Source organism: Protopterus annectens, chromosome 6.part0 (genome assembly GCF_019279795.1).
Source record: "Protopterus annectens isolate FY-2018-M chromosome 6.part0, PAN1.0, whole genome shotgun sequence".
In the NCBI taxonomy this organism is placed as follows: Eukaryota; Metazoa; Chordata; order Ceratodontiformes; family Protopteridae; genus Protopterus; species Protopterus annectens.
This window is the reverse complement of record NC_056737.1, coordinates 803783197-803855285: the sequence shown is the minus strand read 5'-3', so window position 1 is coordinate 803855285 and position 72089 is coordinate 803783197.

The following is a 72089-nucleotide window of genomic DNA, read 5'->3' as shown; positions in this document are numbered from 1 at the left end:
TGGAACATATACTAGACATGATTGACTATACTTTTCTGATTTATTTTGGTGAAATGAAACAGTCATTAAGAACAGCTTCTTTCTTGATTAACATCTGCTTTTATTTATGAAATGAATCGCTCCAGTGTAGACAGTTAGAGGATACATTTTGGATTATTATTTAAAGCAGTCTTAAAACCAGCATCATTAGATATGTTTGTTTTTTGTTGCTGCTATACTTTATCCCCTGAAATAATCTTAGTATAAGATATTGATGCAGAAAACCAAACAAATGCATTTAATCATCTGAAAATAAAAACAGCATCAGATGTTGTAACATCTACATTTAAATTATCTGTTGAAACTGAATCTGTGGATACTGATTATGTTTTAGTCTTCTCAAGAAACTGGGTATTATTGTTCGATAAATCTCCTTTTACCTGATCCTTTATACTGAAAAAAGCTACTGACTTTAGCTAAACAAGATAACTAAGGTGTTATTAACTGTTTCCTTCTTTTTTCAGGATAACTGAATTGCTATGAACTTTTTTATTTCTCTTTTAAAATCTATCTTCAAAACTTCTGTTCATCTTTGAAACTAATAGTATTTATCTTAAAATGTATAAAAGCAAAAAAAAAATGAAATCAATAAACAAAATGCTAATTATATGTATTCATCTTTTTGCAACTAATAGACAAATGAAAATTAAAAAAACAATATGTGTACTATTATACTCTTAGGATACTAATGCTTGAGCAAAACTATTACATGTTCACAACACACTACAAATAAAAGTGAACTCAGTATTTTTTAGTGTGAACTGCCAGTGTGCTACCCAGTATAAACTTAGGGTTTACGTCTACACAAATCAAATATTTTAGTATACTAATATTTTGAGTAAAACTCTGACATTGCAGAACATACAACAAATTCCAAACTATGATTATAAAGTGTTTATGCTTTAATGGCTAAAAGACTAGCACATGTGATGTTAAAATTGATAGCTATGGGTCAATGTCATTTTGTGGAGGAAGGTAAACATTTGACACCCTTAATAAAACCATGATAATCCAGAGGAAAGCAGAATGTAAGAAAATACCACTGTTGTTGGTAGGTCTTGATACAATGAATGCATTTGATGCAGTGAGGTGGGATTTTACTAGTAGAGCAATGGAAACATTTGCATTCCCTCACAAAATTATAAGGTTGATTAGGAGGATATATGAGAGACTGGAGGTGAAAATTAAAGTGGCGGGGTTCCTCTCTGATAATTTCTGTTTGATCAAAAGAACCAGGCAGGAGTGTCCTCTTTACCTTTGCTATTTGCATTATATTTAGAACCACTGACAAAGAAAGTAGGGTAGTCAAGAAAAGTTGACTTTATTTGCAGATGCTATTATTGTATACCTGCCTGATAAGACCAGAAATGGACATTTCAGTGTTGTGGAACATTCTGAGACAGTTTCAAGTCTCTTGGGATAAAAAAAAATTAATGAAGAAACAAAGGCAATAGCTGTAAACTATGCACCCATACATAAATTGGTTCAGCAATACCCATATTTATGGAGGAATAATAAAATTAAATACTTAATGGATATAGATTAAAAAAGGTTCTGTTATGGTAGCTAAGGATATGTAGGAAGAGACTAAACAAAAGATAATATAAAAACTAAAACATCGGAAGCTCTGGTTTATGGATATGCAAAGCAAGATACAAGCATATACAGGTCAGGTATATTTTTATTAACCATTGGAGAAGTTGTGGATAGCAATTAATAAAGAGTTGAAGGATTTTATATGGGAGGCAAAGAGAGCAAGAGTCAAATGGGATAAGTTGATTGCACCAACTAAACAAGGTGGTTTGGGATTACCTAATTAGAAGGGGTATTTCAGAGCCACACAGTTAAGGCTCCTATAAATAACACAGGCAGAAAACTATAATTCAAAGTGGAAAGGGATGATGATGAAACAGGGGGTAAGCTCAAGAAACAAAGAGAGACGGGGATTTTGGATGCAGATCCTCAAATAGAATAACAAAAACCATACAGAATATTATGTTCATAAAGTAGCAGAAAGTATTCTATGAACTAAATCAATCCCGGGATGGAGAAAGGAGATTCTGCCAACAGGAATTACTGAAATTATGGGTGCAGAGACTAGGCAACAGTGGGATGAAATCTACTGGAAAAATGGCAAAGGTACCAAAGTACTGGGAGCAAATAATTAGAGAGGTAAATGTCATAGAATGGGAAGAGGCCATGTAGAATTCATTTGGACTGCAAGCTAGAGACTGTCTTCCCTATCAAGGATTGACATCAGAGTATAGACAAAGGAATATGGGGGATCCTAAGTGAAAGACCAGCACTGGCAGAGTTTTAGTAGACTATAGAACAGAAGCTACTTTTAAAATAGGGCTAATTAGTAGGACATATACAATCAATTAGAGGAGGTTAGAAAAGATTGGGAAGAGAGACTGGATAAGTAATTCACAAAAAAATGGTGGGAGGATATATGTATGGCTCCCAAATATGCAACAAAGTCTAGACATTTTAGGATCTTTGCTTGGAGGTGTTTGCATAGGTATTTTTATACCCCAAGCAGACTCCAATGAATTTTTCCTCAGGTAGATTGCAAATGTTGGAGGTATGATGGGGAAGAAAGAAGTAATTGGGAACATATTGTTGGGAGTATAATGAATTGGCAGACTTTAAAAATTCCCTGCAGACTACTCTATCAGAAGTACTGGGTGAGTAAATTAGTGTAACTAAAGAAATTATTTTTTTTGAGCTGTGATACAGAATCAGAATTACCTAGGCATGTATCGGCTTGTCTAGTTTAATTCTGGTGACTGCCAAAAAAGCAATTACCAGAAAATGGTAATCAAAGTCTAAACCAACTGTGTTAGAAGTAATGAAGTTAGTAACAGAGAAAACAACTGAAGTAGGATCTTTAGAAAAGGGCAGGAGCAAATTATATAGAAAAAATGGGAATTGTGGGAACAAAGCATGCAGAATAATGTTTTGAAGGAGGAATGAGGTTTAAAGGAAGGCAGGAATTGAATGAGCTATGTTATGTTTGACTGACAATGACTAGATACATTACAAGTGATGTATAATGCTTGCAACTGAAAATATGTCAATATGGTTTGTTTTCATTTATCTAACTATATGCTTGCCTATGTCATAAGTGACAATTTAATAAAGATGTTTCTTGTTTAAACAAATGCTTGAGCAATATACTATACCCTGGATGACTGATGTGTACCAAACAGTTGATGTAGCTTGTTAAAGGGTATCTTCAGATTCAGAAAATGTAACTGAGGATTTTTATCAGAATGTCTGATGCTTATGCCTGTAATGTTCTGACAGTACCCTCTGTCTGCCCTTGCTTTCTACTGTATATAATACTGTAGGTGTCCTTGGCCTCTGTAGGTTTGGTGTCTATACCTGCACTATGTGCTTACATGTTCACAGGAAGCAGCTAAAAGATATCTGATATGATTATGTTATCTAAACAGTATTATTCCACTGGCTTCTAGGCTATGAGATAGGCATATTTTAACCGAAAAAAACAGTAGAGCCAGCAAACAGTGACTGAAGTAAAAAAGTTTATTTAGGAGAACAAAAAACAAAAAAATGAAGCAGGCAGACTGGTTTCGGCTGTCTAATCCAGCCTACTTCAGTGCATTAAATCAACAAAGCATACAAGCACATATTTATAGTATAACCCCACCTGAAGTTACTTGAGGTAAATTGCACCATTCATTAAAAAATATTCATTCGGCCCTGGAGAAAACAAGGCACCTAGTTTAATAATCCATTTTTTTCTCCGTATTGTTTAGTAGCTGATGCCATCCTGATTTGTTATTTCTATCTCTGTATTCTATCAATAACTGTGAATCTAAACATGGCTTTAGGGTGTTTCTGTATATGTTTATATACGGCACTTGTAGGTTTTTTTTATTCTGATGTCACTTAGATGTTCTGATATCCTGAATTTGACACATCTGGATGTTTGTCCCACATAGAAGGCTGAACAGCTACAAGAAGCCATGTAAATAACCCATTCAGACTGACAAGTGGCAAAAAACTTAATATTGAACACTTGTCCAGTGTTTTTACTAGTCAATTCTTTAGTCTTCAACATGCTTTTGCAGTGGGTGCAATGTCCGCATGGAAAACAGCCCTGCAAAGGCCCACTTTCTAGTGTTATTTGTGTGGGGCTATTATCAAATCTATTCCCTTGTTTGTAATGATTCATGAATGAACCAATGTTCTTGCCTCTCCTGAAAGAAAAGAGGCATTTATCATCCACAAGTTCACTAAGCTTGGTATCAGCCAATAGAATATTCCAATGTCTGTGGACACTGTTGATAAGGACATCTGTGTTCCTGCCATCGGTGGTTACTAATCTGATTTGGGAATTATTGCTTGGGGTTTTATCCCTGTATTGGAGTAGACTTTCTCTATCCTGATTGGCAGCCCAACCTCTGCCTAGAGCGATGTTCCCTTTCTTGTAATCCCTATCATTAAATCTCCTGACCAAATCTGACTCATATGTATGGTAAGTCTCAGCATCAAAACAAATCCGCTTCAGGCATAAGAATTGTGACTTTGGAATGTTTCTGCATATATGAGGAGGATGAAAGCTGGTGGCATGAAGCAAGGAGTTGTACTGGGGGTGTTTATGATAGACCTCAGATGTCAATGTATGGTCTGCATTCCAGATTACTAATACATCCAAAAAGGTGATTTTGTAAGTATCAAATGTAAATGTATGGTAAGTCTCAGCATCAAAACAAATCTGCTTCAGGCATAAGAATTGTGACTTTGGAATGTTTCTGCATATATGAGGAGGATGAAAGCTGGTGGCATGAAGCAAGGAGTTGTACTGGGGGTGTTTATGATAGACCTCAGATGTCAATGTATGGTCTGCATTCCAGATTACTAATACATCCAAAAAGGTGATTTTGTAAGTATCAAATGTAATCGTAAACTGAATACCCCATTTGTTTTCATTCAAATATGTAACAAACTCCTGGAGATATACAATATCAGACCTCCATACCAGCTAGCAATCATCCAAATATCTCCTTCATATGTCAATCTCATCAATATAAATATTGTGGGTACTATCATAAATGATCTGTTCCTCGATGTAAGCCATAAAGAGATCGGCATATATTGGAGTGAACGAAGCCCCCATTGCAGTACCTTTGATCTGTAAATAACAGTTATTCTCATAATAAATAGCATTTTTGGTTAATACATGCTCCGCCAAGTAGAGCAAATATGTATTGAAGACAGGTGGATATATTTCAGACTTGGATAACTAATGTTCCAAGGCCTCCAGACCTGCCCAATGGGGAATGTTCGTATAAATTGCAGAAACATCCAAAGTGCACCCTGCTTTCAACTGCATATCTGATATAACACGTAGAAACTCCATGGTATCTTGTATTCTAGCTCTGACACATTTAAACAATGGTTTGAGATATAATGTCATGAACTGTGATAGTGGTCCGGTAATTGAACCTTTACCCAAGACAATAGGTCTGCCAGGAGGGTTTCGTGAATTTTAGGTAAGAAATATATGTACTGGCTACAAGGGTCAGTAACCATAAGATGGTAAACAATATTATCTGTTATAATCCCCTCCTCCCCGGCAGAGTGCATGAAATCATCTATTTGTCTCTTGAAACCAGATGTAGGGTCCAATACCATATGTGTGTAATACCTATTGTCAGACAGTTGTCTCATAGCTTCAGAACTGTATAAAAACCAATCCTGTACCACTATTGCACCACCTTTATCTGCTGACAATATTACCAGTTCCTTGTTAGCTGCCAATTCATGTATCATATCCATTTCATTCTTGGACAGATTATTATGCCTTGTCCGAGTTTCCCTGAAATTAAAATGTAGATCTTTGAGAATGGAGTTGTAAAACATAGCAACGTTCAAATGCATGAGTGGAATAAAGTTTGATTTGTGATATCTGAAACTTGAATTTGATTCTGAGTCAGGTGCTGTCTGAAAAAATAGTTTCAGGTTAAGTAGTCTATAAGAATCAGAGACATCTTTAGCAAATGTGTCTTCAGGAACAAAGAAACCAGGTATGAAATTAAGACCTTTATTCAATAATTTTAAATGTGTAGGAGACAATTCAGTGGATAATATGTTTAACACATTGTTTACTTCTGTACTATGAGCCTCAACATCTCTTCCATGCTGTCCACCCCTGTGTCACCCCCTCCCCCACTTTCGCTTGACCCTAAAGGGGTGGAGAAATTTCTCCTTTTGGATACTGGTGAATCGGAGGTGTGTTGTGTATTGGACTCCAAGGCTGAGGAGGATTCATCCCCTGATTCATCACAACTAGATGTATTGGACTTCTTGAGGATGGAATGGGGTCTTTTTCTTTTCACTACCTTCCTGTTGGAAGGGTCAAATCTAACATATTTATTAGTCGAAAAGGGATGCCCACCCTCATCATCAGTGAGATCTTGATGGAACTTTCTCATTTTCTTTTCTTTAAGTGTTTGCTCTAAGGTTAAGAGATCTTGACCTAGTTTTTTCAAGTTGTTTTGGTAACCTACAAGTGCCTTATATAAACATACACAGAAATACCCTAAAGCCACATTTAGATTCACAGTTATTGATAGAATACAGGGAAACAGAAATAACAAATCAGGATGGCAGCAGCTACTAAAGAATATGGTGAAAAAAATGATTATTAAACTAGGTGCCTTATTTTCTCCAGGGCTGAATGAATATTTTTAATGAATGGTGGAATTTATCTCAAGTAACTTCAGGTAGGGCTATACTATAAATATGTGCTTATATGCTTTGTTGATTTAATGCACTGAAGAAGGCTGGATTAGACAGCCGAAACCGGTCTGCTTGCTCCATTTTTTGTTTTTTGTTCTCCTAAATAAACTTTTTTACTTCAGTCACTGTTTGCTGGCTCTACTGTTTTTTTCGGTTGCTATTGGTTTTGGAGCCGTGCAGCTACCATACTTGCAGGGGCCTGTTCTTTTTGATCTTGTTCTCTTCCCCTGCTGTTGGTCAGTGGCGTGTTGTGTATTGGACACTTTAATGTTGGTGGAGGACATTGCCTGGCTACTTTCATTATTTGAGGATACTTCAAATTGCTCTTTTGGAAAATTATTTTTCTTTTCTTTATACTGGGGAAAACCGACACGCTGATTTTCCATCCTGAAGGGGTATGAGGCAAGAAAGCATTGTGTTTTCAACATGTTTTTTTGTTTTAAGTGCATTGACTCATCCCCACATTTACATCGTATTTTATCAGGTACTGTGGCTATACATTGGGTATTTTTGGATGTAAAAGGAGTTCTTGGGCTTGTTTATTCGACCCATTCTGGTTGATTGTTCCACGGACACTTATGGCTGCTTTGGTGTCTATATAATCTGAGACTTTGAGAACCGGGTTGTGTCGTACAGTAGATACTAGCCATAATGGAGTGTAATATTCTCAGAATAAAACTCAACACAATTCCATCGACAATACCCATTTGGACATATTTATATTTCTACATTATCTATCGATCATTACTAATGGGACATTATGTACGTTGTCTGATTTTTGTATGGAATAACTTACTTGCAGGATTTTTTGTCAATTGTGGGATAATTACAACATTTAATGACTGGCAAGATCATGGACTGAATTTTTGTGAGTAAGGGTATTTCTTATCCTGCCATTATATATGTGACTTTGTCCTTTCACTGTATTATGAGACCATTTTGGCTTTGTAAATCTACTGATGCGAGGCACAATTGAGAAGAACGGATAGTATTTAAATATATTGCTTGAACATTTCATTTCTTCAGGGCAATTGTAAAACTTGCAGACAATATTGGGCTTGATTTGTTTAAACATTCACCATGTCTCGATGTGCTTATACAATATTTTTCACCCTTATTACGGGCGTCATTTTTGTTTTACAGTAAATGTGTGGGAATAGATGAGGAAGCCAAGCAGCACTTATTCCCGGGTCTTTGGTGGCATTCTGGCTTTAGTTAAAATAGTTTAACCGTGAAGTAGCTGAGGATGTCATGCTGTATCTAATTACATGTACTTGGTGACAATCTGTATAGTGGATATGGGGAACTAAGCCTTTGACTTTCTCATTCATTCTTTGTATGTTGACTGGGTCTTAGGGATACTGCCATTTTAATACTTCTAATTTTCTAGCCATAGATTTAAGCTGGATATTAATGTACCAATTTACTGATGTGAGGTACAATTGAGAAGATCGGATAATATTTAAACATATTTTGCTTGAACATTTCAATTCCTTGAGGATTATTTGTTGTACTTGCAGACAATATTGGGCCGGATTTGTTTAGACACTCAATGTGTCTCGATGTGCTTAAACAATAATTTTCACCATTTTGGTTTTACAGGAAATGTGTAGGAATTTATGAGAAAGCCAAGCAGCACTTAATCACAGGTCTTTGGGGGGTAGTCTGTTTGTAGCAAAAACAGTTGAACCGGGAAATAATTGCAGAGTCCAATTGAGGATGCCAGGCTATATCTATTTACATGTACTTGGTGACAATTTGTACAAGTGGATACCGGGAACAAAGCCTTTGACTTTCTTATTCATTTACTGTGTGTTGACTGGGTCTCAGGGATACTATCTCAACTAGACCTTATTTTCTAGTTATAGCTGGATATACATGTATAAATAGAACCATAATCAAGGTACAGGGATTTCTGTTAAGTGTTGGGGCCAATCTGACCTAGTCTAACAATAGTATCCATATTTGTTTTGGTAACCCTCACAGATCATCTAACAACTGAACAAAAAATTTGTTTATGCTTTCAGGCAACTCATTTCACTTATGTGACATTTATGACTCTAATGATTTTTAACAAACAGATGTTATATGGCGCCCTATCAATATTTCTGTAACAAACATATATATTAGATAGATTCTGGACATTCTTGTATGATATTGGGTGGCACTCTTGGAACCAAATTGTGTAATATTTATAGAACTTAGCACTGCAGGATTGTCCTTACTATTGCAGGGGCTAATATTGTTTTATTAAAGACAAACAACAATATATTTTTAATGGTCTTGAGGATCTAGTGTGGACATAACACTGCATTCATTTATAGAGGGAGACAACCCAGTGCAGGAGCTATTATTGTTCATGATTCTGAATATTATTTTGGAAAATTTATTACAGCAGGGGGTATTATTATCCTCAGTGTTTATATTATATAGTGAAGTGGTATTGAAAACATATTTGACTGGGGACTTAGCACTGACTGTTCATAATATTATCTCGGCATCAGAGATTCCTTTGGACTGTTCCTGCTTGCCACGCCTTATCACATACAAGCTAATTGGAATATTATATATAAGAATTTTTTACAATAATTATTTATTGGTCCAGTTTATAATGGAACTTACAGGTTTATTGAAAGGCCTATCATCTGATAGAGATGATCTGGCGTTTTTTGGTCTTTCCAATCAGGGTGAACATAATGGCAATGAAGCTGTGACGATTGGGGAGAGATGGGCGAAGGCTGCCAGCCTAGTCAAATATAATTTGATATCTAATTCTATCAACTGTATAAATAAATGTAAAATACAGGCTTGTGTTTTTAAATGTAAGAAAACACTGTGAAATGTGGAACTGCAAAATATGTGACAACATTGCACTCTACTGGCCCAGTGAAGCATGTTTATTTATTTATTTTTTATTTATTTTACATTTGTTGACCGGGATAGTCCAACTGGATGCATGTCCATTTTCAGCGGAGGCCCGGGGAGAAAAGCTCCAAGGGTAAGCAGATACAGCTTTACATAATACCAGCATTACATATTACAAAGAGACTATTTACAGAGATTACATAAGTAAGCAAGTTAAACAAGTTCCACAAGTTACAGTTAATCCTGAGCACAAGTCAGGATTAAATTAAATTACACAGTAAACTGGTTAACATATTTTTACACATTCTAGAGAGAGTTAGCCAGGTTGTATCCTTTCATGTTAGAATTTGGCCTGAGGGAGGCTGGATGAAGATTTCATGCCCATTGTTTTAAGGCTAAAGTTTATGACTAGAATTTAGACGTGGAATGTGCTTTATTGCTTTAGTTTCTGTTAGTATATACATGTGAAATGTCTTCTATTTGTAGTAAGTTTCTGTGCAGGTGTTAGATTGCTAAATAATGCAGTTTCTGGCCTGAGAACTCAGACCAGGTGTTAAGATGATGCAACATGAATACTGGGAAAACCTAAGTGTCTACAATTATGTAATTTTGGGAGGGCCTTAGAGACATGTTTGTTAGTAATGCTTAAATACTATTTCTCACAAGAGACCTGAAGCATTTTGATCTGGACATCTAACTTATCAGCACTCTGCTTATGCTCACATGTAAGTTTTTAGCACTGTGATATCTTGTAGGAATAGTTAAAGCTAGTAAAGATTAATTAGGTATTTTTCTTTGAAACCAGACCTGTCCTACTGTATTATTTTAAGTTTCTGTGTGATCTGTGAACTCTTAGATATCTCTGTGGTGTAGTAGTTTTATCTTGTGTTTTAATTATTTATTATTAAATATTTTTAAAACATTCTACCTGTGGCTGCTTTGTGTAGAGATGAAGTATGCTTTACAGTACATTATATATTTATAGAGTTTACTGTCTAAGCCCTTACAATAAGCCTTATACTGTCTAGTCACATTACCATTGGATATTAATATTGCACAGTAATAATTGGACACCCTTTTAAGGGTCTTTTAGTAGCTGATATTATTAACTGGGTGGTGGCAGTAATTACTACCATATAGTCTGGGTAAAGGGGCACAGCTGGAGAATCTGTGTCAGACTTTCCCAGGAGTGTCTGTGAAGTTGTATAAATACTTATCTCAAAGTGTGTGTGTTGTGTCAGCTACTTGGGCAGGGACACAAAGCACTGGTTGGACAGAGAGGGCACTAGAGGTTCTAGCTTGCCCAGTTAGGCTAAGACCTGGACCCTATAGCTGTGCCAGTGGGGAGTCTTATTGGGGACCTGGTGAGCAAGGGAGCAGCCAGCCCTAGACTGACTGTGATCTCTGCGTGCACTTAAGGGAAATTGTACTTTACTGTGTGTATTAGTTATCCTTTCCTCCTCTAGGAGATGACCTCCCTGGTGTTACTGGTGAGGATTGAGGCTCCTTGGTTGCTGGGCCAGGGCACAGTCGCCACAGAAGCCATTTTGACAACAAATAAATGCGAGGTCGTATTTCACAAATTGAACAAAAGCATGAGTACATTGAGGGCCAATGTGTGGCATGCTAAACTTTTTAAGGCTTATATAGCAAAAGATATATCACCTAGAGGACTTAGAGTCCGCACACAACCTCTTGTCCCTGATGCGGATTCCATCCTGCTAGAACATCGGGCTGCAGCCCAGCATAAAACATCAATGGAATTTGTCAAGATTTTGGCCTCGTACTATGATAGGATTAGTGACAAGAATATTTCAGAAATCACAGATATGTGTATTGAAATTGTCAAATTTGAGAGGCAGGAGGGTTACCAAAACAACTTGAAAAAACTAGGTCAAGATTTCTTAACCTTAGAGCAAACACTTAAAAGAAAATGAGAAAGTTCCATCGAGATCTCATCAATTATGAGGGTGGGCATCTCTTTTTGACTAAAAAACATATTAGATTTAACCCTTCCAACAGGAAGGTAGTGAAAAGAACAAGACCCCGTTCCATCCTCAAGAAGTCCAATACATCTAGTTGTGATGAATCAGGGGATGAATACTCCTCAACCTTAGAGACCAATACACAACACACCTCCGATTCACCAGTATCCAAAAGGAGAAATTCCTCCACCCCTTTAGGGTCAAGCGAAAGCGGGGGGGGGTGCACAGGGGTGGACAGCATGGAAGAGCTGTTGAGGCTCATAGTACAAAGTAAACAATGTGATAAACAAATCATACACTGAATTGTCGCCTACACATTTAAAATGATTGAATAAAGGTCTTAATTTCATACCTGGTTTCTTTGTTCCTGAAGACACATTTGCTAAAGATGTCTCTGATTTTTGTAGACTACTTAACCTGAAACTATTTTTTCAGACAGCACCTGACTTGGAATCAAATTCAAGTTTCAGATATCACAAATCAAACTTTATTCCACCCATGCATCCGAACATTTCTATGTTTTACAACTCCATTCTCAAAGATCTACATTTTAATTTCAGGGAAAATCGGAAAAGGCATAATAATCTGTCCAAGAATGAAATGGACATAATACATGAATTGGCAGCTAACAAGGAACTGGTAATATTGTCAGCAGATAAAGGTGGTGCAATAGTGGTACAGGATTGGTCTTTATACAATTCTGAAGCTATGAGACAACTATCTGACAATAGGTATTATACACATATGGTATTGGACCCTACATCTGGTTTCAAGAGACAAATAGATGATTTCTTGCACTCTGCCGGGGAGGAGGGGATTATAACAGATAATATTGTTTAGAGAAAAAACAACAAATAAAGTACTAATAAAATAAGTAACAAAGGGCCACAGCTCCAAAGGTAAACCAAAACTTTAATCTGTGAGCACTTTCATTCACTCAAATCAAATGAGCTTCTTCAGACCGCTTCAGGTCTGATGTAGTTCATTTGATTTGAGTGAAAGAAAGCGCTCACAGATTAAAGTTTTGTATATAGATAATATTGTTTACAATCTTACGGTTACTGAGCCTTGTAGTCAGTACATATATTTCTTACCTAAAATTCACAAAAATTTACAAAAGCCTCCTGGCAGACCTATTGTCTTTGATAAAGGTTCAATTACCAAACCAATATCACAGTTTTTGACATTACATCTCAAACCATTGCTTAAATGTGTCAGAGCTAGAATACAAGATACCAAGAAGTTTCTACGTGTTATATCATATATGCATTTGGAAGCAGGGTGGTATATGTGCACTTTGGATGTTTCTGCATTATATACGAACATTCCCCATTGGGTAGGTCTGGAGGCCTTGGAACACTGGTTATCCAAGTCCAAACTATATCCACCTGGCTTCAATACATTTTTGCTCTGCTTGGCGGAGCATTTATTAACCAAAAATGTTATTTATTACGAGAATAACTGTTATTTACAGATCCAAGGGTCTGCAATGGGGGCATTGTTTGCTCCAATACATGCTGATCTCTTTATGGCCTACATCGAGGAACAGATCATTTATGATAGGACCCACAATATTTACATTGATGAGATCGACATATGGAGGAGATATTTGGATGATTGCTGGCTGGTATGGAGGTCTGATATTGTATATCTCCAGGAGTTTGTTACATATTTGAATGAAAATAAATGGGGTATTTAGTTTACGATTACGTTTGATACTGACAAAAATCTCCTTTTTGTATGTATTAGTAATCAGGAATGCAGACCACACATTGACATCTGAGGTCTATCGTAAACACCCCCAGTACAACTCCTTGCTTCATGCCACCATCTTTCATCCTCCTCATATATGCAAAAACATTCCAAAGTCACAATTCTTATTCCTGAAGCAGATTTGTTCTGATGCTGAGACTTACCATACATATGAGTCAGATTTGTTCAGGAGATTTAATGATAGGGGTTACTACAAAGGGGACATCGCTCTAGGCAGAAGTTGGGCTGCCAGTCGGGATAGAGAAAGTCTACTCCAATACAGGGATAAAACCCCAAGTAATAATTCCCAAATCAGATTAGTAACCACCTATGGCAGGAACATGGATGTCTTTATCAACAGTGTCCGCAGACACTGGAATATTCTACTGGTTGATACCAAGCTTAGTGCACTTGTGGATGACACATGCCACTTTTCTTTCAGGAGAGGCAAGAATATTGGTTCATTCATGAATCATTACAAACAAGGGAATAGATCTTAAAATAGCCCCACACAAATAACACTAGAAAGTGGGCCCTTGCAGGGCTGTTTTCCATGCGGACATTGCACCCACTGCAAAAGCATGTTGAAGACTAAAGAATTGACTAGTAAAAACACTGGACAAGTGTTCAATATTACGTTTTTTGCCAATCGTCAGTCTGAATGGATTATTTACATGGCTTCTTGTAACTGTTCAGCCTTCTATGTGGGACAAACATCCAGATATGTCAAATTCAGGATATCAGAACATCTAAGTGACATCAGAATTAAAAAACCTACAAGTGCCTTATAGAAACATACACAGAAACACCCTAAAGCCACGTTTAGATTCACAGTTATTTATAGAATACAGGGATACAGAAATAACAAATCAGGATGGCATCAGCTACTAAACAATATGGATAAAAAATGCATTATTAAACTAGGTACCTTGTTTTCACCAGGGCTGAATGAATATTTGTAATAAATGATGCAATTTACCTCAAGTAACTTCAGGTGGGGCTATACTATAAATATGTGCTTATATGCTTTGTTGATTTAATGCACTGAAGAAGGTTGGATTAGACAGCCGAAACCGGTCTGCTTGCTCCATTTTTTTGTTTTTTGTTCTCCTAAATAAACTTTTTTACTTCAGTCACAGTTTGCTGGTGCTACTGTTTTTTTTCGGTTGCTATTGGTTTTGGAGCCGTGCAGCTACCATATGTGTAGGGGCCTGTTTTTTTTTTATAGACATATTTTAGTCTGGTATAATGGCATATTAACTATTAAGCATTTCTAGACTTCCGAACTGTCTGATAACAGCATTGTGATTCTTAGCACCAGTTTACCATGGAAAATGGGTCTTTAGCCACAGACTGCATGGCATAGAGGGATGTAGTTCTTAATATGATCCAGACGACCCAAGATTTAAGAGTGGTCCAGGTGCTGGTGGAGCCAGGGAGTGATGGGAAGGAATGGCTTTGGTGGCTTATCCATTCCATAGGGAGGGGTTTCTCCTCATGATAAAGAAACACTCTCTGGCAATGTGGAAGTGCTCTAATGATGGGACAGAGTGACGGTAAAACTATGACATAGTGGGGGAGGGATAAAGGTATCTGACATTATGTGCAGTGATGCTCATAATGTCACTAGCTGTCCATCCAGTTAGGACATACAAAACTTCTTCCTAGCATGCAGAACCAGAATATACAAAGCTACTAGCTGCTTTGCTTCCCTTTCTCTCTTCAACCCACTTATTGTACTGTCACAGCCCAGGTGGACAGTACCATGGGCACTAAGGAAAAAACGGTGCAGCTGATGGTTAGGTGGGAGCACACAAATGAGAGGAGAAAAAAAGAAAATGAGGCTTCAGATATCTTTGTTGCTTATACTGTTGCTGCGTTGCTATGCCTTGCATTAAACATTTCCCTTCTACTCCATTGTTGGCCTTCTTTCTTATAGTATTACACTACTTTTATCTGGCTCTATTGCATTTCATCTGCTCATCTGCCATACAACTGAGTTTGTATAATTTGATTGCCAGTCTGGTTTGCAGTGGCATCTGTATGCAGTACTGCTGTCCTATATGTGGGTTGTACTACAGAATGCTGGTAACCAAGTGTCTGCATGACTGAAGGGCAAAAATAACTGCCTGAGCCACTGCAGTTACAGATGCACAGAACGCTGCGGCTATAATTCAGTGAATATGGGAGAAAATAATTCCCATGTTTCAATCTTTTGGCTGCATAGCTGTCATCTTTGAAGTCCAAGTGTCGGTGACAAAACCAAACCATAATGTGGTAAAAGACTACCATATCCTAAGTTAGTACAGAAAACTAAAACTGTGAACTGTTAGTGAAGTATGTCCTCTGCTTCTGCTATAGGTTTGATTTCTTCGACCTTCATTTTCTTAACATGTGACTTTGAGCAACTCACTTAACCAGACGGTACTCCAAGGTTACCTCTGAAAAGGGAAAATTTTACTAGTGGGCTTACCTGGCCAACAAGAAGAAAACTAAATAATTTGTTAATAATGGTTTAATGGAGCTTTTTCTTCCATGTCTCCATTGAAAGGCACTTTATTCAGTTGATCCTTCCCGGTGCGCACATACAATTAAATAAATAAATATATAAACTTGGGTTAGTTTGAAGGGGCAGATGTCATCGATATAAGCTGTTGGGGGGGGTGCAACTGACAGTGTGGGAGGGGGGTACAGGCTTCATAAATGAATGCCAGTAATACATTTGCAGTCATGGTTGAAATGCCTAAGAGTTCAGTGTGGAGGCAATAACTGTAGCAAGCTGCTTCTAATATTATTATCAAACAGCTTGCTACAGTTGTCAACAGGAGAAACATTTGTTTGTGTTATGTAACTACATTATTTTGTTTTATTGCTGATGTAATGTTATTGCTTTTCTTTGCCTCATAACTTAAAATTGAGGGGGGAGGGGAGGCAGTTCAGTGAAATGCACCAGGAGGTCGATGAGCTGGTTACAGCTCCTCAGTCACATGTTTGCTGATGCAGTATCATACTTTCACAGGTTATGCTGATATGATCTACTCCAGCTTAAGGCACATACTGTTGATGCACTATCCTCCACACAAACTGCTAACCAGTCTCTGATGTTCAGTTCCCCCAGCCTTCTCTTGATATGGCTGTGCAGGTGTTTGAAAAATATTATACTGCACAACAGAGTGAAGTTGGGTTAGCACAGAATGCCAGGCATGATACTGACAGAGGAAGGCAGTGGACTGCATCTGGAATGGGGTGGTATTCAGGGAGACAGAGCTCAATCTCTTGAACTCTCTGCATTTGAATTTGTACGTATTTTTCAATTGGGGATTGGAAACCATAACCGGATCATGGTGAGATGGGACACTAGGCAGGATAATGGACTTGGCCCCCTGCAGTTATATCAATATCTCATAACTTGTCTGTCTCTCTGTTCAATTATCATAAAGCATTGTCCAGACCTGTCAGTGTGCATGCTATTTCTTTTTTATTTTAATTTAAAACAGTCATTTCAAATTTTACAGCCTGACAGCTATTTGCTAAACAAAATAAACAAAAAAAACCCACTCTCAAACTGAAAACAGACTTAGCATGAGTAACAATAAGCTTCTCTTCCCTTGAAGCTCACATTTATTGAAAATGCATCTGGAAACCCATTATACTACAAGATGTGCTGGGACTCATGTTCCAACAGCAGTGAAGGATACAGGAATTCTAAAGACAAATATGCACTGCATCTGCTAATAACTTGTGACATACCACTGGATAAAAGTATCCCTTTTCAGGGACAGCCTAGCAGCACTTTCTGGTAATTGACTTGGTCAGAATCACACAGTTAACAAACAATTGCTTAATGAATCAAATCCTCACTACAGAAGCAGTTTGTAGACTTACTCATCTGCACTAAATATGGGATTGTTGTATGCCAACACAATGCATTTCACATCCATATGCCTTCAAAAAACAAGGTTAATTAAAATTGTATTTACAGTTAAAATATTAACATCAAACTCATAGACTTCATTCTGTCCAGTTTATTCATAGGCAAATCATAAATACACTGTTAACATTGAACAAAACAAGGAATCCAAGAGTCGTATCCAAAAAACATGACTCGTGCTGATGTTCCTGTTTACTACAATCATTTTCTTCCTTCACATCATAACTGCTGTGGGTTGTTGGAACCAAGCATTTATACACATACACAGCCATCAGTTACATGTCTATGCATCTTAGATATCTGCTTGAGAACATAAGCTTAATCCACAAACCTTGAAAGCTGCTTCAAATATTGCATTTATTGGTACAGCTGAAAAAAAGGGTTTTCTTTTTTCTGTTTTTTTCAGAGTCAAGCCTTTCTGCACCCCACAACTCACTAGCTTATATATAATATTATCTTTGCAGTCGCATAATATTAGTCAAAGGGGAAAGTCTCCAAATGCTGCACTGTGGTCTCAGGCAATCTTGTCTTCATTTTTACAAGTATGAGAAAGTGATTTCTGTGCTTTCCCTTATCAAGGGCATTTGGATAATTTGTAGGGCATATAGCTAGTGTGCATACCTCCAAGATATAGTGCTGAAATGGCATGTACCACCACACTATTATGGGATATGCTACATTACAGACTTAGGTACATATACTGTAAATGCATCACAGTGTTATACAATATTATGTATAATCCAGAAGCAGTACCCACTATGAATTGTGCCGTAGAATCTGAATGTGGTCCAATCTCAAATCTCTACCTGCAAATCATCTGACTGAATCTCCCTCTTGAAATCACCCCGTCCTCTGCACTCTGCAAACCCATGCTCTGCAAAACAAATCACCTGTACTCTGAAAAGCTGCACATCATCAGCCAACTGAAAGAAATCTCTTTTCTCTTCCTCTGCAAAACAAATCTCCCAGAAAACACTGGACTGGAAAGCAAAGCTTTTGGGAAAGTACAGAGCATCGGTGGAACAAATCTTCCATGATTTTGGGCTGATGCTGCTGAAATGAAAGGTAGCAGACAGGAAGGCTGTGGAGTTTTAGTTTTATTGTATTTTAAAGCCAAGCTGTGCCTCCCAGATGGTACTGGGCCTCAGGAAGCTGTCTAGGGCCCAGGCAACACTGGGCCCCAGGAAGCTGCCTACATCACCTTGTGCTGGATCCAGCCCTGTTGGAAGCTGTGCCATTCTGGTGTTTGGGGATTCATTGGTGAACTCTGTCTGTGGCCAACTATCTGAGTTACATGTGTGAGTCATATATCATGCTGGGGTGTAGTACTGTATACTCCAAGTGAAGATCCCATGTATTAATTGCTCTGATGTATACAAATGATATGTCTATTCCATCACAATCTTTTGCTAAGCATATGTTCTGTATGAGCCAAGACTTATGTGAGTCAAGCCCGTCAAATTGATGTTCTGTAATTTTTACAATGTGCAGACTTTATATAATATTTTTTAAACATTCAAAAGAGCAATTCTGAGATTTGCCAATATGGAAACCTCTCCACTGATTAAAAATATACTTCTTTGTTTAGAAGGAATAATACCACATTTTCTACAGCATTTGTGGAAATACTGTAACATAGGTAAGTCAGATTATAGGAAAGCTGCGAATGTTATCTATGACACAGGATAAAGTGTTGAAAATCATATGTTATGGATTTTATTGTGTAACAAGAAAATATTCAGAAGCATTCAACATACTCACTGTATTTCATTTTTATGGAGTAGTAGTAAAACTGGTTGGCTGGTTTATTTCTTTTCTGTTAAGGAAAGACAGACTTCTTTCCATAAATAGTAATCACAGTTATTCTTTCAGTTTTGTTGTTATAAATTGTTATGTTAGATTCACATCTGTAATATCTCAAGACAGTCACATGTAGAGAACTTCTTTAGGTCCTAGTGGGTGAGATATTATATGTTTAATTTAGTTTAATGATGTTGCAAACCACAGCCAGGAAAATAAACTGTTGTTTTAGAAGAAAAATCTGGTATACATATTAGGCCATAAATCATGGCCAAGGGTTATGCTAATATTCTACTTAATCATTTCCTGGGGGTATAATGTGGCATGAAGCAAAACCCTTACTTCTCCATCTCACTCATTTTAATTTACTCAGTGTAAACACATGGTTTATTTTAACTTGGTTTACACTATACTGAAGAATCTTCTGAAAAGCATAGTTCAAGATGGATAATCCAATAAATACTTTTATTCAGGTACAGAGATTTCACTTTATGTCTTGTACTGTGAGAAGAAGAAAAAAATAGCTTTTTAGATATGTATTTTAGTCATTCATTAAATGTATAAGCAAGCTGATTTGCATGAACTATACCCCAGGCCATGAAATATAATAATAGCTTTGAAGAAAAACAATTAAGTTGAAGTCTATTTACTATAAGCACAGTAGTAGCTACCAAATAAACTGTGACTGTGTGTGTGTGTGTGTGTGTGTGTGTGTGTGTGTGTGTGTGTGTGTGTGTGTGTGGGGGGGGGGGGGCAGGATTACACCAGGTAGTCCCTGTATGGCTGATGGTGGACCAGTGGTCAAAGACAAGTTCTGAAAATTATTTAACTGAAAACAGATGACTGTATTACTGAAGACCAGCCAATCTGTGTTTTTCATTTGTCTTCTTGTTAAAATGGTGTCATAGTTTACTATGCTATTGGAGGGAGAACAGCAGACACATATATTTTCTTGTTAGGTGGGCTGAAACTGACATATAAAACAGTATATTTTTGCTATTGCAAAAGTACTGCACATTTTAGTCACTGATACCTTTCCTTGTAGTTATTACAGTCTGCTTGGTTTTAGTGGTGTGATGTAGATTCACCATACTAGACCTATACCAGTTTAAAAAGGGAAGATATCAGGAGACAGAGACAAGGACACAATGTATAGTGAAACATTAATGATGCAGTCTGGAAAAAAATATAACAAGAACAGTGTGGTTGTTTTGAGAAACTTGAAGTGGCCCTCTGGTAGACTCAGAAAATCATCCATAGCCTTGATTTTGTGATGGTTTACAGCATTTTATTTTTACAAATTACTTAGACTTGAAAAATATCATATCCTACATATCTTCAAATAACTGAGATTTGTATAGTTTCTGAGAATTATGAAGTTAGTTGCATAGAATGTAGTGATGTGATAACAAGACCTGTATAAGGGAAATAAGCAAAGCAAATAATAGCGACTGCAGAACTGCTCCTTATGGTACTTCTTGTAGAATAGGCATGGCATGGAATATGGTGGCTGGAATTCATGATCTAGTTTTGTATTGTTTGCTGAAATGCACAAAGGCAAGTCCCAAATCTGTAATCAGGCATGTTGTAGGCACTGAATAACACCAGCAAACCAAGTAAAGGCATGTATAATAGGTCCATAAGTTCTCAGGTACTTTATAGGCTATTCATCTGTCAGAATCTTAAGAAGCCCAACCTTACATTCTCATGGTGCTTTGTAGCCCTTATACATTGCACACAAATAACCCAGAGGAGGGCAGAACAAGAGCAGATTAAACAAAACCATAGTGCTAACAGAAGATGTTGTGCCTGAAAATGGACCAGATAGATCAGTGAGCTACTCCGATTAACAAAACATAAATAAATAATAAATAAAAATAATAAATAATGGGTGATAAATAAAAATAAGTTGCACTTGGCTGCATTCATGGCTGGAGGAATATTATGGAAGGTCAACTAACATCATAATTCTCCTCTGCTTCACAGACACAGAAAACCATCTCAAAAATGAAGGCCTACAAGTGTCAACTCTTTTTTTGGATATGTCAAAAGCATTTGACACAGTCTCACACCAAATCTTGCTAAACAAACTAAACCAATATCATCTATCAAATTCCACTCTTACCTGGTTCCAAAGCTACTAAACTGACAGGTACCAAGCTGTGAAATGGGAAAATTATCTCTCTCCTCAGCTGCCCATAACTATAGGAGTCCCACAGGGTTCTATCTTAGGACCACTACTATTCACAGTCTTCACAAATGACCTCCATACCTCCACACAGCATGCATCTATAATTCAATATGCAGATGACACTACCTTAATCTGTGCTGCACAAAACATTTCCACCCTTCTGTAAACAACTCAACTAGCATTCTCTGACGTTGAAAACTACCTTACCAAAGCCCAACTTATCCTCAATCCAAAGAAAACTCAGCTTATGATTATAACCAGTTCTAACAAAAACACTTAACAGTCAATTCACTATCTACTCCACAAATGTTACTTCAACTGCTCCAGTGGCATAGGCTAAGCTATTGAGAATAACCATAGACTCCCACCTAAAATTTGATAGTCATCTCAACTTAACTATTAAAAAAGTACATGCAACACTGGGATCACTCTACTGTATCAAACCATTTCTTATCAACAACACAAGATCAGCCATTGCTTGCTCCCAACTTCTATCCACCCTACTCTATGCATCTCCCATTCTGACTAATCTCAACAAAACTGAACTAAGCAAAATGGAAGCCTGCTATAACAGAATTGCCCGCTTTGCTGCAAATTGCTCATATAGAACTCATCACTGTACTGCTTTGAGGCTCCACTGGCTTGAACTGCCCAACCTCCTAACCTACAATCAGCTCTGCCTCTGTCATTCTATCTATTGCCTCCCCAATAAGTGTCCTGCTCTCAAAAACCTAGTACAACATCACTCAGCCAAAAGGCCTCTTAGGTCATCAAGCAAACTACTACTAGAAGTCACTAACAGCTACAATAGCTTTGGAGATGCACTATATAGTAGTTCAGTGGCTAAAAAATGAAACTCTGTCCCTACTAATATTCAAAACACATCATCCCAAGCCTCCTTTAAAGACCTCATCAGGCAACATCTCAAGCAAAGTTGGCAGTGCCATGATTGCTCCCCAGGCTAATGAAAGCGGATAACATATACATAGCACTTGATAATAGTTTTCAGTCTTACTCACAAACACTGGCTAATCTACAATATATGTACTGTACCTGTGTACTATGTATGTATTCTACCTATGTTCCAAATTTCAGCTGTACACCACAAATCTATTAATTACCTTTATTTTTAAAATTAATATATTTTTGTTTGTTCTCTCCACTGTAACTGTTTATGTGTCGCATACCACTGTAAAAACATGTCTCTTGTAATTTGTGTGTATACTGATCATGTCTAAATAACTAAATGTGTCTATAATTTTTTTTGTGGAGCTTTTCTCCCCGGGCCTCTGCTGAAAAAGGGCCTTTTTGGCTCAGTCAGACACCCCCGGTTAACAAATGTAAAATAAATAAAATAAAATAAATAAATAAATGTGATCAATGTGATGGATGATGCAGTGGATTTAAGCTAGTGTGGCCAGCCCTGTTTGTCATATAAATGAAGAGAAAATAGGTTAGTTAGGAAAATAAAAAACGGGAGAACAGCAGCATTAATCATAAGCTATGAAAGCTGGTGCTGTAAAGAGCACATTTTTTGTATACAGAAAAAACTGTAAGTTATGAATGGAGTGAATGGAAAATAATGGTAGGTGAAGAATGTAGTGAGCAAAGACTAAGGATGAACTAGAGAAAGACGGGAGGCAGCAGGTGCACATATACAAACACAAAGAACCCAATTCAAGCAGACAAAAGGGGTAGACACACAAATCTTGGAGAGGACAGTGGATGGACACATATACTAAATAAAGGAGGTAAACAAGTAGTGATGGGGAAGACTGGACAACAAACAAGGAATGTGGAATGACACATAAGGGAGGGAAGACACCTGGATGGGGATAGGGTAGTGTCCTGACATAACTAGATGCCAGTCTGGTACGAAGCACAATGCACCCAGGAATTTGCATACCTGAGTGGCTAATGTTAGGTGGTGGCTGTTTTTCTGGTGGCCCAATGATCTGATCCTGTCAGTCCTGCAACTCCACAAACCATTACAGAAGCTACTCCACATTGCTGAGGAGGTATCCAGTTGTAGCTGCACCTCAGCTGCTCTTGATGACAGGAGGCTAAGGCAGACCCCTTTGGACTACTCTTAGAAGACAGGCCTTCACCATCCTTTCAGGATGTGGCAATGGAGACCACCATTGAAACCTCCAGCCCTCCAGGTCTCACCCAGCAAAGAAACCATCACCCCTCAACTGTAAAGCTGTCCCTGGTGGGCCAGTACTGGACCTTTTGCATAGTGCAGACTGAAGTGTGCATGGCTGCATCTCCTGATCTGCTACAACTGGTCCTGCACAATGCAATGGGAAAATTATTATACACACATATTAGCAACACAGTTTCAGTTGTACAGTGGACAGGCACAGACAGTATACACACAAAATTGCCTGAAAACTTGCTTCCACCTCCTGTGACATCCATCTATGTTCAATTCTGTCTTCTCTGCTACTGAAAAACAAAATACACTCTGAAGTAGACATGTAAAACAGTTAACATTACAGAACAAACTTGTACTGGAAAAAAACTGCTTGGACTACACTTCTTCCTGTCTCTCCCTAACTTTCTCCCTGTCTATAAACAGGTTAGGGTAACACTGCCTCAGGTCACTATAGCAGTAGCTCACTAGAAGCTTGTGTTAGGCATTCATTTTCTGCAAGGGTCCATCATACTACATTAGCTGGTGATCATGGATGTCACTAGAAAGGAAGAGCAAGAAAACCTTTTTCTCTCTGGCACGCCATGTGGGAGCTCTGCATTCCAAAGTCCCTGAAGTAGTGATGGCTGCTCAGTCATGTCAGTTTAATTTACAAAATGGTAGTCTCTTGGGCATAGTCTTACATTTTTAAAAAGGTGTCACATAACACAATGCAACACCATAGCTGTATGACATCTCCAAACTGAAGCATCACGATCCTATAGCTATACATATGATTTGGTGTAATGGTTAAGGTGTTTAGCTTACAGACACAAGGTTCAGTGTTTGAGTCTCATATTTGGAATCGAAATAGGCTAAGCTTAAAATGGCCCACAAGGGCAGCTAACCTAGTACTCACTTATACCTATACTCCCTATACTATACATATGCTTAAGCATACTGGTCATATGCCTTCTGGTTGCAGCGATTCATGCAACTACTGGCAGTATGTCTGGATAGTGCAATCATAACAGACATTCAAAAATAGTGGTGCTAAATAGCCTTATTAACACAGCCTCACTATTAATTTACCCTTGTTAGCACACCACAAAGTGTCAGTATGATCTGGCTGAACCTGACTGCTATACAACTTTGGAATAGAGGAATTTCAAAACATATTCAACCTACAATGTGGTAGAATCTATTAGTGTTCATCAAGAATTCCAGGAAACATGCAAAAAGTGAACAGTGTCATAGAGTATAGGGCCTAAGTTGTTTGTTATTCATTTTGAAAGTAAGCAGCATTGCCATATGTACTTAATACTTCAAAAACAAATGACTTCAAACTGTTCAATGACATTAGATGAAACGTTAGATGTTGTTGAAGAAAACTGTCTTTAATATTTGCACTGTAAGTTGCACATCTTGAGATATATCCAGTATTATTTGTATTGATAATTATACAATTAAATACATGTTATCATATTTCTGTAAATATCTTAAACATGCACTTATAGAGGAATTTCTTCTTGCCATGTGAAAGCTATATCTGGTTATCAAAAATGTTCAGACAATGCATGTCTGGGTTGTGTAGTGTTTAACATATAAACATTTCTTTGTGAAAGTTTTGAAACAAATATAATTTGGGGTTTGTGTACAGTATATTACAGTATTTATGGAAAGGACTATGACTGTACTATTATCACTGCAAAGAATACTTTTAACTAATAACCTTGTTATTTGTATAGTTTTAATTTGATTGTTCACAAAATATTTACATTTGTTTATTTTATGCTTTTTAAGTTTATTTTTCAGAAAATGCTCTGGAATGCAAGATGTGTATAGGCTGCTAGAGGTATGACATTACACACCACATAGATGTTAATAAGTTAAAGAAGAAGATGCTGCATTAAAGAAGAAATGTTTTAATGTTTTTAATTGTATAATTAAAAAGTAAATGTGGCAGCTCCCTGGTCTGAGGCCCCCCACCAGGCATCAAGCCCAAGGTAACTGCCTGGGTTCCCTAGTGTAGGATCTGGCTCTGAGCAACATAGAAAATTAAGGACATGGAGAGAGACCTGATTATCATTTGAAAGATTAGAATGTTATGGAAGGACACAAGAAAGGAAAATAGTTGTAAGTGTTGCCTGAACAGATAGAACAACATACATTAGTAGTATAGTATCATTAAAGTGAGAGCTTCTGTTGATTTTAGGCCATTACTGCCTGCTAAAATATGGAGGTCTTAGGGAATTTAGAGTGAGAATGGCATAGTTATAATGAGTAGATGGTCATGCATCTGTTTTGAGGGTTGTGCATGTACAATTCCAGGTGTCAGACAGATATTTCTATAGATTGGTCTTGAAAGTGGAAATGTTTCTAGTATTTTTAATGGATAATGAGATGGAGTTCCAGGACTAGGCTACATAGCTGGAGAGGTTCCTAGTGATAGGTGTGTTTTGTACGTAGTGAGGAGCATTTTGTTTTCAGATCAAAGTGGCTTAGCAGGGGTGTTTGTGTGCAATAAGTCTAACAGGGTTTGCTTTTTCTGGTTTGTATATCAGTTTTATGGAGTAGAAGAAGTTGGATCTAAGTGAGTTGCTTGGGTAATTCAAGCCAATCAAGCTGTTTAAGGTCTAAGCAATGATGGGATCTGTTTGATGAGTTAATGGCAAATTTTGCTATATTATTGTTGCACTGGTTTAGTTTACATTGGATGGAAGCTTGAATGTTATGCAGTACTGGGGAACCATATAGAAAACTGGGGAGTAGGAGTGTAGAGGCCAGGAGTTTCCTGGATGAATCAGTTAAGTAGGTTTTGTTCTATAGCGTTTTCCTAATTTTTGGTCTGCCTGTTGCACACATAAGTCAAATTTAAGGTTATTATCAGTTGTCATGCCTAGTAGCTTGGTATGGGGATGACTTCTTTAGAGGTGTTATCAGGTGCTGTTATTGAGAAATTTTGTTTGAGGTGTGTAAGGGATTTTGGGAGGAATAGCAGCAGCTTTGTGGGTATTTTTGGATTGAGTAGAAGCTGGTAATTATTGAGACAGCTTTCAATTAATGAAAATGATTATTGGGTGAGGTGTTGTAGAGTAGTTATGTTACTAGCAAAACAGATTAATGTGGATTAATGTGGAGTCATCAGCATATTGTATGAGGAATACTTGACATTTGGTGGTGTGCAGGTTGTTGGTAAATATGTTGAAAAGCAGTGGCCCCAGTATGGAACCTTGTAGAATACCTGTTTTGATGGGTCAAAAATGTTAAGTAATAATTAATCAATTTAACAAACCAGAGTCTGTTGGAAATGTAGCTGGAGAACCAGTTGATGGAAGTGTTTGATAGGCCAAGTAAAGACAGGTGTTTTTGAAGAACGGTATGGGAATGGTGTCAAAGACAGATCCAGAAATATGACAGAAACCAGTTAGACTTTGTCTTTGGCTAAGTTTATACTGTTGGTGAAGTTTAAGACAGCCATGGTAGCCCAGCTGTGGTAGCCCTGGTATGGAACCATGTTGTGTGGGGGTCAGGAGGTTGTAAGTTTGTAAATAAGTCATAAATTGATCGTGAATGGATTTTTCATGGATTTTTGAAAGAGAGAAAGAATGGCAATGGGTCTAAAGTTGGATATATCATTGGAGTTACCTCCTTTGTGAAGTGGAATGTTGTGTGATTTTTTTTTCCATAAGGCTGGTACATGTAATTCCTGAACAGGCCTATTCATGAAAATGAATGCCGAAAAAGAACTTGACTAGGCTGCTATTTTTAATAAATCACCAGGAATTCCATCTGGACCAAGTGTACTGGGTTTAATTTGTTTGATGTATTTCTTGTTATTATAGATACTGGTTGAAAGGAGAACGAGTGAGTATTAATGGAATAGGGAGATGAGACTGAGTGGGATGTGGACACATTATTAGAGGGGGGTCGATGTCTTTTGAGTTTCATTGTGAAGTAGTTTAATGATGTCAGAAATAAAGCAATAATTGAAAGCACTAGCTGTTTCTTCTGGGGAACAATGGGGGTTGGGGCTTGGTTGTCCATTTGATCCAGGATGTACTACTTTAGATATGGTGACCCAGAATTGCCTAGAATTTTTGTAGCATCTATTCTGCAAAGTTGAGTAATAACATTTCTTGTCAAGTTTGAGCTGGCATTCAACTTTATTTCATAAATATTTATATTGCTGAAGACTTTTTTCTGTTTTATTATTCAGTCATGCCTTCCTGGCTTTATCTCTGCTCTTCATTAATTTCCTGGTAATACAAGTGAGCCAATGAGCCAGGTTGTTTTGCACTCTTTTAAACCTAAGGGAGCCATGCAGTTTAAAAGTTCCATAAATATATATTTTTTTAAATATAAAACAGCATCATCTAATGGCAACATGTTTAGGATGTTCCAGTTGTGAGATTGTAGTGAGGTGTTAAAAAGCTGTGGGTCAAAGTTGTTCATGTTGCCAGAGGATAAAAATGTGTTCCCTGGGAGAACTATTGCATTCTCTTGTGGTATATATGGTCAGGTTGTCAGTAAGTGTGCTAGCTAAGGTGCCATGGGAGCTTATATTGTTAGGGTGACTTGTTAATAATCAGTTCAGGGTGGTAGTTTTACCATTTTTCAGGTTGATTCGGGTAGTATCACTAATAAGTTGGGAGAAATTGTGCAGGTTTATACTAGACGTTGCTGTCTCAGGGGTGAGACTTGGCCAGTTGATGTTAACATTGCCTAGTATAATTGTCTGTGTGTGTACTTTGTCAGATAGCCAAGATAGGATGTCTTCCAATGTGCTGATATTGTCTCCAAGTGAGATATAAAGGGCTGCTACATATATTGTTTTGTGAGCATTTAGTTTTAGGTTACTTAGAAGTAGTTCAGCATTGAGAAAGGAGGGTATGGAAGGTGTGAAAGGTGACAGGTTTATGCTACTGTGGTACATTATTACTCTTTCTCATCCTGCTTTTTTGTTTAATCTATCAGCTCTAAAGATATTAAATCTTGGGGGAGTATTTCTGTGTTACTGATATTTGTTTTTAGCCAAGATTTTGTTATTGCCAATATGTTAAGGGAGTGTTATTTTATCCATGCATGTAGTGCTTAAATTGTATTTGAATTGCTTCTGATAGTCACATGGAATAGATTGAGATTCTTGTTGCTATTTCTTATTTTGTCAAAAGAGGAGTTTAGGTTTTTGGGCACAGTTGATTTATTATTTGTGGAATAACTTGGAGCCAGAAAGGGGATAGGGTTGGAGTGAATGTCACCTGCTAGCAGTAAATTCCGTAGCACACTTATATGAATGTGTTCTTTTAGTTTTTGTGATGATAGCACCTTTGAACATTTTTTGGAGGTATGGAGTATTTTAGGTATAATACGGTTAGTGTAGTGATTTTTGTATAATTGGGGGCCTATACTGAACAGAATGGATGCAGGGGTTACATTGTAATCATGCGTGTTTTGGTAGTAGGTGAAGTATTTAGGGAGTCGTGTTTGGTAAGATATGTAATAGGTAAATAATATGAGTATGAGAGAGGTTAGACCATGGTCTTGACACCAGAAAATAGTCTGACTTATAGACATTCCACTAAGATATCAACTGGAGTGTTAAAGAGAGCACCAAGTTTGCAGTAATCAGATAATTTAGTTAGCCAGAGTCCTTTGATATCATGCTGGACATTTGAGAAGTACAGTCTGAATATGCGTGTTCCTAGAAAGGAGCTCTGGGGTACACCATTAGTAACCTGTCTTTTGAAGGAGCTTATCTTTTGAAGGAGAGTGAGCCAGTTTTGATGAGCCAGTTTGCGATACAACCAGTAAAGTAAGAGCTGACATTAAATTGATAGAACTTATTTAAGATGCTAGGGTGTGGGATAGTGCCAGAAGTGTTATGCATAAACTTCATGATTTCTGATTTTTCAGTCCACCAGGTTGAATAGATAGGACATAGCCTTCATAAAGTCATATTGGTTGAGGTGAAGGGATTGTAGACTACCCATGTCATTATTTATGTGCGCCATTATAATTTATTCCATTATTTTGCAGATAATACTGGTAAGACTGGTAACTCTGGAGCTCAGTGATTCAGTGGGGTGTCTATCCTTGTGTAGGGGTGCCACTGGGTGGGCATATCCAGTAATCAGTCTGACATTAAGTAGACTGATGAGGAGGTCAGTCAGAATGTGTAATTGTAACTAGGAAACAGCTAGTTATATTGATGAGTCCCATGGAACTAGTATTTTTTACTTTTTTAGAGGTGATTTAGACTCTGTTCTGGGGTAATTTTGTGGAGAGGTGGGGTCAAGACTTTCTCCATCACCATCACAGCCCCAGTTGTACTGTTGTTTCAGATAGATCTTCTTTGTTTTTTTATTTTTTTATATTGTATTTCTCTTTTATATTTTATTTTTTAAATATATAAGTTGCACCACCACATACTTAGATGTTGCCATTATCATTGCAAAGGCTTGCCCTTTTTAATGGCTGCTTCTTTGCTTTCACTATTATTTATGTCCATCCATCTATCTAGATATTTATTTATTTACATATATTATTTCCAAACTCGGAATTGGCATGACCCTATAAAATCCAAAAGATGGCATCAGCTCTTTATTATTTTCTAACATCATAACATTATAAAGGGCCCTCCAGCTGAAAACTACGTCTTCTGGATGGAAAGAAAAGGCACTCGTCTTTCTTGTCAGCCACACCCATGAGGGATACTATCCAATGACACTGGTGATGTGCTGATGTCAGGCAAATCATAGTAGCCACTCTGCTATTCCTTTTTCACCTGTTGCACTTACATGACAGCCTAAGGGACAATATGTTGATTAAAAAATTGATGTTCTACATTCACCATAAACAATACCCAGTACATTCATGACTTGGGGTGTGGAAAGAGGAAAATAAAAGCAATATATACACCATGACATGAGCACAAGCCATATAATCAAAAAATGAAAACAAGAGAAACAAAACATTAGCATATATCAATGCCCAACCCAACAAATTCCAAGGTCAATGAGACTAAAGAACCCCACTAACAACTGAAAAAACAATTATGCTATATAGTATATGTTACTGCTTTCCTTTTGTATATATCAAAACTGATCAAATACAAGTACAACCATGCCACCAAAAATGTGGAAATATTAAAATGAAAGAAAACAAGAATTCTCCAATGCGCTCGCGCGCATGCTCTCTCTCTCTCTCTCTCTATATATATATATATATATATATATATACACACACACACACACACACACACACATATATATATATATATATATATATATGTATATAAGAAGAATGTGTATTTTTCTAAACTAAAAATGAATACCTTCTATAGCTGCTAATACAGAACTGGCATTTGCATTTTTGTTTTTTCCTTTTTACAGCCAGATCCAGTAATCCAGCCACTGCAGCAGTCAGATCCAGCCAGCCACCTAGCCACTCCAGCACCCAGCCAGGAAGCCCACCAGCTAACCACTCCAGAAGCCAGCCAGGAAGCCAGCCAGCTAGCCACTCCAGCAGCCAGCCAGCCAGCTAGCCACTCCAGCAGCAAGCTTGCCACTCTATCAGCTAGCCAGCCAGCCATCTAGCCACTCTATCAGCCAGCCAGCCAGCTAGCCAATCCAGCAGGGATGCCAGTCAGCCACTCCAGCAGGGATGCCAGCCAGCCACTCCAACAGGGATGCCAGCCAGCCACTCCAAAAGGGATGCCAGCCAGCCAACCAACCACCCAGCCAGCCAGCCACTATAGCAGGGATGCCAGCCAGCCAGCCCAGAAAATATTGTGATTGTAGTGGTAAGTAAGTACAAATAGTATTTTATGACTCTAGATTTTTAAAAATAGGAATATTGTGTTTTATTTTAATTTAACTTTTTAATGTTTAGAGGTAAATGGGATGCACTGCACGGTATTTAAATCAGTGTTGTGGTTAGTCTGCGATTTGTAAGTATTAGTTTTTAAAGGCTAAAATGTGTGTAGAGATTTTTTTTTTTACTTCTGGTGGGGCAATATTCACAGATAAATGTAGTGTGATTGCTATATATGTCTATTGTTATTATGACTGTTTCAGGGTACTTTGCATTTACAGATGGAAATGTTTCAGGACAGTTTGCACTTTTTGGGTGGAAATGTGTGTAATTTATTTTTCTAATGCTGTCTTCAAGAAGTTAAGATGTATGGCTTAGGGTATTTTTTATATTGGTTGTTAAGTGATGGCTTGCAAGAACTACTTTTAAAACTGAACATATCTATGTGTGTATAACCTTTTATTTTTGAGAGGACATGTTCATAAGTAAACATAGTGCATTTGGTATTTTACTAGGTACATGTTGTTGTGGCTTTATAAGTGGAAATGTGTGTATTTTGTTTTTTAATAAGTTTAAAATGTTCTGCTTTGATTATAATATGAATATGGCCGTGCTGCTATTGGGCCTGTTCTTTACTGCATCGCTGTGTTGGGTAAATTACAGCTATAGGTTTATTTCTGTTTTTCTTATTAATTGCTGTTTTCAGTGGTAAGTGGGGTCCATAGGGTCTGTTGTGCATTGTAATGTATTTTGGTTCCCCTTCATATGATCGAACTACTCTAAACTCGAATGTCATAAACTCGAAACCAGAATCTCGAATTTAGAGAGCCTTGAACATATGAAAGGGACAAAAAAAAAATTAACACCTTTCAAATGTTTTCAAAGAGTGGCATTGCCCCCCTGCACCCCCCACGTGGGGGGCTGTGCCCCCACACCCCCTACTTAAATATACCTACTCCAAGATCGCACTATAGTGAAGGAAAGGGAAATCTCCCATTCCGCGCTATACGTGTAAGCACAAAACGGAAGATTTTCCATTCCTCCGCTATAGTACGGTCACGGAATATTCACATTTAAACTGCTAGGGTACAGGGGGACCTGGCCTCCTGCAATAAGGTAAGTTAACTTTTTATTTTTTTAAATCTAAGGCTCCCATTCACAATTTCGAGTGAATGGAAGTTCGAGATTCTGGTCTCGAGATTATGAATTTCGAGCTTCCATCCATTCGATCTTGTGAAGGGGAACCTGTATTTTAGACTAGCTGTTTAGTGATGTCTTGTAAGAAGTACTTTTAAAAGGGAAAATGTTTACTTTATTTTTTGGGGGGGGAGGCATGATTAGAAGTTAACACAGTGCATTTGGAATTGTGCTAAAATATTTTATCCTCATTTTAGGATAGTTTATTTTTGATGCTGTCTTCAATAAGTTTAAAAGGTACTGCTTTGAGTATAGTGCGAATATGGTTGTACTGCTGTTGGGCCTGTTCTTTATTTCATTGTTGTGCTTGGTAAATTAGTGCTATAGATTTATTATTTCTTCTTTTTTTTTGTATGCTTGTGTGCTGTATGTAGATTTTTTTAGTTTCCTTGTTTCAGAATAGTCATGGTTAGTGTAATATGTAGAATTTAAGAGTTATTTTACTTTTTTAAATAAACATAATTGTCTATTTAATATGAGTAATGTTTTTTCTCTAAAGTTTACTTACTGTTACTACTGAGTAATTTGCATGTTTTAGCAGTAATACTTCACCTTTGCTGTTAAAGCTTCATAATTTAAATGATTTCTGAGATTTCAGTAGGCTGTAATAACTTCACAATGTTGTACCCATAAGTTATCTGCATCTGCATCTCCTTCACCACTCATGGGTCTGAATGGAGAGATGAAAAGTCAACAACCACGGAGAGTAGTAGTGCTGTTTTTGAATTCATCCTCAAGTCTTGGTGAGCACCTTCACGAGGTGGACCCTGTTTTTCACAAAATCTCACCAAGGCAACACTGATATATAGACTGTATTTTTACAGCATATATCATGGACAGAAATAGGTTAAAAACTAAAAAAGATAGCTGGGCCCACAAGACCCAGGATAAAAAAGTGCCCAATCCTGGTAGGTGCACTGGTGCCAGGACTGGAAAAGATGACAGTGTAGAATCCTCAAAATACGGAAACATTACTACAATGGGGCCAAGCCCAGGGGGAGGATGGCCTCCCTGTTGTAGAAGGAAGTAGCAGTCCACAAAAATCACAAAAACTGATAGGCCAAAGAAGAGCCATAAAGATGATAAAGTGGACTCTTGAGGATAAGAAAGAAATGATGTATTGTTACTATTATACAAAAAGCACAGAATTTCCAGACACAAGATATACAAAATGATTAAGAGAGAAATTAGAGGAAAGAAAAAAATACTTCCACAAGAAAAACTGCCAGAAGCTTCAAATAAAAAAAATTCTCTTCATTATTACAACAGATTTGTGAAAAACAGTATATAGATCAAGAAACCTTAACCTGCTTGGAAAAAGAAGCATCTGAGGAAGTGCAACAATATAAACAACAAAACCAAGAGATATTTCAAAAGTATAAAAAAGAAATATGGATATGGGAATGAAAGAGAGATTTGATATGGTGCGATATTTATGCAAAGGAGAAAGCCAAATTAATCAATGTAAAGAAGGCAGCCCCAAAGATATTCGAAAAGAAATACAAGCAAAGGCATCCGGATTTGGAAAATTTCACAATAAAAATAAAATAATATCACAAAGACGGAATGTAGAAAAGAAGATTAGTAAAGCAGAAGTTAAAAAAACTAGAAGTTGAAGTTATGGAGTGCCTGCGAAGTGAAGGATTTGGTATAGAAGGCCTAGCACAGGTTACATCACAGCAGTGTGTCCCCAAAGTAGGAAGAAACAGGAAGATCAGGAAACATCTGAAGAAGAAATATGGACATGGAAAAGAAAAAGCAATTTAATATGGTGTAATATTTTTGCAAGGGAGAAAGCAAAGCTAACCAATACAAAAAAAGCAGCACCAAAGATATTTGAACAGAAATACAGGCAAAGGAATCTGTACATGGAAAATTTTACTATACAAAAAATAAGAAGACAAAGAGGAAAAGTAGAAAAGGAGATTAGTAATGGAGAAGTTAACGAAATAGAAACTGAGATTATGGAGTACCTGCAAAGTGAAGGATTCAGTGTAGAAAATCTAATTCAGAAAGCACCACAACAGGATAGAGTAATCGATATCCAAATTAAGGGGAAACCAGTGGAATAGGAAACAATTAGTCAGGTGCCATATGACGATAATTTGGAGTCCTCCACAGGAAACCAGTATAAATGTTCACTTGAAGCTAGACAGCAAGGGAAGGAACAGGAAACTGTGTAAACTCTGATGCAGTCAATGTTGAGGAGTGATAGGCCAGTAAGTTCCTATATGATAGAGCAATGGATGGCAAAGGATGAAATTGAAGAGAATGTGCCACAGGGAGATGCTATAGAACCTTCTATAGAATGCCCACAGGAAGTGGAAAACAAGGAAAGTGCCCTCAGTTTGGAAGAAAATGAGCTAAGACAATAGTTGCTTGATTTCATAGACATAGACAGATATATCAAGTTCAATGAAAGAAATAGACTGCAGGAGGTTAATAAAATCCAAAAAGTCAGAAGCCTGATAAAACAAATGAACACAGTAATTAGGACTGTTCATAGAAATCCATGCAATATAACAGAAGTAAACAGGATATATTACTGTGCAGCTAAATTAATAACTGATAAAGTTTTACCACAAGAACACAGGGTAGTGAGGGAAAGGAAGAGGAGAAATCCAATATTGAATAGAGAAAGCTATAAAGCAGTTAAGACAAGAAGTGTCACTGTTAGAAGACTATAGAAGAGGGAATGGATCAACAAAAATACTAAGAAAGATAGATGTGATAAAAGCAATGTGCAGTATTAGAACAGACCAGGATCTATCATGCACTATTGCAAATAACAAACTAAAAATTTCAGCACAGGCGGAAAAACTTAGAAGATACAAAGATAAATATAAAGGAAAAGTACAAAATAAGCAATTTATTGATGACCCAAAAAGGTTTTATAGACAATTGGGAAATAAGGTAAAAGGAATTGAAAGACTGTCAAAAAAAGAAATAGGTACATTTGAAGAAGTATCTATGAAGATCCTGTGGAAAATAACAAAGATGTTAAATGGATAGAAGTTAAAGAAATAATAAGAGGTTTAAAGGTACAGCATATGAAATGGGATGAAGTAACAGCCAGAGAGATTGAAACAAAGTTAAGAAAAGCCCCTAATTGGAAACCCCAGACCCAGCTGCAGCACCTAACTTTTGGCTGAATGTATTAACATCTTTGCACGAAGATTTAGCCATGAGTAAGAACTATTAACATGTGCACCCCAAATAGACACCAACCTGGTTAACAACAGGACAAACAATGCTCCTACTTAAGAGTGAACCTGCAAGCTACCCTAAAAATTATAGACCAATAACTTGCCTTCCAACAGCATATAAGTTATACACGGGAACTGATGCCAACAGAGTTTATAGTCATTTAGAAAAAAACTCAATTATGGCAGTAGAGCAAAAGGGCAATAAAAGAAAGTCATAGGGAACAAAGGATCATTTGTTGTTAAACAAAGTTATTGTGGAAAAATGTAAAAAGGGGAATAATCTAAGTATGGCATGGATTGACTATAAAATAAGCATTTGATATTATCCCACATTCATGGATAAAAGAGTGCTTAAAAATGTATAAGATACACCCTACACTGACTGACTGCATTGCACTGACCATGAAACAGTGGCAGATCACTTTGCAATTAAACCATGATAAAGGACAAATTATTATCCCAGGGATAAAAATTCAACGGGGGATATTCCAGGGTAACTCTTTGTCACAGCTGCTATTCTGCCTTGCCCTTAACCCATTAAACTGTCTATTTAACAGCTTAGGCCATGGCTATAATTTGGCTCCTAGAAAACAAAGTGTAAAGACTTCACATATTCTTTTTGTTGATGATTTAAAACTGTATAGTTCATCAGCTGAAGAACTGAAAGCACAACTGCAAGTTGTCAAATTTTTTTCAGATGATATAAGGATGTCATTTGGTTTTAATAAATGTGTAAAAGCAACCTTTAAAGCAGGAAAACTGCAACACCAGGAAAACATCAGTTTGGGACAAGAATGTGACATAAAAGAACTTGAGCAAGAAAGATTGTATAAATATTTGGGAATTGATGAAGGATCAACAATAAAGCACGAAGAAATGTGAATAAAACTTAGTAAGGAATACTTCAGAAGACTTAAATTAATCCTGAAAACAGCATTGACATCTAGGAACAAAATCCAGGCTATAAACCAATTTGCTCTTCTTGTCCTAACTTACAGTTTTGGAGTGATTGACTGGCCCCAAAACGTGTTGGATAGATTGGATAGGAAAACAAAAAGGATGCTTCATGTTCACCAAATGATTTATAAAATCAGTGAATACCAAGATTATATATTCCCCATTCTGAAAGAGGGATGGGCCTCCTTAAAAGTGATTATACATATAAATCTGCAGTTGTGGGACTCCACACATATCTGCTGACCTCTCAAGACCCAAATGTAGTGAAAGTTTTGAAACATGAGGAGAATAAATCTAAGATGACTTCTCTGCTTACTCTAGGAGTAGCATATTGGTGTCAAGCAGGAATGGTAATGAAACCAGATGTAGATAATATCAGGCAGCAACTGAATGTGCCAAAAAACAAAAGAAAGAATATAAGGTGAAGGACCAGATGAAAATGCAAGAAATGTGGAAAAAGTATAAATATATTTGCAAGTATAGAAAACTTCTGGAAGAACCTCAGGAACGAACACAGGAATGGTTGAGGAGAGGCGAATTGAAACCAAGAGATGAAAGGTTAATATTGGCAGCCCAAGACAAGGGGCTGCATACACGTTGGTTTACAAAGTCCAATGAACATGTAGGAGGAACAGACAAATGTAGATTTTGTGAAACCAAATCGGAAACAGTCGCACACCTCATTGCTGGTAGTGACATACTAATGGCAAAAAGACTGTATACTGAAAGGCATAATACTGTGGCAAGACTGTTGCACTGGGGATTGTGCAAACATTATGGTATTGAAGTGGCTGAAAAACACTGGAAACGTGAGCCACAAGGCATCATAGAAAATGAAGAAGTCTACATCACATGGGATTACCTATTACCAACAGTTCAAAAGATAGATGCTAGAAAACCAGATATAGTGGTCCAAGAAAAGAAGACAAAAGTAGCATTGCTCATTGAAATCGCCACACCCAGTGACTACAGTGTCTTGCATACAGAGAGACACAAAGTCATAAAATATCAGGATTTGCAGGCAGAAATGAGAGCAATGTGGAAGAAAGATACCCAGACCATTCCAACAGTAGTAGGAGCAACAGGTCTTATAAAAAAGAGCCTACAATCATATTTAGATATGCTGCCAAACCATGTAACTTCATATGACTTGCAGAAGGTGTCACTACTGGGCACATTGTGGGTGCTGTGAAGAGCACTACTGACTAATATCAAAGAGTGAAACAATACTAATTTCATGAACTTTAATCATACTTTGACTTAGGAATGGGGTACATTCCTGTCACAGTATTAGAAACTGAAAAGATTTGGAGAAATTAAAAAGGCTGGTGATGCCATTGGTAGGGGGTGTGGCCAGTATCATATTGGCCACTCTCCCATGTCCCACTTTGGCCCGGTTAAAAGGTGGCAACCTACTCACCAGTAAACGGCACTGATGCTCAGTTTTAAAGAAGTGACCCTTTAAAACTCTGTGTTTTGTAACTATAGTAGAAAAGAATACCAGAAATTAGTAGGAAAAAGAATGATGAAATAAGGCAACTTTACTGGAAAATGTATTTATTTAATATATGCAAATTTTGGAAGTGTCACCATTTTTCTCTGCTGGCAGGAAAGCCCTAAAGGGCTTTATGCCCAAATTTGTCTTTTAGTCAGTTCAGCTCAAGTTGCTTGACAGTTGCATGTGGAAGGTGCCCAGAAGCTTTGGAAGCTGGCTAGCTGTTATATCCTTGTCAGGATATAATCCATATAGCTAAGGCTACTGCAGCAGTGATCAATGTGAAGAACCCATATTTTCCAATAATTATTTGGATTTCAACAGCTGTCAGCCAAGACACACAAAAAGAACAGTTTCAAGGGTCAGTTAGTGAGAGCACTCAGAATGTGTTCCAACAAGGTCAGCTTTCAGATGGAACTAAGTTGTTGTTGTTGTTGTCTTTTGGCTTTTACCAGTTAGGGGTCGCCACAGCGGAACTCCGGTCTGCTAATGATTGGCAGCAGATTTTCATGAACGCTGAGGTGCCAGCTCGATGTTCAACCTTCAACGAAGGCACGCCCATTTACGCATGTCTTTCAAATGCCCACCCAACCACGGGGAGGACATGCAGACTCCACACAGAAGGCACTCTCCGCACTCCAGCCGAGAACTGAACGGGAGAACCTCTTGCTGTGAGGCAGATGGAACTAAGTAATTTATTTTTTATGTTCCAAGAAAGAGGATAGCCACAAGCTCTGTTATTTAAGATTACTGAGGAAGTTCTCAATGGATGGGGCACTAAGTACAATCCACTACTAGTTAATGACATGGGGGTAGTGCCCCATGACGCAAGGATGAAACACGATCAGGAGAAGATTTGCACCAACTCCATGGTGTTACCATTTGGTATGTCCACCAAATAAATAAACAAATAAATAAATAAATAAATAAAACAAATAAAAAAACATATTCAGCGGTACTGCTGATACTTTTACAACCATTGGTGAAACTCTAAGATTTGTCTATAACGTTGGGAAGAACTTAAAATTTTTATTTGAACACCCCGGGATAAAGACAATGTACAGTAATAAGGGCACTAGATGTTGTGGTGCATGCAACCAATATAGATACATTTTAGAAGAACAGAAAATAACTATTACAACCCTCACCCACACACACACACACACACACACACACACACACACACACACACACACACACACACACACACACTAATACATTTAGGAGACAGGAATTGTAATACCAGATGAATAGTGTACACAGGAATTTGCTCAAGCTGTAAATATTTCTACATTGGTAAGACAGAAATATATTTTCGTAAATGTATTTATGAACATTTGTATGCAATTGCCAAAAGCAACATGAACAGTGCCCTATGTAGACACAGTGAGACCTGCACCACATTCACAAAGTTTAAGTTTGGTATTTTAGAAACAATACCTAACAGCGTCAGAGGGAGCAGTTGGGAAACACAGACAGAGAAAAGGGAGCTCATTTGGCAACTTAGGATGAATGCCACAGGAATACCTGGTTTAAATGACCACACCTCATTGGCACTAATACTTAAACTATTATCAGCTGAACTATAAATAAAGAGAAATAACCAAAAAACACATATTAAGGTTTATTTGGACCCCTACTATTAAAATAGAGTCTGAGAAGAGATCTAATATAATGATTTAAAACTTGCATTATTCACACCTAGTATTAATTTTTGCTACTTTTTAAAATTTGAGTAATTCACCAATATATAAGGGTTGGTGACTGTGATGGGTCCCTACTCAGGGCCAGCAATCAAGGAGACTCAATCCTCACCACTGACTCCAGTGAGGGATGGTCACTAAGAGCAAATATGGATTCATGCAGTATTTTCATATGCAGCTCACTGCATCAAGCCCAATTTCCTTTAAGAGCACACAGGGAGCATGCTCCAGACCTGGGGCTGGACTCTCTTTCTCTCATCAGGCCCACAGAAAACTCCACACTGACCACTTTGGAGCTCTGTGTTCCTATTCCCAGTAACTGACACACACACTTGGATATTTGAGTTTCACATACACACATACACAGAGGGAAAAGCTGGCACAAATTTACTAGCTGTGCCCCTTTCTACCCAGACTCTGAGGTGATCACACTGCCACCAGTCAGCTACCCTAAGGCCCTTACAAAGAGTACCCCATTATACCTTGTAAAATTAATGCCAATATAAATAGTAGGGTGTGACCAAAGCACTGAGGCTTTCATGAGCGGCCACATGAAGCATAAGTACCCTCAAGATGTTAAAAGTATTCTCTAAAGGGCCAGCCATAATGAAGGGTATTAAAATATTTAATGATGAATAATAAAACAGAAAACAGGAGAATACTGAATACAGTAAACAACAGAGTTCCAAACGCAGAAATATAAAAATAATACAGTTGGATAGTTTCTCACAGATGCAGAAAACAATACTAAACTATTCTCACTAAATGTTCATGATGAAAGAATTACTGTTCCCTGACTACTTACTAAAGCAAGGCAAGCTGATGTATGCTGAGTGTCTTACCACAGCAAAAGCCAGATGATGTCTCTCTTTGCTTGTGTGGATGTGTGAGATATATATCCTGTCAGAAATCTTTCCTGTCAAGATTCCAAAGTGCTGCTGTGAGAGTTCCTAAGAAACCAAATGCTGGTTAGAGATTGACATCACCTCTGGTCACCTGACTCAGGTACAATATACACATAGAGCTATGCTAATATCTGTGACAGCATCTGAAAGCTATAACACAATTTCAAACTTTCCACCCTTCCAGGGTTCTGTGATAAACATACATATTTGATCAGTTACAACAATACAACCTAATACACATGCATACATTCTTTATGTCCAGCAGGACCTACTATTGATGCATTTTTAACACAAGTAACTTTACAAATATATTTTTAATTCAAACATCTGTACAAATCAGTGTGATAGTCAAATAACATAAAATTCATTACAAAACTCTAGCTAGCTTTGCTGGCATATGTACACATGTACTGCCCTACTTTCCCTGGCACAGATGGCATTACCTCATAACAACACATCTCTCCCTCCTTTGAAAACACAAGCTAGTTTTTCAAGTGACTCTGGAAAAACATAGCTTGAGAGAAGTGGGCCTATTTGGGAACACCGTAACTGATACCATGTCTTGACAGCCCATCTACATTGGCATTGCTGACCTTACTACAGTACCACACTGTCATGGTTCCACCTTAATAACTTGGCATTTTGCTGACTGGCTCAATTTAGCCATGTTAAGGGATTGCTGTCTGTAACCACAGTGAATTTCCTTCCATACAGATAGGGCTGAAGTTTCTGCAGTGTCCATACTATGGCTAGACATTCCTTTTCTACAGCTACATAACATTCCTCCCTGGGTTGGAGTCTATGGCTGAGATATAGAACTGGGTACTCTTCTCCCTCTGAATAAACCTGGCTGAGTGCAGCCCCCACCCCATGGATTGAAGCATCCACTTGCACAAAAAATTCTTTGATGTAATCTGGAGTGGCTAACACAGGGGGTCCTTCCAAAGCCACTTTAAGCTTTTTGGAATGCCTGCTTGCAGGCTGGGGTCCACACTGCCTTATCTGGCCTGTTTTTTCTTGTCAGGTCTTTGATCATCAGATCCCCCTCAGACTCCTCCTGTCATCCACTGCAAATACTTAGCACCAGGGCCTCCCTATCATAGTAAGGCTTCATCATGTTAACATGATACAGTTTGTCCCCCTGCCTCCTACCTAGCAGGTTTACCATGTAATTAATATCACTGACCTTCTTTACCACTTTGAAGGGTCCCTTCCAAGCTGCCTGTGGCTTATTGTGTATGTCAGCAATGAGCACCATAACCTGGTATCCTCCAGCATACTCTCTGGCTAGAGCAATCTGGTCATATCAGCTGTTGGGCTCCTGCAAGGTTCTCCTGTGCCAAGCTCATGAGTTCCCTAAGCCTTGTCCTGAGGTTTAAGACATATGCCATAACAGACTTGTAGAATATTTGGTGTGTGTTGTACCTTTAAGAAGCATTTCCAAGGACAGCACATGCATATAAATAGCAAGCATGTGCTAGCTTCATTGCCATTTTGAGAGTGCAGCCAGAGAGTAAGCATGTATGAGTTTAATATCTAGTTTGTTTATAGGTTTATCTAAGTTAAAGTTATTAAGCCTCAATCCTAATGTGTTTGCACATAATAAAGCTGCTTGAACAGAACCCATGAATACTTGTCTGTTTTATCCTGACTGGCTGAAAAACATGGTATCAGAACCAAGATTCCAGAGACTGCTTTTCAGAGCTACGAGGTGCAGTGTTAACAGTGAAGGTAAACTAAGAGAACTGAGTACAAAAAAAGGGCCAGAAATGAACTAAAGATAATGAAAACTTGCATGAATGGTTTATTTTATAAAAACAGATTAAAAGGAGCATTACAAGAGCACAAACCGCATTATTAAGCAAGCGAGAGGCACAAAAAAGTTTATTAATTAAGCAAAATGTTTAAAATTAAAATATTTGATAAAATGATTATCAGAAAAGCACATAAAGGGTTTTGAACTACCTCAGGAAAGCAAAATGAGCACAAGAAAAGTATAATGGGCATAAAAAAATTAAACAAAATGAATATAATAAGGGCAAAAAGGGCACATTAAGCATAAATAAAGCAAAAATGAATGTAATAAGGGCAAAAAGGGCACATTAAGCATAAATAAAGCAAGGCGACTGCATTTTTTTGGCAAAGTACTGTGTTTTGGCATAATTACTGTTTCACATTTGTACTGCAGTGGTGATGCTGCGGTAGCATTGTCGCCTCACAGTAAGACGTTGTCCTGTTCGATTCTCAGCTAGAGCGTCTTCTGCGTGGAGACATGTGTGAATGGGCGTACCTTCGTTGAAGGTTATGCGTCAGGGCCGGCAACTCGGCACATAAAAATCTACTGCCAATCATTAGCGGACCGGAGTTCCGCTGTGGCGACCCCTAACTGGGAAAAGCCGAAAGATACAACAACTGTTTCACATTGTGTTAAGGGCATAACTAAAGTTATTTGAAGTATCTCAAAGTGTGTAAAAGTGCTTACAGTCTGAGCTTATTACTGTGCATTTATTCCGAAGAGTTTATTTGTGTGCAAAGTGCAACTATTTCGTAAAGTGCAGTCAAAATACAGCCATTTCGAAAAGTTTCTTGTGCTGGGTGTGTCTATTTACAAAGTGCCACCATTACAGTGAATTTCTTCCACTGCAAAGAGTTATTTAGCAAAATATAGCCATTGGGAAAGTTTCAGTGTGCTATGTACTGTTTATTCGCAATGTCCAGTTACTTTGAAATGTTTCTTATTCTGAGCTTCTTCTGCCCAGTTTATTCACACAGTGCAGTTATTTTGAAATGTTTCTTACACTAAGAGATGATTTCTTACAGTACAGTAATTTCAAGAGTATTCTTGTGCCCAAGAGACTTATTTCACAAAGTTCACTTATTCAGAGGCTTGTTGTGCTATTGAGCATAGTTACAAATATTGGCTTAAATTTCTGGCATAGATATATGTGTGTCTGTTCATGCATACTTGCAAAAGCCTTCACTGGTATGTGTTAATATGGTAGGCAGATTTCGAAAAGCATCACCACTTGTATTTAGTCAGAATATTGCAGAGAATTGGAGAATATTTCAGCAAGAGTATGATATTTTTATACAAGCAACTTATTCTGATAAAGATGCATGCACCAGGACATTCATTTTGCTAAACTTGTTTGGGTCAGAGGCCATTGAAAGACAGTGTTCATTTGTGTATGCACCAGCAGTTTATGAGGGAGAAGGTGAAAACAGTTATATTGTTATACAGGCTGAATGAAGACCCTGAGTGTTTGAAACGCAAATTCAGGGAAATGTGTAACCCCCAGACAAATGTTAGATTAGAAAGGCATTTGTTTTACACAAGAGATCAAAAGCAAGGGGAAACTTTTGCATATTACAGACTTGAGAAGCAAAGCTAAACCGTGCAGGTTTGGTGACTTAAAAGATGAGTTAATAAAGGACAGGCTTGTGTGTGTTATTAGTAGTGCTGCAGTGATAAAGATTTTGCTTTGTCACAGTGATTTAATGCAGAGCAAAGCTATTAAAATTTGTCAAATCCTTGAAGTTACAGAAAGACACACAGGTATGGTTGTAAGTGATAAGAGCATGGTTTCATCAGGCTCCAGAACAAATGTAGACAGCATGCAACATGTGGCTAGCAGAAGCAGGCCTAAGCACATGGCACCTGCCACCCCTGCAGGCTCCCCAGGTAAAAGTTAACCCATAGATTTCCAGCAAGTTCTAAGAAAAGGACATGCTCAGCGAAGTACAAGGGTGAGTCAGGAAAACCCAAATCAAGCTTTATTGTTAACTGTCACAATTGTGGTGCCAATCTTGAGTCTAAAAGAGAAAAATGCTTAGCATTTGGTCAGCAATGCCACAAGTGTAAAAAATGGAACAATTTTCAAAAGTTTTGTAAATCAAGTAAACCTCATACAGTTATAAAGAAGAGTCACTTAAAAAAGCAAGTTGATCACACAGACAGTTGCAATAGATGATGTATCAGTAATTGCTGAAAAGGTTGATGCAGTAGATTTGTTGGCAAAGAATGAAGTGTTTTGTGCTTCCCAGATCAATGGTAAAACCACTGAGCTCAAAGTAGCCTGGTTTAAAGTGTAATGTTATATCAGCAGACACTTTTGCTAAGGTGAGAGCTGGTGAACAACTTAATGTGGCCAGTTGTGTGAAACTTGTTGCTTATGGGGGTGAAAAAATTCAAACCAAAGGCTCAGTAGTGCTTTCATGTTATTTGGCCAGGAACTGTTACAGCTTGTTATTCTATGTAGTCTGAAGACCTGTGCAGTCATTATTGGGTCTCAGAGACAGTTTGAGAATGAAGCTGCTTTCTATTGCCAAAGAAGTTCATCATATAAGCATATAACCTACTTCCAATTTCACTGAAGCTATTTTTCAGAGTATGCTGATGTTTTCAATGACAAGTTGGGCAAACTTCCAGTTGTGTATTCTATGGAGTTAGACCCAGAGATTAATTCAGTGGTCAGACTGGCAAGAAAAGTTCCGATAGCTATGTAGGATAAAGTCAAAGCTCATCTGGATAAAATGGTGCAGCAAGGTGTAATTTGTCCAGTTACAAAACCAACTGAATGGGTGTCATCCATGGTAGCAACTCACAGAAAAGGCTCAGACAAAATCAGTATATGTATTGACCCAAGGGATTTGAACAAAGCATTAAAGAGACCACATCATCCTATGTGTACAGTCAAGGAAGTCACAAGCCTAATACCGAATGCCACTGTTTTTTCTGTGTTGGATGCAAAAAGTTAATTTTGGTAAGTGATGCTTGATCACAAATCTTCACTACTGACTACTTTCAGTACCCCATTTGGAAGATATAGATTCCTCAGGATACCATTTGGAATAAATTCTGCAAGTGAAGTCTTTCAGCATGCAATGGAGGAATTTTTTTCAGGTTATCCTTGTGCCATAATAGTTGATGATTTATTAGTTGGAGGCAATGGTGAAGCAGAGCATGACAGAAACCTTAGAAGAGTTCTAGACAGAGCACGTGAAGTGAACTTAAAGTTCAATCCTCTGAAGTGCAAATTCAGACTACCAAAAGCTACATATGTAGGTAATTTATTTACCACCACTGGCTTGGTGATCAGACCCATCCAAGCAAGCAGCCATTCTTGAGATGCCACCACCAGATAATGTTCAAGCTTTACAACATTTTCTTCGTATGGTCACCTATTTAGACAAGTTTATACCAGACTTCAGTGAGTTGACAGCACTTTTGAGAGAGCAAATGTGGAAAAATGTTACATTGTCTTGGTTGGAACAGCACCACAGAGCATTTGAAGACCATAAGCAGAAAACTGCCACCACACCTACATTAAGATACTACAATGTCAATAAACCAGTAACTCTTTCCTGTGATGCTTCAAAATTTGGTCTTGTCGCAGTTATTCTTCAAGAAGGCAGACCAGTAACCTATGCATCTAGATCTCTTACCCAAAATGAAATGCAATATGCTCAGATTGAGAAAGAACTTTTGGCAATAGCATTTGCATGTTCAGAGTTTCATGATTATATCTATGGTCGAGCTATTCAGATCAAAACTGATCACCAACCTCTTGTCACTATTTTAAAAAAGCCTATGCATTCAGCTCCAGCGAGATTACAAAGAATGATGCTCAAATTGCAAAAGTACAACTTGAAAATGGTCTATACAAAAGGCAAACTTCTTTATCTGGCTGATACCTTAACCAGATCACCCAGAAATATTTATTTATTTATTTTACATTTGTTAACCGGGCTAGTCTAACTGGATATATGTCCATTTTCAGTAGAGGCCTGGAGAGATAAGCTCCAAAAAAATAAAAACAAAACACAGCAAATAACATATAACAACATCAGTCATATATACAATGCACATTACAGGTTAACACAGAATTTTCAGAGAGGGCAGAAATCATAACAGTGCAAAATGCAGGTACAATACAACATACAGGCACAATACATAAAAAAGAGGCAAATACAACGGAACAGCTTAATGCAGAGAATTTTTACTTTGATGTCAAGGAAGTACGTAATTTTTCTACCAGGAGACTTGGTGAGCTGAGAGATCATACAAGGACTGATCCAATTTTGCAAAAGCTCAACCACGGCATTAATGCTGGATGGCCATTAAAGCGATCTAGTGTATCACCTAAAGTGCAAACTTATTTTCCTTACAGAGATGAGATGTTGATGGAAGATGGTATTATTTTCAAAGGTCCTAAAATTGTAGTTTCTGCTTCCTTACAACATGAATATATCCAGATTTTGCATCGTGGTCACCCAGGTTCTGAATCTACCAAAAGAAGGATGAGAGGACTAGTGTTTTGGCCTTCTCTAGTAAAATACATTGATAAAGTACTTTTCTTCTTGTTCAGTATGCAATAGTACTAAACTTTATTTTCAAAAAGAACCATTTCATCTAAGTCAAGTTCCTGAACTACCTTGGTCAACAGTAGCCACTGATATATTCGAGTGGAACAATCAGCATTACTTAGTGTTGGTAGACGCTTATTCAAACTGGTTTGTGATTGATGTCAATTCTCAGTCCATGGTAGTCCACAAAATGTTATTTCTGACAATGGTACCCACCCTACCAGCCAGTTGTTTCAGAAATGTGCAAAAGAATGGGACTTTGTACATGTTACTAGTAGTCCAGAATAAACACTGTCAAATGGACTAGCTGAGCGTGCAGTACAGAGTGCAAAGCAATTATTAGAGAAGTCAAAGCATGATAATACTGATGTCTTTTTGAACTTAATCTCAGGAACATATCCTGTGACAATACACTTGGCTCGCCTGCTTAGAGACTTCTATCTAGGCAAAACAAAACAACATTGCCTATTAGTTCCAGTTTGTTGAGGCCTAAAGCAAAGAACAACAGAACAATCAAAGCCCAACTATTCAGAAAGTTTTCTTTCAAGAAGTCCAGCTTTGATGAATCGAGCAGATTTCTTCATCCATTGAAAGAAGGAGAGACAGTGAGGATACAAATGGAGAAAGGTTTCGATCGGATTGGTCAAGTAACAGGTATATGTGCCAAGCCAAGATCCTACTTCTTAGAATCTGAGGGTGTGGAATACAGGAGAAATCATAGACATCTTCTTCTTGTATCAGAATCGATATTGCAGCATTGTTCCTGTGATACAGTCTCTAGATCTCAGAACAATCTAGACAATGTTCCTGTTGCAGAACGTGTCATAATTTCCACTTCAGTTCCTGGTGATGTTGCTGATGTCCCCAAAATTGAACATTCAGCAGAGACAGTCTCAGTTGCTAGACCTGATTGTAATTTCTGTGTCATATGATTAGGTTGTATTTCCAAACCTAGTGTGAAATATGCAGCAACTGGGACATAATTGTCTATATGTATTTAGTTCTGTATAATTGCATGACAAAGAGCCATTTTTATCAATTGCATGTCAATCAATGTTGTCAATATTGCATGACTCATTTCTCCAAGAGGGAGGATGTAGAATAGTGTGTGCATGTTGTACCTTTAAGATGCATTTCCAAGGACAAGCACGTGCATATAAATAGCAAGCACATGCTAGCTTCAGTGCCATTTTGAGAGTGCAGCAAAGAGTGAGCATGTAGGAGTGTAATAGCTAGTTTGTTTATACGTTTATCTAAGTTAAAGTTATTAAGCCTAAATCCTGATGTGTTTGTACATAATAAAGTTGCCTGAACAGAACCCACAAATGCTCATCTGTTTTATCCTGACTGGACAAGTGATAGACTCCTTGTGGGATTCACACTCACCCTCCCACTCATCATGAATCATATCTAAAAGCCCCAATCACCCTATGCCCATACAGCAACTCAAAGCATGAAAAATGTGTGGAGTCCTGGGGTGCCTCTCTGTATGCAAAGAGCAGATGGGGTAAATGTTTCTCCCACTCTTTTTTAAACTGGTCTGCAAACACCTGTAGCATGGTCTTTAGTGTAGAGTTTAACCTCTCCACATTTCTACAAAGCCATTAGTCTGGAGGTGGTAGGGGGTGGTTTTTAGGGCACAGCACTTCCACAGACAAGCCAGCAGGCCTGATTTGAAATTGGTACCTCTGTCAGTCGGTATTTCTCTTGATAAACCTACCCTGCTAAAAATCTCTAACAGAAACATTTACCACCTTCTTTGCCTCTATGGAGGACAGAGCCTCCACCCCAACCTATCTAGTAGCATAATCTACTCATCATCATCCTCATCAGCCCTTTTTCCCATTTTTTCTACATGGGTTTGGGGTATTGTGTTAACTGTTGCCAACTCTCTTGATTCAGTGCCACATTCCTGCCTTCTTCAACACTCATGTCTGACTGTTGCAGATCTTTCACACAATCCATCCACCTTTTTGCTGGATGTCCTCACTTCCTCTTACCTTCTTCCTGTCTGTCCCAAATCTTCCTCACCAGACTGTCTTCTGCTTTTCTGTACGTGTGTCCAAACCACTGTAATATGTTCTCTTTGATCTTTTCTGCAATTGGAGCTGAATACAATGCCCCTGTCAGCATGTACTTTACAAAGCACATGTAGCAGCTGGAGAGACCACAGAGATTCCTCACCCGGAGAATCCAGGGCCTCAAACATCTACCCTACACAGATAGGCTAAAAGCCCTGTCCCTCTACTCAGTCTCCTACAGACTTCTCAGAGGTGGCCTCTGTCTGACATACAAAGCAATCTCAGACCCTGCCCTGATGGGACTGCTGCATTTCTGTAAGTCAAGCTCCACTCAAGTAACCTACACATGAGACCTCAACCTGGTCTGTGACATCAATAGGACTTGTTGGCGGGACAGATTTGTGTTCCAGAGACTCCCTCTTTTGTGGAATAGACTCCCTCTCCATGTAAAGCAGAGTACTTCATTAAACCTTTTTAAGTGCAACCTGGATAACTGGATGGGGAACAGAAAATACAGCCCTGGGATTCCACATATGTCCCTGCATAGACAGTGGACAGTAGAACATGAGCTAAATTCTTGGCTAGGCTTGTAAGGGCCTCAGGGCCAATAGCCTAGTAACATCCTATGATCCTATGATCCTATGAGCTACTTTGGCTTCTGCTCTTATGTCCTCATTTCTTCGTTTGTCCCACAATGTGCATCCTACCACTCTTCTCAGGCACTTCATTTACATTGCCTCTAGCTTCTTCAACTCTTCTGCCTTTACTGCCTAGGTTTCTGTACCATACAGTAGTACTGGTCACACCACTGTCTTTTACACCTTACATTTCAGCTTCTTTGGCATTCTTCTGTCATAGACTACACCTAACACTCTATGCCATTTGGCTACAGCCCCTCTGATTCTAGCTTTGATCTCTTAATTCAGACTTCTCTTCTCCTCAACCACCCCCCAGACACTTGAAGCTGTTTACCTGTTCCACTATCTTCCCTTATATCTCTGTTCTCAGCTTCTTCTGATTTCCCCAGTTTGCTGCCATTACCACTGTCTTATCTGTGCTTAGTTTCATCCCATGTGCCTTCAGTTTTGCATTCTATTCTCCTATCCTTTGCTGAAGTTCTAGCTCAGAGTCTGCCTGTAATGCCACATCGTCTGCATACAGCAACTTTGTTGATCTGTCCCCTCCGACCTGTTTGCTAATGTAGTCCATCACCAGTATGAACACCAGTGGGCTCAGAGCTGAACCCTGGTGTACACCCACTCCCACTGGGAACCCCTCTGTGAGGCCGAATAATGTTTATACTTGAATCATTGGGTCCTTGTATATAGCCTCCACTAATTCTACCAATGTTTCTGGGACTTTAAACCACCGCAGTACTGCCCAGATCGGCTTTCTTGGGACCTTGTCATATTCTTTCTCCAAGTCTAGGAATGCCCAGTTGGACTGTCTCCTCATCTCTAGCTTCTTCTCAAGTATCTGTCCACTGCAAACATCAGGTTAATTGTGCTGCTTCCTGATCTAAATCTGAACTGCCCATCTCCCATCTTACATTCTACTACTCTGTATATCTGTTTACCAATCATCCTCTCCAGAACTTTCATGCAATGTGTTAGGAGTTTAATGCCTCTGTACTGCCCACAGTTGTGGACATCACCTTTGTTCTTGTAGACTGGCATGAGTATACTTATTCTCCAGTCATCTGGGATGTACCTTTCTCTCCACACTGCTATGAGTACTCTCAGTAGCCATTTCTCCCCTAGCTCGCCCACCATCTTTATCATATCTGCTGTGACCTCATCTGAACTGGCTTCTTTCCCTGACTTCATTTTCCTTAGTGCTGTTCTTACTTCTTCTAGGGTCGGCTTCATTTCTTCTGTCATTGTAGACTGTTTCTGGGGCAGTACAGCTTCTGTGGGGTTTTCTGCATTCAGAAGCTGCTGGCAATACTTCTTCCATCTGCCTTTGATGTCCTGTGGACTGCTGATCAGGTTGCTGCTGGCGTCCCTTATGAAGGGTGTCTGTCTATCTTCTTTATCTTTCTGTCTTTGCCTTGAAACCTGATATAGTTTCTTTGTGCCACTTACTGAGTCACTTTCCAGAAGTTGGTAGAGTGTCTCCGATGCCCTATTATTTGCTATTGCAACTTTTTCTTAGCTTCTTTGTTAGCCAACCAGTAGTTCTTACTAGCCTGGCCAGTCTTTTTTATCTCCCACTTCTTCCTGCACTCATTCTTTCTTTTGATGACTTCCTCAACTTCTTCATTCCACCACCAGCTTTCCTTATGTGCCTTATTTCCATAGCAGGCTCGGCCACATATCTTTTCTGTAGTCCTAACACATGCTGTTTTTAAGTGCTACCATTCTTGTTCAACTCCACCTATTTCCTCCTCTTCTTGGGGTGCTAGTGCCCTGAGTATTTCCTTGAACTGTTGTACTTTCTCTCCAGTCAACTTCTAGGTCTTCATCATGGTCTCTGTACATCTTAGACCCTTCTCTGACCACTGCTTGCAGCTGATTGTGGCAACTAGTGGTTTATGCTGTGGGCCGACTGTTTCACTGGGGATGACTTTGCCATCATGGATTCTACCCCAGTGCCTTTTCCTTACTAGGAGGATGTCTACCCGAGTTGCATGTTGGCTACTGTTGTATGTGATCTTGTGAGTGTCTCTCTTTCTGAACCATGTGTTGGCTACTATCACGCCATTTGCCAGACAGAAGTCTAGAATGGCTTCTCCTTTTTTATTCCTGTTGCCCCACCCATGTGGACCTAGGCATTGACCCAGCTATTCCTCATATCTTGTTCTGTCTGTCCCGATATGTGCATTCAAGTCACCCATTATTGACACCAATTCATTTTGTCCTGCTTTATCTAGTAGGTCCTCCAACTGCTGTCTGAATGCACTCTTTTCCTCATTATCACAACCCTACTGTGGGGCATAGGCTGAGATTATGAATACTGCCCTATCATTACACTGGAGTTTGATTGCTATGAGTCTGTCATTAATTATGATGATATCCCTCACTGCCTTCTGAAGCTTCTCTTTCACCACAGTTTCTAAACCATTTCTAGCCTATTCCCCTCTTGAGAAGTAGAGTCTGGATCCTAAGCCAAGTGGCTTTGCTGCACTGCCCTTCCATCTTGTCTCTTGGATACATAGGATGTCCAGCTTCCTCCATATCACCATGTCATCCAGTTGCAGTCTGCATCCTGTCAGTGAACCCACATTAAGCATAGCAATTCTCAGTTCATGTTTGGCAGGTTGGTTGGTTTTATATCCAGCTTTCGCTCAACAGAGCTATTTCAGGTAACCCAGGCTAGGCAACTATAAATCAGCCAGCCAGTACCTTATTGACCCAGGGCTGCCAGGCTTTATGGCAGGCACACACTGGCCAATAGGGGCACATAACCCCCTCCCACTGTTAGCAAGGGTCCTCAACCCACTTATCACTGGTAACTACCCATGCCCATTTTGTTGACATTAGTCAACATGACCAAATCACCTAGAGCCATATTTTATACCGTCAAGTGGCTAGCCTTGCCATAGGTTGCAGTCTGTGATCCATGTTCTCCTATCCTGAGGATACTTTGCACCACAGTAGATGTCCAAAGTGGTTGGTCTGTACAACTCTTCCCCCTGTATTGCACCATGTAGAGTCTGTGCTGCTGCCCACAGCTCCATTCATTGGCAAATTTGAGATGGAAGCACTCAGCATGTTTTTCGGATGTGGGAGAAACCCCACAGAGACACAGGGAGAATGTGCAAACTCCAAACAGGGGCATTGGTCAGAGGTCAGGATTGAACCTTGTATCTTGTGCATGGAAGGTAAAGACCTTAACCATTATGCCAACTGGTCTCTTAGCATAATCTACTACCACCAGGATATACTTCTTCCCTGTGGAACTTGGGGTACTCAGAGGCCCTACAATATCCTTAGCTACCCTCTGAAATGACTCTTCAATCACAGACAAAAGCATCAGAGGAGCTTTGACCTTGTCTCCTGCCTTACATACCTTTGGCACCATTCACAGGCCCTGCAGTAACCTATTACATCCCTTGCCATCCCAGGTCAAAAAATTTCTGCTTAATATGTCTCATAGTACCCTTTATGCCCATATGACTTGCAAAAGGAATGCCATGGGCTATGGCTAGAAGTGCCAGATGGTAGGCCCTGGGAACTACCAACTGGTGTATTACCTCACCCTTTAGCCCTTCCTCGTGGGTCTACTCTCTATACAGTAACCCTTTTTTCAAGTATACAGTCTCCCCTTTTCCTTGAGAATCAGGTGCCTGCTTAACTACCTCCCTCAAGCCTTGTAATGTAGGGTATGAAATCTGAGCATGTCTCAGTTCTACCTTTCTGACCCTTCCCAGCTCCCTTTCCACTGGAAGCACTGTCTCTTCTGACAGCCTGGGTGCTACCACTTAACTATGCCCTTCCAGTCACCCTGTCCAAGGGAATATCAGTACCAACCAGCACCTGTGGCTCACTTTCAGGCTCAGTGTTTCAGGGTAGCTCTCTCCCTGAAATAGCCACCTCACCAGCCCCAGTTTCAGGTGTGGGATTGGTCTGAGTGTCCCCAAGGCTACCTGACCCACATGCTTGTCTCCAAGTCTGAATGTGTGTAACTGCATGCACACAAGGTACTGCATTATCAAAATCATTCCCTATCAAGACATCTGCAGGAGTATCTTCAAACACACTTACCTGCTTACTTTGTTTTCCACCCTCCCAGTCAAAGTGAACTCTAACCAAAGGTATTTTGATTGGGGTCTCTCCTAAAGCTCTGACTGGAGTAGACTGCTCAAGCAAGTACTGCTCCTCTTTAACAGTGCAGGCATCACAATGTTTAGTTCAAAGGCTGTGTCTCTCTAGCAGTGACCTGTCTTCCGTCCACTAAGATTGGATACAAACTTCAGTGATAATTTGGTACCCCTGTTGTCTCCCGACAACTTACCACTGGCATGCTGTTATTCCCACTTGCTGGCTCCCTCACCTTTTGTTCACCACCTTGCTTCAGTGGACATTTGTATGCTACATGGCCTCTCTGGTTACATTTAAAACATCTAACCCTTGATCCTGACTGTATACCTGAACTAGTGGTTTCCCTGTTACTGCTGGACTCTGTTGGGGTAGTTTAGGCTGCCCACCATGGGTTCCCTTATATCCATGTGCAGCACTGGGTATCCCCTTCTTGTGCAGTGGTGACCTGCTAGCTAAGTAGAGATCCCCTTTTCTCCCCAGCTCATCTATAGAGTTACAGTCCTGGTCTACCAACCAGATTCTCATGTTCTCAGGCAAAGTGCTAAGGGCTTGTTCCCTCACCAGAAGGTCTGCCAGCCCTTCAAAAGTGGTGACCTGGCACCCACTCACCCAAGTATGAAAATAAGTGCTTAACTCAGAAATATAATCATATATGCTTTCATCTGCCTTGCGTTTATGCTCATGAAACTTTTTTCTGTAAGCTTCAGGTGTTAACTTAAAACATTCCAGTAAACATTGTTTTACTTTATCAGAGTTTAAGCAATCGGTATTAGACAATTTAGAAACACCAGTTACAGCTTTACCATGGAGTAAGGGGGGTCAAGAGCCATACCTAGAGACCTTAGTCAACATTATACTGTTTACATATTCATTCCAATACATGAACAAAACTATCAAAATCGTCACCCTCTGTAAACTATGGAAGAAATTTACTGACCTTTATTGCTTCTGGGGTTCAGTTATTCCCTTCCCCATTACTTCCATAACCCTGCTGAAAAGTCAGCATCTACCTCTCATGTTGGTGCTGTTTCTCATTTTCTTCAGCCTCCAAATGCCACAGTCTCTCTTTAACCTCCAAATGCTGCAGTCTGTCTGCTGATTCTAACTCCATCTCTTTTGCCTTTTCTTCAGCCTCCAAATGCCTCAGTCTCACTGCTGATTCTAACTACAACTGTTTCTCCTGTCATTTGGCCTCCAGTTCAAGTCACTTTAACTCCAGATGGATTTTTAAATCCTCTGAGGAAGAGGTGAACTGTCCTGTTTCTGATGACTGCACATCCCCATCATCAGACTGGTTGCCTTCCAGGTAGCTGGTCCATGCTGCAGCTGTGGCCAAGGCTGAAATCATTTCTTCTTTAGTCAGGTTGGCATCCACTAGTCCTTTGGCTTCACACACTTTGGCCAACTGGTTCTTTGTCAGCTTGCTATAATCCTCTGCTGACATCATTGACTGTTTTCCCTGACTAAACTAAACTAAAAAAAAAAATAAAACTGTTGTGAAAAATTAAACTCTGTATGTTTACCTTGTGGCTCATGAAAGTACAGACAGTTTCAGTGACAACTGACCACTGGCTACTGAAATGCAATTAATATCCCACCCAGCTGCCACCAATATATGTTTTAAAACTCCCCCAGCAGCACTTTGGAACCTGACAGGAAAGATTTCTGACAGGATATATATATCTCACACATCCACACAGACAAAGGAGACATCAGTTGGCTTCACTGTGGTAAGACACTCAGCACACATCAGCTTGCCTTGCTTTAGTATGTAGTCAAGGAACAGTAATTCTTTAGTCAGTCATGGACATTTAGTGAGAATAGTTTAGTATTGTTTTCTGCATCTGTGAGAAACTATCCAACTGTATTATTTTTATATCTCTGTAGTTGAAACTCTGTTGTTTATTGTATTCTGTATTCTCCTGATTTCTGTTTTATTATTTTAATAAGGATGCTAAATGCTGTAGTGCATGCAACCTATGTAAATATATTGTAAAAGAACATGAAATAACTATTGACCCCCCCACACACACACACATACATTTAGGAGACAGAAATTGTAATACCAGAGGAATAGTATACATAGAAATTTGCTCAACCTGTAAATATTTTTACATTGGTAAGACAGAAAGACATTTGTGTAAACGTATTTATGAACATTTACATGCAATTGCCAAAAGCAACACAAACAATGCCCTATGCAGACACAGGGAGACCTGCCCCACATTCACAAAGTTTAAGTTTGGTATTTTAGAAACAATACTTAAGAGTGTTAGAGGGGCAGCTGGGAAACACAGAGAGAGAGAGAGAGAGAGAAATGGGAGCTCGTTTGGCTGTTTAGGATAAATGCTACGGCAATTCCTGGTTTAAATAACCACACCTCATTGGCATCAATACTTAACTATTATCAGCTGAACTATAAATAAAGAGAATTAACCAAGAAACACATATTAAGGTTTATTTTGGACCCCTTCTATTAAAATAGAGTCTGAGATGGATTCTACTATAATGATTTAAAACTTGCATTATATTTTGAGTAAGTCATCAGTATACAAGGGATGGTGAACAAAGCTTAATTCACTTCATTTTTGTTTACATTCACTTATTTTGTCACACACTGTTTTACAGTATTTTTAGGTTGGTTGATGTATTCTGTATTGTTTCTTGTGGTAAATTTCATTTTATATGCTTAAATGTAACACTGTCTCTTTAAAATTTTAAATGTTGTACTAATTGAACTATCGCATGACTGCATGATTTTTAAATAAAAAGAAATTGTATATGTAAGTCAAACGGTTCTGAAGAAGTCCAAAGTTGAATGGACGAAGGTGCTGCTTGAATGTTTTTATGTAGTTGGCATCGTTTTATGTTTGGAATTTATAAAATCTCCATTTTTTTGTGACAACTGGAGTCTGCATTTTTATTTACTTCAGTGAAGAACTAACAGTCTACAGTGCATTGAGGGTTCTTGGTGACTGTTCACTATGTGAGCATTTTTTGCATTACAAATTGTAACAAGTGGTTTAAAACTTTTGAAATCAAAGGAAGAGAAATCTCACCAATCTTTTTTAAGATTAATCCCGCACATGATTTGATGGAGGAATTCATCTTTGTCAGCATGATATACTTCAGACAAAGGGAAATCTGTAGGTTTTCCTACACGGTACTCCCCACAATCTTACATACGCAATCCTTAGTCTTGCTGATATCAGCAGATGCATTATAAATATGCCCAGTGTGATAGAACCTTTTGTCAGTCCCTTTGTTGCAGGGAATAAGAAGAAAAACATTACTGCTGTATATAGCTGATTTCATTTTTTGCCATTTGTTGAAGGTATGCTTTTCTGTAAGTGCAACATCTTTTTAGACAGTGTTGTTTTATTCTTATACACATCAAAAGTAAATAACTACTAATTTGCTCTGCTCAAAAATTATCATTTTGACGAATTGTTATTATACTACAATATAACAAGTCAAATGGTAGTAATACAACAGAAGTAAGAAAATGTAATATACAAAGATGTTTGTTGCTTAGTAAAAAAAGTTCTCAGTAAAATATCCCACAACACAAATTCAAGAACAGAAGTTTGCTCCTGTTTCATACTGTGTTGCAATGTAATGACATTGATAACAGGAATTATTAATGTTAAAAGCATTTGAGCAATTGCAGCACATTTCTCCAACATTCATTAAAAAAGTCACATCTTTTGTTTACAAACACTGGTGAATAGTATTGTGCATGCCTGTCAGTTACACCTACTGGTTTACAGTGAGAGATTTCATGCTCTTTAAAAGTATGGGTTATACAAGATATATTTGTCAATACCTGAAGGACTCTAAAGTGATAGCCTCAGAAATAAATGCAGTTCTGCTACTTTATTTTGTTTTGGATTTACAACTACTGTCAACAGATTATAGCAGCTCTGTGAGCAGCACAAATCTGAGGCAAAAAGTGAAAAGTAGACTGGTTCCAGACACTGTGTTTTGCTAGGCCTCACAATTACCATTTTGTAGTAAAGTATATTAAAATATACTAAAAACACTTAGGGTGATTTTAATGCATTAACATTTCTCAGAATATGAGAGAAAAATTTATTCCAAAGTGGAATTTTTCTTTGATCTCATCCCAGAGTTATCTTTTCTGCCTACAATACCACATAGTTATTTGCTATTTAATGCCCCAAACCTTTCAGTATCTTTTATTTGTTTCACTTTTTTATTTTACTGCACCAGATCATGAAGGTCCTAACATTTTTTGCCTGCTCATATGTCACATTGTTTCATCTGTCTCAGCCCATGTGAGGTAGGCCAGATGTATTATTCTCAGTAGGTTTTTGTATTTGTTGTCTCTCTCATAGTCTTAACTCTTTGAGATTATATCTTGCTGAGGTAAACTAAGTGTGCACATTAACAGCTAAGGTAAAATTATGCCCCAAAGAGTTTTTGGATACTAAATTATGTGAAGGACACCTAGAGTTAAGTAAACTGTAACACTACTTAAACAAATATGTACTCTTATTTCTGCCATTGAATTGATATTTTGATGGGTTATTTAAAGACAGTACAAAAACAAAACAAAATAAAATAGAATTAATTTTGCAAATCTTACTATCTATTTAAAGTGATAACCTTCTGCCCCAGATGAATTACCGGGCTGTTAAACTAAGCTGTAAAGTTTGGCACCTTAGGATGTGTATATTGGTTAAGGACTGTAGATTTGTCTGCTTCATGAAGCCTTGCTAGTTTAACTGTTTTGCTTTGAAGAAGGTTTATTATAATATGACCTTCAGCCAGTACAAAGCCGGGTCATTCAGTGAAATAAAAATACTGACTTGGCTTCTAGAAGCTATAAAGCAGATGAGTGACAATACTGCCACTTTATTTTAATGGAGAAGAAAACTTCCTTAAATCTGTGATGAGTCCTATAAATAAGACACCAACTGCACTGTGGGGAAAAAAAAGAAAACATTAAAAAAAGAAAGAAAATCACACCACACAGCAGAACTCATGACAGTCATTTGGGGTAAAAGGAATTAAAACCAAGTATGAAACAATTACAATGATTCTGATTCTGGTTCTGATATATTTTAATTAGTATAGCATAAAATATTAATATATGATGAAAAAACATATTTTTGAAGTTTTGATGTGGATGTTACATGCATGAAAACCTTTTACAGTACTAGAAAGGCAATAAAAAAAGGAAAGGCATGAGCTGTATACACCCAACCTGAATCTGACTAAAGCATATGGTCCCACCTTGATCTCTTTCAAAGCATACAGTCCAGTTAAACAATTATCACAACATGCAAAATATGCACTACATTATGATTCAGCAAATCATCAATAAAAACTTTCTGCTTTTGTTATCCTTAGTTAAAAGAAAATGGTGTCTTCTCAGGAACTCAACAGGCATGTCTATGCTATCTAACAAGGGGCATGTAGAATATGGAAGCGATGCTGCTTTGTGGACGGTCAGCAGGAGCTCAGATGTCTCTAGCTGTCCTTACATTATTTCAGTAATTCTGTTAGCAAATAAGTCCCTCTAGAAAGGTGTGCAGCCAGGATTTTAGAAATTGTGCACTAGCTTTCCAGAATATAGCCTCTCATTCCCCAAGTGTATTACTACCCATCTCTGGAAGGTACATGTTTTTGGATGGCATACCTCTTCAGTATCTGAAAAAAAAAGCTTCTTGAAATGACAGCTTAAGCAACAAACCCTGACAATAAGAAAAAATAAATAAGCAAAAAAACAAACAAACAAACAAACAAATATATATCTAAATGAAATAACTATGTCTGGACTTATTTTATTATTTAAATTATATGACAGCTTATTACAGAAAAATGACGATTATTTTAAAAACTGTACATGGGTGTACATGTTGGACACTTGACTTATACTATTTTAACAGAAAATTGGTAAACAACTCTGTATCACATTAAGACAAATGCCATTATCCAGAAGTTGTTTCTAGTCTAGAATGCCTGTAACATTTTTGAATGGGGAGAAGAATGTTGCCAACTACCCTTAGTTGATATTTATTATGTGGCCTAGATGATGCACAAAACCTACTGATCTTAAATGGAAACAATAGTTATGATGCCCCTGCACTGGCCCAGTAATCAAGGAGCCTCAATCCTCACCACTGGCAACAGTGAGGGATGTACACAATGGGAGAATGACAAGTACACACGCAGTAAAGTAGAATTTTCCCTTAAGAGCACACAGAGATCACAGTTAGTCTGTGGTCTGGTTTCTCCCTCTTTCTCCAGATCTCCAATAAGACTCCCTACTGGCACAGCTATAGGTTTAAGATCTTAGCTGAGGGGTCAAGCCAAGACCTCCAGCATCCTCTTTCCAACCAGTGCTTCATGTCCCTGCCCAAGTAGCTGACACACACACATACTTTGAGATTTGATTTATATACAAACACATAGACACTCCTGGGGAAGGCTGGCACAGGTTTACTAGCTATACCCCATCTGCCCAGACTTTAAGCTAGTTATCACTGCCACCACCCCTACTTATCAGCTATTATAAGGCCCTTACAAAGGGTGACCAATCCTACTGTGTAATGTTACTATTATCCAAATGGCAGCTTTTGACCAAGCGCCAGGCGGTTAGGAGTGGTCTGTACAGTGTTACAAAATACATATGCAAGTACTCTAAGAGCTTAAATATGTTTCACAAATATCAGCCACAAAGATATGTATAAATATATTTAATAGTAAATAATAAAGGGACAAACAATACTCAATAAACAAACACAGTTAGTTTAGAGTTCAAAATCACATGAAATATTTTAAAACAACATTACAGGACAGTATCAAATAAATACAGAAAACATCTAAACTAATCATTAATATATTCCTATCTATATCTAAGAGAGAGATGTTATGCCCTAAGTTTTACTTACAGACAACATGCAGGCAGAAGTGCTGAGTGGGTGTTTCTAGGAACAAGACAAGATACAAAATGCAAAGTCTCTCTCTGAGAGAGTTCTTCAATTAATATCAAACATTACTGCTGGATCAGCTTGGATGACATCACTCTTTGTCACCTGCCTTCAGTTCCCAGGTTAACAGAAACTAACATCTCTGTGTTAAAATACGTATCTCTCAGATGTTTGCTCAGAACTGGAAGTCATAAAACAATTAAGCACTTTTACATTTTAGACCTAATAATTACTTCTCTCCAAGACAACAGAAAATCCTCTAGCTCTAGTCATTGTGTCTGCTTCACTGAAACTGAGAGATAATACAATTGTAAAACAATTTCAACTTATGTTCTTGAAGTTTTGCAAGTTAACTCTATATGTTTCAGCTTCTACTATTAAAACATACATGTGCACAGGTATATAGTTTATATAGATTTCTGTTCTTTTCCAGTAGGGTATACTGTGGTCACATCCTTGAAGCTCAGTACTGTACAAACCCTGTTCAATACACACTTCTGCACCAGTAGTTTAATATGCACATAACATATAGTTCTCTTACATTTGTAAGACAAGTATATGAATCATGTTGATATTAACAAATGACATATGATTATTTACAAAATTCAGATAGCTGGGCTGGCAGTGTCACAATTCTCTAACCCCCCACACACAGAAAACTCAAGCTAGTTTTTCAAGTGACGTTGAGATACATTGCTTGAGAGGGCTGAGCCTATTGAGGAATACCTTACCCAATTCCCTGTCTTGAAAGTCCATCTGCGTTGGCATTGCTAACCACACTGTGGTGCTACACTAGCATATCATATGCTTGCAATCCTAGGCTCCACCTTAGTAACTTGGCATTTTGTTGGCCGGCTCGATGTAGTCATGTTAAGGGATTGTGATCTGTACCTACAGTGAATTTCCTTCCATACAGATAAGGCTGAAGTTTATGCAGTGCCCACACTATGGCTAGACATCCCTTTTCTACAACTGCATAGCATTCCTCCCTGGGTTGGAGCCTACAACTGAGATAAACCACTGGGTATTGTTCTCTCTCTGAAGAAACTTGGCTAAGTACAGCCCCCACCCCATGGTTTGAAGCATCCACCTGCACGACATATTCTTTGCTGCAATTTGGACTGGCTAACACAGGGGATCCTCCCAAAGCTCCTTTAAGCTTCTGGAATGCCTGCTCACATGCTGGGGTCCACACTACCTTATCTGGCCTGTTTTTCTTTGTCAGGTCTGTGAGGGGAGCAGCTATGGTACTATAATTGGGGACAAACTTTCTGTAGTACCCTGCTGTCCCTAAGAATGCCCTCACCTGCTTTTTGCTAAAAGGGGCTGGCCATGCCTGAATGGCTTCCACTTTGGCAGGTTCTGGCCTGATCTTACCACTCCCCACTCTATGTCCCTGGTAGGAGACCTCTGCCATACCCACCTGACATTTGCTGGGCTTAACGGTCAACTCTATCCTCTGTAGTCTGCTCAGCATCTCCCTGACATGCTGAAGGTGCTCTTGCCAGGAATGGCTGTAGATGGCAATATCATCTAGGTAAGCAAGGGCAAAATCTCCTGCTCCTGTCAGGATATGATCTACCAGCCTCTGGAAAGTTGCTGGAACATTTTGCATCCCAAAGAGCATCTTTGTGAACTCATACAAGCCAAAATAAGTCACAGTAACCCTTGGTAAGATCAATAGAGGTAAGATACTTAGCCCCACACAGCTGCTCTAGGGCTTCATCTGTCCTAGACATGGGATAAGCATCTGAGTCTGTGTGACTATTTCATTTCCTGTAGTCCACACAGAACCTGGTGCTGCCATCCTTCTTTGGTACCAGCACCACTGGGGAGACTCAGGGACTACTGGATGCCTGAATTACCCCTAGTGCCAACATTTCCTGTATCTCCTCCCTTAGAGTCTGTTTGACTCTGTCAGGCACCCTATAAGGGGCCTGCTTAATAGGCCTTTGGGGTCCTGTATCCACATTGTGCTGCACCAGGTGGGTGCACCCTGGTTTCCCAGTGAACATGTCCCCAAACTCCTGTAACACTGCTTGGATTTCTTGAACTTGGGTAGGGGATAGCTGCTGGGACATTGCTACCCCTTCCTCTGAGGTGTCAGATCGAGCCTCACTGAGGAGATCAGTCACCAGATCCCCCTCAGACTCCTCTTGCCATCCACTGTAAAAACTTAGCACAAGGACATCCCTGACATGGTAAGGTTTCATCATGTTAACATGGTACAATTTGTGCCCCTGCCTCCTGCCTAGCAGTTCTACCATGTAGTTAAAAACACTGGCCTTCCTTATTACCTTGTAGGGTCCCTCAGTCTGCCTGCAGCTTATTGTGTCTGACAGGAATGAGAACCATTACCTGCTGCCCTACAGCATACTCTCTAGCTCGAACATTCCTGTCATACCAGACCTTTTTCTGCTGTTTAGGCTTCTGCCAGGTTCCCCTGAGCCAAGCATATGAGTTCCCTGAGCCTTGTCCTCAGGTTTAGGGCATATGCCACAAAAGACTCCTTGTGGGATTCACACTCACCCTCCCACTCATCGTGAATGAAATCTAGAGGTACCCTCACCCTATGCGCATACAGCAACTCAAAGGGTAAAAAACCTGTGGATTCCTGGGGCACCTCTCTGTAAGCAAACAAATGATGGGGCAGATATTTGTCCCACTCCCTCTTAAACTGGTCTGCAAATGCCTGTTGCATGGACTTGAGTGTATAGTTTAATCTCTCAACAAGACCATTAGTCTGGGGATGGTAGGGGATGATCTTTAGGTGATTCACCCCACAGTGCTTCTACAGACAACCAGCAGGTCTAACATGAAATTGGCACCTCTGTCAGTCAGTATTTCTTTTCGGAAACCTACCCTGCTGGAAATTCCTAACAAAGCACTTGCCACCTTTTCTGCCTCAATGGAGGACAGAGCCACTGCCTCAGGGTATCTGGTAGTATAATCTACTACTACTAGGATATACTTTTTCCCTGTAGAACTTGAGGTACTCACAGGCCCCACAATATCTATAGCTACCCTCTGAAATGGCTCCTCAATCACAGGCAAAGGCATCAAAGGAGCTTTCACCTTGTCTCCTGCCTTGCCTAACTTTTAGCACTGCTCACAGGTCCTGCAGTACCTTGTACATCTCTAGAAATCTCAGGCTAACAAAAGTTCTGCATAATGCATCTCTTTTTACATTTTATGCCCATATGACCTGCAAAAGGAATATCATTTGTTATGGCAAGAAGTGCCAGACGGTAGGCTCTGGGCTCTACCAACTGCTGTATTCTCTCATCTTCTGCCCTCCCTCAAGGGTCTACTCTATACAGTAACCCTTTGTCCCAGTATACAGATTCCTCCTTCCCTTGAGAATCAGGTGCCTCACTAGTTACCTCCTTCTGGCCTTGTAATGTAGGGTCTGGGAATTGAGCCTGTCTCAACTCTCTCTTAGTAACCATTTCCAGCCTGGCATCAACTGACAGTGGTGCCTCACTGTCAGCCTGGGTACTACTATTCACCTCTGCCCTTGCAGTCAATCTGTCCAAGGGAACATCAGTACCCACAAACAGCTGTGGCTCACCTTCAGTCTCACTGCTGCAGGGTAGCTCCCTCCCGGAAATAACCACCTCACCAGTCCTGGCTGCAAGTGTGCGATCTATTTCAGTCTCCCTCAAGCTACAAGACCCACATGCTTGTCTCCATGCCTGACTGCGTGTAACTGCAAGTCTCAGATTAAATAGTAAACACAAGAGTTAGTACTAGGGAATTTATTCATTATGTGGTATAGGGTTAGAGAATATATGTGAAACATATGCTGAGAGATAGACGGGGCAAATGTCTGACTGCAAAAGATGGCCTGAAAAGACTGACTATTGTTTATTCTTCTTATTTTTCAGTCATTCATTTTTGTCCCGGTTAGATACTGACATTCCACTTTAGGAGAGCTCTGAAAGAATTTAATTGAAAATGATATACCACTTAAAGATCTTAAATTTAAGTTTGAAATATGAGTCAAGGAAGTTAACAGCCAGATTATTAGAAATAATATTATTTACAGTTTATTAAACAGAACAGCAGGTATGGAGATGGTGGTTGAAGCAGAATACAGCTTGGAATAAGTGTTGATACTTTGCTGGATTTTACACTGCATTTGGCTTAACATGTTACAAATGTGTGGTGGTGGTGCTGCAGTAGCGTTGTCACCTCACAGTAAGACGATGTCCGGTTCGATTCTCAGCTAGGCCGTCTTCTGCGTGTAGACATGCATGAATGTGCATACCTTCGTTGAAGGTTGTGCATCAGGGCTGGTAACTCGGCACCTAAAAATCAACTACCAATCATTAGCAGACCGGAGTTCCGCTGTGGCGACCCTTAACCGGGAAAAGCTGAAAGACACAAACAAACAAACAAACTGACTGGTATAACATCGAGAGCAAAGACCAATGCATGAACAATTAAGAATAATGGCGGTGACACAGGTTAAGAGATGACCATGTGTAACTATACATTTATGTCTATAGCCCTTGTTACTTAAGAGGTGAGATTTTGGTTTTGGATTAGGGCTTTTTTTAGTGTCTACTTAGATGGATAATGTTATACTGCTTTTCACAGATGGCAGTGCTGTCAGTTACTTCATTAACACTTTAGAAATTAACAAGCATGGAATAACAACTGCATTTTCCATGACTAGTCAGCACCAGTACAGAATACTTCCTTAGTCTGACTCAGATGACTGATGGATGCATACACATACAGGTAAGTCACATCTGCTAGTATCTATTTCTCTGTAATATAAAAGGTTAATTTAGGGTCTGGGAGGAAGTGACATTAGAGGTCATAAGAATTTATACTTATTAGTTAAATGTGAAACATTTGTATTTCAATATTGTCGGCCAAACTAATATTGAAGCCAGACATTCTAGCACAATGGTGTTAGTCAGAGAGGGTTTTTGGAAATGTTTGGCCCATAATTCTGTTCATACCTGCTTCAGTATTTTTATCTCATTATTTTATCCACATTTCACAACAATGTATTCAGTAATTAATTCATTTCTCCGTAGTGGCTACAACTATCTGTGTGATAACATGATTCAAAGGAAGTGCCACACAACTTAATATGTTAAATATACACAATGAAGACATGACAATGTGACCTTCTTAAAATACAACAAAAATAATGTTCATCTGTGTTCCATTATTATATATGTATGCTTTTATTAAGGTCTGGTTAATTGTAAGTGGTAAACTGCCCTCTTCACCTCTAATTGCAATTAGTTTGCTTGTATGCATGAGGGGGTTAAGGTATTTTTGATATATTGTACTTATTTAAATTGCAATAAGATATTAAAAAAAATTGTTTTTGTGATTATGCATCAAAATAACAAGTGCTATTTTAATAAAAATCCTGGTATCCAGTTAGTAATTTTGGATCCCTTGCCTGATTTGTTACAGAGGACAGCTAAAGGATAAAACTATATTCTAAATACTGTTCAACACCAGTATATGATATGAAAATAAAAGCAGTATGTTTCAATACACTTGGAAGTTAGAGGTCGAAGGGTCAATCATGTTAATGAAATAGAACCGCTTTAGAAACAATTTATTCCAACTGCTCTAAATTGCTAACTTCAAATCCATTTATATAATAACTATAACCTGGACTGTTTCAACAGGGAAGTGTTCTGGCTGGATTCATTGCCTCTGAAAAATGACCTTTTCTCTTATGTTGCCTTCTTAATCTCCATGCCTCAGGCACGGACCACCTGCATAGCACCTGTGGGGTAACTGCACATACTTATTCTGTGAAGCTCCACCTTCTCTGCTTCCTTTCAAAACTATCATTTATACTGGCAGTCAACCCAGACAATGGGGTGTTTTCAATTAACTCTCTTACCTTTTTCTTTTTAGGGAGAAATAAGAGTCAGGAGAAAAGCAGATGTCATGAATGCTATCCTGAGATCTATCAGAGAAGTTTTAACCCCCCCCCCCCCACCGCAACCTAGACACAAACTGTTGCACAGATCTGGTTGATTAGCAGTGCAGAACTTGCTGGTGGAGTATATTATTTCCTAAAAACAGAGTCAATTCAAAAAGAGACGTACTTGTGCCATAAGCAATGTGCTGATACATAGCAACACCTAATTTTTGGCATGATAAATCCGTTCTGTGTTCTGTAATTCAGTAAGCAAATTTAGGCAGATTCCAATATAAAAATAATAAAAAAATGTGTTAGATGCATGACATTGAGATCTAGAACTTGTCAGCACACAGGGACTAGTTGCTACACTTAATCAACCCTTGAAATAGCTGCAGATTTTAGGTAATCCATGGTCAACTTATACCCAGATCTTTTCTAATGACTCTAATGCCCACAGAAAACAAACAAGCAAACAAACAGAGTTAATAAATAATGTCCACAGCCTCACCACTGTCTTATTCCTTTGTCCCACAGGAAGAATGTTCTTGGAGTTTATGCCTTTTTTCCTCCGGACAGCATGCTTTCATATCATTATTTTCTTTTTTTCAAAATTAAATAAGCTTTATTATTATTGAGCTAATTTATCAAACCCATATATCTGTGAACTAATTCTCCAATAGTAATAGAATGCAAAGAAACCATTTATGTATTTATATCCATCCATCCATTTATTCATAACCCTTTTTTCCCATTTTTGCACATGGGGTGAGGGTGTCACTTCAACAATGGCAATCATCTGGAGCCAAGGTTTACACCACCAGGTGACTATCCCTTCCGTAGTAGTTCTTCTGCACCATGCACTCACATGCATATTCACACTTATGGCCAATTTAAAGTGTCCAGTCCACCTACTGCATTTCTTTGGAATGTATTCCTAGGTGTTTTGTAAGCAAGAATGAACCATGGTTCAGCAATGTGTGGTTCAATAAACTGTCTCATATGTGCCTTTTTGTCTGTAGAGATGAAAAACAATCGATCATTTCTGAATTTCCTATTGTTTAGTCAGGAAATGCAGTGTGAAAGAGGTAACAAACAGCTATGAGTTCTCCGGAATAACTCCATGCCTCCTAAATTGTTTTTGTCTAGGGTTTTAGTCTTCTTTTTAGGATAGCTTTCTAGGCTAATGCAAAGAGTACAAATTAATTGCTTTACTGGAAAAGCTCACTCAGACTCTGCCATAGATTGCTGTGAGGGAAAGATCAGTTTGTTTTTATTTTCTGGTAATTTGTATTGCTTCATTGCCTTCTTCAATTTTGTGTGTTGTAGTGTGTTTTCTTTACACTGTGTTTTACTTCTATTCTGCTTTCAATTGCATATTTAAGATAGGAAAGAGAACACAACTATGTCTGTTGTGAGCTACACAGAAATTAAATTTCCCTCCACCCTGGTACATACCATTGTGTTTTTAAACTCAACTGTCTCTCTAGTTGCCTGCCCCTTATGTTAATCTGACCACACATTTCTTTCCCTGTCCTCTTTCATTGGTTATTGTCAGTAAGCATAAAATTATAATTTTGTGAAATCACTCCCCTTCACCTATTTAAATTTATTGGCCATCCCACTGTATTCCATAGAGCAAGAATATTATGTACCCACCCCTTCCAATCCATTTTGCTCTTTTAAAATTAGTGGCTTTCCCCTTAGATTGCTTGAGTTGCATCCTCTTTTATATCTAACTGCTTACACACTGCAACTGGACAATAACCCATTTTTCCATCTTTCCTTTAAAATCTGTAACATCTAGTCGAAGACCATAAATTACTGGAGAGCCCACATTCTGCCTCTCAGTAGTCATCTTGGGATTAATGCTCCCGTTTTGCTCGTGGTGAGAGAAGGAGCATAGAGACATTATTTCCTGGAGACTGCTGATCACCAGAAAGCTTGATAACTACTGCTTTATAGGTGCCAGCTTGGCATTTGTGGTTATATTTTGTTCATGGTGAGAGAAGGAGCAGAGGGCTTGACTTTCTCTGACTGGACTGCAAGTGTCTGTGTGGGAAGTTCCTAATTGATCTGATTGCTATTCAAGGCATCTATCAGGAAAAGGCTACAGCAAGCCTACAGACACCTGCATCATCTGGGACAAGACTGTTGATCACCAAAGAGCCTGTGGCCTGCCTCTCATGCTGGGATTGGTGCTGTTTTGCTTCTGGTAAGAGAAGCAAAGGGGCATTGTATCCCACCTGTGGTGAGATCAGCACTAGTAATAGCCAGGCAGTAGCCAATCAGGTGAGTTCCGTCCTTTCATCATTCCTGACAAAGCTAATTCTTTCTTTTCAGTGAGTACTGCTTGATTAGCTTCTGTCTAACCTAATTTCAGAATATATTCTAAATATGTCATCCATAAATAATCAGGGTCTACTTATTAGTTTCCCTTCAAGTGTTTGGCAGTGCAGTGTATAGATGCAGACACCTTGAGTTGACATTTTTCCTGTAAAAGCACCCCTAAAATTTCACCAATACCTAGTTGCATACCGGGCAGCTAGTTTGCAGTGGCAATCACTGCCCCCATATTTGCAAACCAGATATTCCTGACATTACTTTATATTCCTATCACAACTGTATGATCCATAAAATGGGCCTGTTGCCATGGATATGAATTTTCCAACTATCTCTGTTACTAGCTTGGTTGATATGGGAATCGTGATACAATGCAGAAATTGCCTCATGTTTACCGACAACCAGTTAATTCTCAGGTTAACTGATAGGGTATGTGACAGATGTATTTACATAATGTCACTGGAGGCAAAGCACTCTTAATGTCAATCAAGTTGTCAATAGTAGAAATGCTGCACCCATCACACACAGTTCAAAGTAGACACATAGACCCACATATGTTGAGACACTTAAATGTCACCTTCATAAACCCCAAAGATCTCCTAGATGAAGTGCACATAACAAATACCCTCAGCAGTTCTCAATGCATTCTTTCAAAACAACACCCACATCAACACATAAAACCACATCTCATGAAGCCTCTGCTTCTAGGCCCATCAGGCAATCTGCCACACAATCCAACAGTTTAGTCAATAGAGACTCCATTGTGAGGCACACTGATGCCTCTCTCACCAAGTTAAGTAAGGAGAATGTTATGGTCAGTTGCTTATCAGGGGTAAGGATCTGCCACATTATGCATGTACTCAGGTCACTGGACCAATCATAGTCCATGTGGGTGGAAATTACCTGAGATGTACCTCCCTAGACTATATGAAGAGACACATCTAAGACCTCTCAGAATATGTGTCCCAGGCAGGTATGAGCTTAGCATTGAGCAGCATTTTACCTTCTCCAAGGATGATACTGCAATATGAACAGAAGATAACTGACTTTAATAATTGGCTTAGTTTCTTGAGTCATTCTAATGAGGTGCAATATTTGTCAGTATAGAGGGAGATGGTCAACAGCCATGCTTTGCCAGGGATGGTCTGCACCTCTCCCCTCTAGGCTTTTGACTATTAGTTAAAACATTGTCCTCCTCACAGAGCCTTTTTAGGCAATGCCAAACTGAAGGTACTTCAGACATAGCAAATCAAAGCCAAGAAAATCTCAAGGTGTTACTGCTCAGTGCTAGGAGTCTAAACAAGAAACTCCACTCCCTACAAGCTCTCCTCGCTCTAGAAAATGCTAATGTCTGTGCAGTCACTGAGACATGTTAATAAGGCTCTCCTCACTCTAGAGAATGTTAATGTCTGTGCAGTCACTGAGATATGTTAATAAGGCTCTCCTCACTCTAGAGAATGTTAATGTCTGTGCAGTCACTGAGACATGTTAATAAGGCTCTCCTCACTCTAGAGAATGCTAATGTCTGTGCAGTCACTGAGACATGTTAATAAGGCTCTCCTCACTCTAGAGAATGCTAATGTCTGTGCAGTCACTGAGACACGTTAATAAGGCATGGAGAGCACACCAGCAGTGCAAGGCCGTAATGTGTTCCACAAATTTACACCAGCTACTACACAGGTAGGGACAAAAGATGGAAATGTCTCAGTTTGCACCAAAAATAAATATACCTCAAGGCTGGTCAAACAAGATGATGCATTTGAGCTTCTCCACATTCAAATCACCATAGGCAACATCCCATACCACTTCCATGCAAGCTACAGGTCTCCCCCTATGACCCAGGAAACCCATAACATGCAAGTAAGTTTATGAAACACTGACCATCCAACCCAATGCCATATTTATGGGCAATTATAATACCCCACTATTAATTGAGAATAATATACAACACCAAGCATGCAGGCACAGAGATTTCTGGATTTTATAAACACAAACTCCCTGGACCAGATTGCCAGTATGTTGACTAGGGGTGCAAACATACTGGATCTGGTCCTCACTTATATGGGAGAGTGCTGCACACCCCCTAGTGTATTGTCTTCTCTGGTAAGGTCAAATCACAAAACTGTCTCCTTTGAAATAAAAATAAAATTCAGAACCCCAGGTAATTCTGGAATTCTCAGGAACTACTCTAAGGCTAACTTCCAACTTTTAAGTGATAACCTGGCAAAATGTCAAGCCCCATAAACTATCAGAAAACTACTGCCTAAATGAAACTGCTCAAAGAAACTTTATAAAAAACATGTTATGAGCTGCATAGAGGCAGCTGTACCCACCAAGAAGAAGTACAAAAAAATACCACCCTGGTGGAATGACAGCATCAGTATAACAGAAGGAATAAAAATCATGGCAAAAATTAGGAGGTGTATCACCCAGCAGGATTAAAGCATTCTCATTAAACTAAACAGGCAACAACTCAGAGGACAAATAAAGTCTACTAAAGCCAAATGTGAATTAAATTTAGCCTCCCAGGCCAAGGACAACCAGAAGGCATTCTTTAGCTATGTCTGCAAACGCAAAGGCAGTGCAGAATTGTGTGCCACCTATACTAGGCCAGAAGATATAGCAAACCTAATGTCAGAAAATTTCAACTCCAACTTTACCCCTCTCTCCCTCTCAACCCCCCTCAGGAAATGCCATCAAATATAACTCTCCCTACTATTACTAGGGAATATGTCCACAATTCTCTCTCTCTAACGCCAGGAAAACTACATTGATGGGCCAAGACGATATCCTAGGATGCCTTCTAAATGGCACAAAACATGACTGATCAGGCTGTTTGGAACTGCCATTTAAATGTAACCTCCAACTAGGCATCATAGTCATCCCTCTGCACAATGGTGGGCCATCTACAGACCTATAAATCTCACTAGCTGCATATGGAAAGCCATGGAAAGAATCTTCATGAAAATGATCAATAATGACAATG